Below are 60948 nucleotides of genomic sequence, written 5' to 3' on the forward strand. Positions count from 1 at the left end.
TCCCCGTGCAAATCAATGTCAAAGAGACAGACTTGGTGGTCTCGGGGGCCACATGAACTCCACCTCTATAGAGATGCCAATTCCCAGAGATCAGGGATGCCCTAAGAGGACCAAAGCAAGGCAGCTTTGTCACCCAAGCTACATTCATCACAGAAGGTCAGCAGATGCCCATTCATTTATACCCTCCTTTATTATCCCTTCATTGATGAATTTGTTTGATTTAGCTGCTGTTTAAAAAAAAAAAAGGCGAAAATAACTCTGTTTTAAACAAGATATGAGTTTATTTTTCCTTCATGTAAGAGTCTTAAGCATAAGCAATCCATGGTGGACATGGTGACTTCACACTGTTGAGCACCCAGACTCCTCCTCTCTGGTTCTTCTGCCACCTGTAACACAGGGTCATGACCTAAGATGGCTGCTTCAGTTCCTACAGTCACACCTGCATTCCAGCCAGTGGGAAGGGGAGAAGTGGGTGTGGAGGATATACCCTCTCCCTTTAATGGCAGACCTGGAAGCTGTATACCTCAATCAGCTAGAACGTAGTCACATAGTCACACCTGTATCTGCCAGGAGGCTGTAATGTCTTTAGCAAGAACATGTGCCCAGCTAAAACTTAGGGGTTCTATCACTAAAGGAAGAAGGGAAGAATGGAGAATGGAGAGCAACTTCTGTCCACAGGAGACAACAAACACAAGGTCTGACTTGCTCAGTGTCTTCTCAAATCTGGGGCCCAGGGAGAAGGGAAGAAAGGTCCAGAAATGGAAATCCACGAGTAAATAGCACCCCAACCACCCTTCTAACTGAGTACAGGATGAAGCAGAACCTTGAAAATGTGGGTTTAAAACAGCAGGAATAAGATGAACACGGAAAAGCTAGGATGATAGTATTCCTCCTTCCCCATGATACCCTCTGTTGTGAGCTGAACTGTGTCCCCCTTAAAGATGTGCTAAAGTCCTAACCCCCAGAACCTGTGAACGTGACCTTATTTGGAAATAGGGTCTTTGCTGATGTACTCAAGTTAAAATGAGCTCATCCTGAATTAAGTTGGGCCCTAATCCAATGACGGGTGTCCTTACAAGAAGAGGGAAAATGTGGACACAGACACACGGGGAGATGGCCGTGTGAAGATGGGGGCAGATGTTGTAATGACACAGCTACAAGCCAAGCAATGCCAAGGATTGCCTGCAACTGCGAGAAGCTACAAGAGCCAACCGAGGAGTCCTCCCCTAGAGCCTTCAGAGAGAGCATGATCCTGCCAACACCTTGATTTTTTACTTCCAGCCTCTAGAACTATGGGAAAAGGAATTTGTTATACCAGGCCTAGCAAACTAAGAGATCATCTTCTTTTCTGGTTCTTTAGGGCTCAATTCTAATGAACCTTTCCTATAATGTGCCCTAAAGCCCTCACATCCAGAAGTGCCCTCTATCCTAAACTCCTGTCCATCCTCAAGATTTAGCTCATCACAAATACTGTGTGGGAAGTGGAAGGGTGAGCCAAACCAGGACCAAATGTCAGGCACAGGCCAGACCAGAGTCTGAATGTGAAAAAAGAGCCGAGTGTGTGTGTGTTTGTGTGTGTGTGTGTGTGTGTGTGTGTGTGCTGTGATGTGGATAACCAGGTGCATCTGTCTGAGGCAGGGATGAACCTGCAGAAGAAAGGTAAGGAGGGGCATGCCCACCCTGGCCAAAGACAAGTCCAAGATCTAGGCTGTCTGTGGAAACAGGACTATCCACAGACCAAAACCAAGAGGCCTGAGATGAATCCTTGCTCCCTTCTCCGATGACACTCTACACTGGAGGAGCCTTATCGGTTTCCAAACTGTTCTATATGCGGTCTCCCATTTGGTCTTCAAAACCAGTCTGCGTGAACTGAGTTGAACAATAATGAATCTCTATTTGATTCCCAGGCAAACAAAATGCCAAGTAACCTGCTCAGTGTCACATAACTGATTATCAGTGTGTGTGGAGGAGAAATAAAATGAACTTTGGAGTCCGGTAGACTGTGTTAAAAGATATTTGATTTCTATGAAGCTCTACTGTTTGTTGTCACTTCAACATAACATTTGTAGATCACCTCTTATAGTATCAGCATGTGGATTGGTGCTCAATAAATGGCCATTTCCTTCCTTCTCCCTTCCTTTCTTCTCCAGACCCAAATTTGGTGCTCTCTACACTACCAGTGTTGCCTTTCTCAGACTAAAGTAATCTTGGCTACTTACAGTTCACCTCTCTAGGGTCAGTTTCTTCATCCACTTTATCAAAGGACTGGACTAAATCATTTCTACGATCTCTCCCAGCTCTGATAGTCCGTGGCCTTAGGAAAACCGCATTCCTGCAGCCCCTCTAGTCAACAGACCGACACTGCAAAGCCCACACCTGTTGTACCTCCTATCACCATCAGGGGGCGCCCAGCCTGGGGTGGAGCAAGACGGAAATTCGACGCTCTCTCTGCCTTGGACTGCACAGAGCTTTAGGAGAGCCAGCCATCCCAGGCACCCTCATTCCCCTTCTAAAGGCAAGAGAAGAGAGAAAGCCAACCTTTCTCCCTTTACTTTATAGATGAGGATGCTGAGGAAAGCGTTTTGATTTTCCTTAATGTACTAATAGCTATGAAAATTAGATGACCTCCTGGAGTTTCTGCTAATTTTACTGAGTTGCATGTTATGTTTCAACTAATTGGCCAACAGTGGATCCAGGGCTTTTTGCATGGGGTGGGGGAGAGCATCAGCTGTACCCCCTCCCCATTGCAGGTCCCCACTTCTGGAGAGACATGCAAACACAGATATAGATCTGCATCCAGGAAGCACAAGAGGGAGCCCGGGGAGCCCAGATGATTGGCTTTCAGGATCAAAGCATAAAGGAGCACTATTCCCGTGGCCCTCACCTGTGCCCCCAGAATGAAAGGGGAGAAGCTGCTCCTACTCTGTAAGAGTTAGCTGGTGTGGGATTATAGCCCTATGACTACCCATGAGGCCCACAGCCTGCACCTACCACTGCCCCCCAGAAGAATCTACCATGGGGAGAGTCCTAGGAAAGCCTTTCTCAACCTCCTCCTTACCCTAATTCTGCCTCCTCCTTAGCGGTTCCACCTGATGACCAGATGCAGAAGGTTAAGTCACCTCTGGAAAACCCAGCCACTCCTCTTTCCCTCTCTACTGAGCTCGCCCCCCTTCGCCCCATCATTTCTGCCCATGTCCAGCTCCTGCTAACAAACTCTAGCAAAGCCAGCGTCCCACAGGCTCTTTCGTTCTCACTGGTCTGTAAGTCTTCACCTCTCTGGGTTCAGAGGATGGTTGTTTGTCTTCCACAGTTCAAGTGCTCAGGCCCCGTGCTAGCAAAAACAGCCTGCTCAGCATCCAAGATGTAAATCTCCCTCAGCCTGATACCTGGCCACAAGTTGCTGGGGGGATGACCAGAATGGCTGACTCTCCATCTGTCAGATGCCCTGGTGACAATTTGCAGACGGAGTCCACAGCCCAGTGCAAGTCTAAACACTCTAAAGGGGCCTGACAGCTGACACATGGGTGTGTGTCAAGCAAGACTCATGCAGTATGAGCTCTTGGATAATGTTCAAGGACATTTCTACAAACCAGAGCCCCACTCCCCCCGCCCAACATCATCCTTCTTCCCTGCCTAGGACTGACTGGACAACTTTCCTCAGTGATGTTGGAAAAATATCCAGAGATGGAGAGAGGAGGCCCTCGTACTTCTTCCCAGGCCAAAGCAAGACTGCCTTCTCCACTAAGCATTCAAAAGTTGAGTCCCTGCCAAGAAACCTTCCACACCTCAGATTCCAGAGATCTCACACAGCTCTGGATTGAGAAGGAGAAAGTCATCTTTGGTATGCAAACATCCTAAGAAATAAAACCTGGGCTCCTGGAGAAAAGGGAGCAGCAGAGCCTGGGTCCTATTCACAGGGAACACCCATATGTGGAAATCCACTGAGCTTAGCCTCGGGGTAAATCGAAGCTTTATAACTCTGGAGCCCTTGAACCTAGCCGGTGCATCCTACCCTACTGTCACACAGCACATTAAACATTTGATGATTTACTAACCATCCTGTAAATCGTCCTGGACGATGGTCTCTGCTTACAGAGTTTAAATAAAAACTCACAAAATGATTCAGCGATTTCCACAGCAATTTTCTTTCCATAGGAAACTGCCTGATAAGGTTCTTAAGAATTGGAATAAGGGGGGGCGCCTGGGTGGCTCAGTTGGTTAAGCGACTGCCTTCGGCTCAGGTCATGATCCTGGAGTCCCAGGATCGAGTCCCAGGATCGAGTCCCAGGATCGAGTCCCACATCGGGCTCTCTGCTCGGCAGGGAGTCTGCTTCTCCCTCTGACCCTCTTCCCTCTTGTGCTCTCTGGCTCTCATTCTCTCTCTCTCAAATAAATAAATAAAATCTTTAAAAAAAAAAAAGAATTGGAATAAGGGGGAAAAAATTATCAACTAACTCAAACTTGTAACTCCAGTTTTACTTCAAAAGGATAACACTGATTTCTGCAGCCCAGGAAAGGGAGAGGTTATGGAAAGGATAGGAAACATCAGAATATATTTATAACCAAAGACATTTGCCCAACACTAACAATGCTCTGTGCTTCCAGACACGCACATACACACACACACACACACACACACACACAAACACTAGGCAAAACTTGTCCCCGTTCCCAATGGCAATGGGATCTTACGAATGCACCACTGGCTTATAGCAAGGGAGCTGACATATACCCCATAGACCCTGCTCCTGAGCACAGCAAACTGTGTTCTCCCATGAGCACTGCACTCAAGTCCTTTGCGCAGCTTGGCTTTGCTACCCACTTACAACTGGATTCCATGAATTTTGGAAAGATGGGGATGCAGGAGTGGCAAAGGCTCAAGCTCACTCCCCTTCACCCAAACAGACTTTTCATCTTTTGTTTAATGATGATGAGGAAAAAGGGGCAAGGATTAGTCCTAATTTATTGAGTTGCTCAAAAGCCAGCTCTAAGAAGTGGAGTAAGTGGATTATAGGGGAAAGAAATGGAGAAAAGAAGTCAGGGGATGAACAGCATTCAGTACTATTTATTAATTTGATGTTCAAAGGAAAAGAAGGAATCCATTCTAATGGTTCACCCTCCAGCCCCCCAAAACCCTGAGGAAGTCCTTCTGACACTGCTGTGAGGTAGATCAGAGCTGTCCTGTGTCCAAAGTGGGGGAGGCTGGTGCTTAGAAATCCGTACTGATGGAGTCAGGGACAAAACTCCAAACCTGGACCTTTTCTAGCTTTCCACTCCCAGCCTAGGCCACCGAGCCTGAAGAGCACTGCGTGGTCTGTCAGGTCCAGGCAGCAGAAGGAATGGAAGGAGGAGTGCTCCCTTTGCCCTAAGCACACAGCACAGATGCAAGCAAGGTGGTAGTCCCGCTGCTCCAGGCAGCTGAGCTCAGGCCTCTGGATACTCCGGCTGCTGAGGTAGCGGTGAAGTTCAGGGGTAGGGTTTAGAAAACTCCTCTCAGAGAGAGACAAGAGGATGGTGAAAACCCACTTGGTAAGGATTTCCCCTCCCCAACTGGCCCCCATCCATATCCCGAGGCCAAGTCATCAGTTTCTGGAGGTCAAAGATTTCCAGCTGGGAAACTCCACAGGGCTCATTCTAACAGGGACCGGAGGCTTTCCAAAGGTTCTGGATCTACAGAGTTCTTTCTTGTCGTTCAGGACTTAAGAAATTCCCCCAGGAAGCCCTGAAAAAGGGAGATAACATATCTTGGGGTGAGGAGCACAGGGTGGGAGCAGGGGCACTAGAGGAAAGGACTAAAAGTCAGGGACCCTGGAAAGCATATGTATGTGATCACACAAAAAAGCATCCGGGCTCCACCCAGCCACAAAATACCCACCCCCAACTCCAACCCAGCCCTGCTCCTTCCGGGGAGAACTGACACTCACGGGTCCCCCCACTGCCGTTTATCCTTCATACCCAGGGGGATTCTCACTATCACTCCGTAGCTGTCAAACTTTTCAAAGAAACCAAAGTGAGGCCGAGAGTTTGGGAAGGCCTCTAGGCTTCTCTGCAAGTCAAAGCCAGCCCAAGTGGCGGCAAAAAATCTGGGAGGCCAAAGAACGGAGCTAGAAAATCTAGAGCTGACCAGGCAGGCTCAGGATACAGCCACACGTCCTGGCGCACACTGGGTGGATCCTGGGGTGAAGGACAATCCTCTGTCCTCCTTTGCTTCAACCCTGGGGCAGGTGGGTCGGATGCGGGAGAAGAAAGGGTCCTGGGTTCCATTTTGGTTCCCTACTCCATGTCCCCCCTTCTTTCGCTGCAGAGACCTCTCCAACCCCACCTTATCCTACCGAACCCCAAACTCGAAATGACCAAAAGAGACACCGAATGCTTCCTGATCCTGAGCCGCCGGCCTCCTCGCCTCGGTTACCTACCCGTCGAGCAGTGGGCACTGCCTGGACTCCGCGGGGTCGGTCAGGGCCGCAGGGGCGCCCGAGGGGTCGCCAGGCGGGGAGGCGGCGGCGGGGTGCTCCTCCTGCCGGCAGCGGCACAGGAGGCGGCGGAAGGCGCTGCGAAAGTCGGGGCTGCGGCAGTAGATGAGCGGGTTGAAGGCGGAGTTGGCATAGCCTAGCCAGTTAAGGGCCAGGAAAGCCAGGCTGGGAACCAGAGAGGGGCCGCCGAGAGCGCGCATCACGTTGGCCACAAAGAAGGGCAACCAGCAGAGAGTGAAGGTACCCATGATGAGACCCAAGGTGCGCAGGGCCCGGTGTTCCCGGAGAGGCAGAAGGCGCACGGGCCGCCGACGGTAAGAGGGCACCCCTGCGGGCGAAGCGCACGGCCCGGCCGGGGCGGGGGACAGAAAGCGAGACGCAGTCGGCGGGGACTCCTCCTGCGGGAAGCGGCCCAGCTCCCGGCGCAGCAGACGCAGTTGGCGCGTGGCCACGAGGAAAACGCGCGCGTAGACAAAGAGCATCACCAGAAGCGGAAGGTAGAAGGAGACGGAGGAGGAGAGTAGCGCGTAGGGTATGTTGGAGGCGAAGGCGCAGCAGTGCGGATTGGAGTGGCAACGCTGCGCCTCGGCGTCGGCTCCCACGCGCCACCATTTGCTCATGATGGGCGCAAACGACACCGCGGCGGACACGACCCACACCAGCACCACTGACGCCCGGGCGCGCCGTTTGGTGACCAGCGCGCCATAGCGCAGCGGGTTGGTCACTGCCAGGTAGCGGTCCACGGCCAGGGCGCACAGGGTTTCGATGCTGGCTGTCACACACAGCACGTCCACTGAGGTCCACAGCTCGCAACCAGTGGCTCCCAGGGGCCAGTGGCCAGTCAGCGCCAAGGTGGCCCCCGGCGGCACTACCAGCAGTCCCACCACCAGGTCTGCTGTGGCCAGCGAAGTCACGAACACGTTGGTCATGGTCTGGAGTCTCGGCGTCCGAGCGATGGCCACGATTACCAGCAGGTTGCCTCCCACGGTGACCAGCACCTCCAGCGCCAACAGCGCCCACAGCGCCCCCGCCAAGGCCACCGCCCACGGCACCCCTGGCAGCCCACTCGTGTTGGCAGTATTGGGCGTCGGGGTGGGGGCAGCCGGCCACGAGGCCAGAGAGCTGTTCCCGTGAGGCCACGGAGCCATTCCTGCGGCGCGCGTGGGGCGGGAGGGAAAGAGAGAAGGGGTCTCCCTTCTAGATGGATCCCTTCCCTCTGCTCAGGGGAGGGGAGAGCGGGGCGTGGGAGCGATTTCCTCGGCCTGGGCCATCTTCCCTAGTTGACCGGCTGAGAACGCTCAGCCTCCCCCCTCCAACCCGCTCGGTGCCACCGCTTGGTGGGGGGGTTGGGGGTGGAGTGGAGGCCCTTAAAGGGGCAGCAGCCAATAGTCTCGACGCCCCGGGCGTCAGGAAGGGAGTTGGAGGGAGGGGAGGGAAGAGAGATGGATGTCTGAATTTTCCTTTAACCATAGCTGGAGTACGGACACCGGGACTTCTCTGACCCGTTGTGCCCACTGCTGCTATAACCACTGCACCCACTCAGCACTGCACTCCGTCGGCACTCATTTCTTGGAACTCTGCACCAATTCCCTGGGAAGATCCAGCAGCACGCTAGCTGAAGGCTAATGAAGACCACCACCTCCCCGCTCCCCCCACACACACACTCCACCACCACCACCACCTTACCTTGTTAGAGGAAAAGGTAACCTTCCCAGGGCAAGCAAAATGATCCACGGTACCACCTCATCTACCTGAGTGTCCTCTAAAATACCGTAAGTAAAAGAGGACAGCCAGTGTCTTCTCTCTTCTCCCAAGACCTCATTCTGATGAGATTTGTGCCCTTTCCCTTCTTCTATTCCATTTACCCTCCCTGCTCCTCCAGTTTTCTGTTGTCTTTTTGTTGTTCTTGCTCTTTTCAGTTACTGGAGAAATTCGAATTTTTCCAGGAGTCTTTAGCATTGCCTACTCATTTAAATTTTGATTTGGTTTCATGTAGTCTGGGATGCTGAGAGTTTCAATTTCTCCATCTTCCCCATTGCACATTGCCCCTTCCACATACCTTTCCACCTAGGAAATTTCTAGATGGGTCCCTTTTAAAATTCTTTAAAATTTTATATTTTAAAATTCTTTAAAATTTTTAAATTTCAAAATTCTTTAATATTTTACATTTTAAAATTCTTTAAAGATATGTTGAAAAGTGAACAAATGGGTTTGAGGTTAAGGCATGAGGCCTGTCCACCATCACCCCCCAGCTATCCACAAATCTTCCATCACTACCCTCCCAATAGTAAAATGTTCACTCTACTTCCTTGAAGGTTTTATTCATGAACTTGTAAAAATTAGAAGACATTCAGCTGAGGAATTCACATGTTGCATCTTCTAGTGTGTGAAAGGATAGGCCTGGTATCTTAAGGCCTCTTGAAGTTTCTCCTACAGCTGCATCAGAGTCTCCCTCACCTGACAAGCCCAAAGCTCTTTCTCTTCTCCAGACTTCAGGCTGCTTCTGCCAGCTCTCCCAATCTCAAAGCCAGTTCTTGTCAAGCAGGGTGTGGGCAGGTGAGGCTGGAAAAGAAGGCCCTGTGTTCAAGGTGAGAGGCAGGAAGACATAATACGTTTATTAAGTTCTATCAGAAAACTGATCCTGGAGCTGTCTTGCTTCCTCGCCTGTAACAATGGGACAAAAGGGGAAAAATTATCATGGAAAATGCCTCCAGGGCCATACCCTCACATGTCTCATTTGAACAGCTCTATATTTCAAAAGAACGCTGTATAGTCACTGGTCGAAGCAATTCCTCTGGGAGGCTGAGCCAGGGGTTGGGAGGAGAAGTGAGGATCTAAAATTATCCCTGAGGAGAAAGAACCAGTTTTGTCTCCCAGGGACCCAGCAGCTCATCCACAAGCAGGGTTTGTCCATGGCCCCCAAACCAATGCCTTCCACACACATGCAGTACCCCAAGCAGGTCTTTGGATCCATGCAGCTGTCCAATGGGTGGAGGTCAAGAGCCTAGCCTTTGCCCCCCACCCCCCAGTCCTGCCCGAGTGGTGTAGGCCCCACTTGGCCTTGAGTCTTGGCTGTGGCCTCTTGCTCGTCATCAAAGCAATCACTCCTAAGTTGGGTTTTGCAACACCCCAGAGTGTTGCCAGTTATCTCAAAGGGACATCATAAGATTCTTAAAGAGTAATCTCTAAAACAAATACATGTCATTCAGCAATTTTTTTTCCAGAACATCAGAGTTGGGGGGCAGGGTGAGGTAACTGTGCAAGGAAGTCACGCAACTTCAAAGGATGTCATTGCTTTAGGGGGTGACCTCGTTATTCTGACCAAGTGTCTAAAAATGTTTACATTTTAAAAAAAGACAAGATTTCCCAAGCCACATGAGTGTGCTTGAGTTTGGGTCTGATTAGGCCAATAACTGAAGGAGAGTGTGAGCAGAGGAATTCCAGGCCCCAGTTAGTGAAGGCTTTTACGAGCAAGCAGAGCAATGTTTAAGCACCTGGCGTGCTTGTCTCTGCTCACCCGGTCCCGCTCCCATTCTTAGTCTGGCCTCCCCCTGCCCAAGAGGCTGACAGGGAGAAGGGCTCCCCCCTTTGCCACTTTGTTCTCTCTTTTCCCGGCTTTTGTGTTTTTTCACTTAATCTTTTGAATAGGTAATGCATTCACATTATTCAACCATCAAAATATTCCAAATGCACGTGATAGAAAGTTGCCTTCATCAAGGGGTTTTCAACTCCCTTAGGAGTAATCACCCTTAGTCTCTTGTTTTTTCTCCTAGCGATATGTTATATGTAAACAAGTCAGTATGAATATATGTGCTTTTGTCCTCTCCTTTCTACACAGATGATAGTAAAACATACCCACTGTTCTGCACCTTGCTTATTTTCACTTCATAATATATATCTGTAATCCTTCCATACCAATATACAATAACTTCCCATTTTTAATATTCCATTGCATGGCTATACCATACTCTATGAAGCCAACTGGCCGCTAGTGGACATCTGATTTACTTCCAATCTCTACTAATAAATAGATGATGTTGCAGTGAATCACTTGAAACATGTCATTTCCCATGTGGGTGACTGAATTTGTAGAATACATTCCTAAAGACAAAATTGCTGTATCATTAGGTACATATATTTGCAATGTAAAATTTATTGCCAAATTACCCTCCCCAGGCGATGTACCCATTATACTCTTGCCATCATTTTTGATGGCCAGATGGAGGTTGGAGGCGAGTGACCTGCTGCTCTGGGAAGTGGTCCTAATGACTGGCCCCAGGGGTGTTAGGGCTGCCTAGTCTATAGAGGTCATCCAACTCTGGGCAGAAGCATACAGTGCCCAGAGAGAGCTTCACCCTGGCCCTGGGCCCCAGATGACCTTTGTTCTGTGCCCTTGGAAGCAGACAGTGAATGTGCGCCACTGAAGCTGCCGAATTCAGGCCCCCTGGACTGTTGATGTGTTGGGGGCTCCAGGCAGGCAAGTAACCCTGTTGTTGTGCAAGAAGGCAGTTGGGTGATGGTCTGTGATTTAGAATATGTGGTCAGTAGAACCAGAACACGCAGAGGCTGCCTGATGGGTAGAAGTTCTAATAATGGGGTGGAGGGGAAGGAAGGGGGGTTGCTGTCCCTCCCTTGCTTGAGTAGCTTGTGGTTGGTCTTATGCACATCACAACTGGGTGTGTGCGTGTGTGCCTGTGTGATAGGGTATAAAGAAGCCTAGGGGAGTTCAGGTGACTGAGCCTTATACCTCATCCAAGACTATGTGTGTTAGTGGTGCTATAGTCTATGATTTATAATCTCTCCATCTTGCTTTAAAGTTCTTGAAAGAGACCACAAATGAGGTAGAAGTTTCTCCCCTTTCTTTGCCCTGCCTATCTCCTCCAATTAGCCCAGGGAGACAAGATGGTGGTAACATAGAATCGGGGCTAAAGGGGTCTTAAAGATCAAATCCAACACAACATTTTACAGAATTAAAAGGCCAAGACCCAGAGGGGAAACCGAGTCTTGGCCACGATCCCACAGTAAAGGTTCATTCCTGTCAGATGCACAGGCATCCAAGGAGCTGGATCCTTTTCCAGAGCACCTCCCCCCGCCCCCCCTCCCAGCCGGGCCCCAGAATAGACCACCGCCCTGCCTGTGGAACTGAAAAGAAGCTCCTAACCTAATATTTTCCTTGTGTTCTGTAACATGGCATGGCCAACTCGACACACATCTGATGTTTCCCAAGGAAAGGAGCTTGAAGGGAGGCAGAGAAGAGGCCTCCATTCTTGGGAGACAAAAGGTCCTCTGGTGTCTAAGTGCTAGCCTGGGACAAGGCTTTATATAGGCAGAGAAAGAGTGGACATTTAGGATTTTCCAGCAAAGCCTTTTCTCTTTGTTTCTGGCCATCAACAGAAGAAGAGACCAGGGAATATTTCCTTTACTCCTGAAGGAGAAAAAGAAATCCTTGTTCTAGTCTCTTTGAGTCATCATTAAGGTCCTTGACTCTTGGCGAAGCTGCTCCCCAAGGGTTGGGAAAGGTCACACACCCCACCTGCAGCCCAGACAAGACTTCTTTGGGGTTCAGGAAGGCACCATCTCCCAGGGAGGTGGGGGAGAAATCAATCCAGTATGGGAGGGAGAAAGCATGAGAGGATGTAGCCACCAGCCCACAGATAAGCTTCTCTCCTGGCCCTCCAAGGATACTGCTTTGGCTGATTTCTTCGTACCTCCTTTCTTTGATCGGGAGAAGGAGTCAGCTTGGAAGAGGGCAGATCCACCACATCTCTTAGATCTGTGATCTCTCTCCTTACTCTTGAGGGAAAGCTCAAACAAAGCTGGAGCTTGTCTGGCTCAAGAGGCTGGTACTCAAGCTGAATATGATCCAGCCCCTTCTCTCACATCAACCCATACCTTCCCTGAGGAAGCAGGTCCTGAGGCAAGGGTGCCTGGTGCTTGGAAGGAAAGGGAGCAAAACAACCAGGATGGTTCCTCCTCTAACAAAGAAACCAAAGCCTCACAGGAATCGACCCCTCCAACTGAGCCAGGAGCAAGGAGCTATCCTGGGCTAGAAAGAGGAGGGAAGCCAAGCCCCACGAACCCTAGGAGATGGCCAAAACCCATCAGGGGAGAATCAAGTCTGGGGTAGTTAAGATCCAGATGCCAGGGGAGAGGCTGTGGCAGGGGGAAGAGGAAAACGTTTCCTGTTTTTGAAGAAGTCATGGATGGGGAAAAGGCCACTTTTTTTTTTAATCCCAAGAGAAGGCAAGACATTTTGCTTCCAGGCAGGAGGGGGCTGTCTTCCTCTCTCATGATAACAGGAGGAGGAGGAGACATCCTCAGGCTCTCCATTCAGCCTGAATCATCAGGCTGGACTTCACTGGTGGAGGTGTGGCAGCCTGGGTCTTCCAGCCTCTCGGTCACAGCTCTGCACACATTCTCTTGTGCCCATCCCCAGTGAGAGACAGGTGGCTAGGACCCATCCCCTGCCCACTGGGTAGAAAGCTCCAAGCCCCAAAGAGGGAGTTGGGTTTCACTTTGTTCCTGCCAGTGCTGCGGTAGGCAGCTTTGGGCATAGACATCAGATAGGGTGGCTTTATCCCACGATAGAGAAAAGAAAGAAAGCAAGGAGGGCATCTCTTGGGGATATCAAGGTGACATCTTAGAGGAGAACCTGCTGTACGTTTTACCCAGACCCCCCATGAGCAGAAAGGCCCTTTCCCACTGCTGGTGAGATAGTTATAATTTAACCTCTGCACTCAATCCTGGGTCACACTCACAACCTCCCATATGCTTGAGCTTGTCCCCAGCAGTCCTGGACTTCTGTGAAGATGTTGCTTCACAAGATATTAGCAGAGACAAGGCTGGGATATTAGCGAGAGGAGGCTGGGATGATCACATATCTTTTACAAATTGTGCTATTCAGATGAAGTGAGGAAACTGTTCGGGGACACAAAGGAAATGGCACGATGAACCTGGGAAGCAAAACCAGTTGTCCTGGATCTCCAGCCTCTGGCCTTGACTGGCAGCTTTTTCCATCTTCTTTGCTGGAGAGCAGTTTGGGGTTTAGGGTAGGGGAGTGGAGGTGTAGGGAGGGCTGGAGACGGGAAGCAAGGTCATTAACATTGACCTCCTCTGCTTCCTGGAATTATTGGAATTGCCCCACTGACCCCCTGAAGGAGATGAAGTGGTTAATGCAGTGGTGAAGGAGGGTGTAGAAGAAGAATGGGTGAAGGATGGGTAGGATTCTGAGCTGTTGTGATCAGGGTGGGGCTGGGCTCCTCCAGAGCAGGAAGGAGGGCTTTGTTTATAGGGGCACAGTTTACCTGCAAGCCCAAAGTGAGAAGGTCCTGGAAGGGGCAGGAACAGAGAGGCAAGGAGGGGAAGAATGTAAACAGTGCTAAGAATGTCAACTCTCTCCTGGGAGGTGGGGGCAGTGGAAGACAGCCCTGGATTTCTAAAAAGGGTCTTCCCTTTTTGGCATCTGGACCCCATTAAAATATTCCAAATGATGCCATGGACACTCAAAGCCCAGGGCTCCTGTGGGTCCCTGGGCCCTCTCAGAACCACAGAGTACCAAGAAGAAATAGCATTAGGAAGGAAAAGAGTCCTTGCTAGGGGCAGGGTGGGACCCCTCCATTCCTTCATTCCCCTCTCCCCTCTCGGGAAGGAGAAGGAGGAGCCAATGGACCAATTGGAATCTGTTTTCATGTCATGCCATGGTTAGGGTCTGAGGACAAAAAGGAGCCATTTTTGTCCAAACCAGTTGGAGAGCCACTTCCTTTCACTTTGGATGGGTACAAGTGTCACATGCACACAACACACACACACATGCACATACAGGTAAGTACACCCCAACCTTCAGAAGCACACACACTCAGAGATACGTACGTACAATCTACAGAAACTCAAATACTCTGACCTACACCAAAGAGAATCATCACATCCATATGCATACTCATGTGCACCCAGCTGAAGTCCACCCACCCATGGGGGGTTTGGTTGCAAACCCACACCCCCGCACCAAAGCCCAGAGTTTGCACTCCTTATGGGCATGCTCCATCTGTTGAGCTAGGAATGAAACTGCAAACCGCATGGCTGCAAAAAGCTCCAACCCCAGCGCAGAAGCGGAACCCGGTCAGAGGCCAGCACACTTGGCTGCATCTCTCACCACTCATCTCTCAGTAGTGGTGCTAATGGCACAGAACTGCAGGTCCCAAGTCTGTCGTGGGAAAGTCCTTTTAAAGCATGAAAGGCAGCACAGCCTAAATTCAACCCGGCACCAGCCCTGCTTGCTCAGAGGGAACAAGTCACTGGCTAGCCAGCTCTCCCCGTTTCATTGTCATTTGTCCCAGGGAAATTCCGCAGGCAAGTCCTTTTTTTGGAATAAGACCGCTGAGAAAGAATGCCTGCCCCATTGTGTTGACTATCCATTCATCAGTCAGCCCTTACCGCCACAACCATGCGCTGGGCCCCAGGCTAGGTGCTGGGAGATGCCAAGAGGTATCAGACATGAGAGCTCCCTTCAAACAGATTTCATTCTAGAAGGCGAGACTTACACACAAGAGAATAACTGCCATATGACAAGGGCAGAAGGAGGGAAGTGGGCAGCAGTGATAGCCAGATTCTGAGGAAGAAGAAATTACTTCCAGATGGGGGTGGTCAGGAAAAAACTTCACGAAGACGGGAATTAGAGTTGAATGTTTAGCAGATGATTAAGATGGAGAAAGGCATAGAAAAGGACAAATGGCATTCCGGATGATAGGACTGGCATAAGCAAAAGTTCTGGATTGGTGTGGCTTCTTTAAGCTGCCCTGCCTGATTTGGTTAATAAGCCAGGCACATTGGAAAAGGGCCCACTGACATCACTCACCATTCTCAGCCTCAATCCTGGATGCCTTACCTTTATCCATTCATTCCTAGTTACATTCAAACTTACAGATATGATATTCATTAAATTTTGGTTCTCCCCTCTCATCTTGAATTTGGCAAAAGGTAATACCTTCCTGTTGAAAAGTTTCCTCATTCCCAAGGCTAGATATCCCACCAGTTTTTCTTGGACATTCTTTCCCTGATTGACTTGCCCCTAGGACCCTCATCCACTATCGACTTCTCCAAGGGTAGCTTTCTTGCAGATTCACTAGCCTAGGAGGAACCCCCCGGAGTTGAGGAACCCCCTCTGGAGAAGTTCCCAAGGGAGATCTTTCCTGGGTAGAGCTTTCAAGGTACTGTAGCACACCAGAAAGAACAATGGATCAAGAAATGCTGTTAGAGGGGCGCCTGGATGGCTCAGTCGTTAAGCGTCTGCCTTCGGCTCAGGTCATGATCTCAGAGTCCTGGGATCGAGCCCCTGCATCAGGCTCCCTGCTCAGCGAGAAGCCTGTTTCTCCCTCTCCCACTCCCTCTGCTTGTGTTCCCTCTCTCTGTGTGTCTCTCTTTGTCAAATAAATAAATAAAATCTTAAAAAAAAAAAGAAATGCTGTTAGATGGGGCCTTTGTCTGGCTCAGTCAGAAGAGTATGTGGCCTCTTGATCTTGAGGTCATGAGTTCCAGCCCCACGTTGGGTATGGAGATTACTTAAATAAATAAAAATTTTTAAAAAATTAATCATAAAAAGAAAAGAAATGTTGTTAGAAATGTCAAATAAAAAATCTTTTAAAAAATAAAAAATAAAATGAAAAGACTCTGAAAGGGAAAGTCTCTTGGTCAGTTATACCTTGGGGTGAATGACTTTACAAGATCCTTTCCTGAGAAGAGATTGCCCAAGAGGTAGAACATGTGAAGACATTTGACATTCTTGGGGAGAATGGGAGAAATTTCTTTCTGCACAGCCCAAGTGTGGGCAATGTTTGGGGGAATGAACACTTTGATAAAGGGATGAGATGGTCCCTTCCCTTTGAGCAGTTTGTCTGGAGTGATGTCTCACGTGATAAGCATAACCATGGAAGTGGAGTAGATTGAACCATAATCTTAAATGAAACTTTGAAACAAGAAACATTCTTTCAGGGACACCTGGTTGACTCAGTCAGCAGAGCATGACACTTTTTTTTTTTAGATTTTATTTATTTATTTGACAAAGAGAGACACAGAGAGAGAGGGAACACAAGCAGGGGGAGTGGGATAACCTGGATCATGACCAGAGCCAAAGGCAGATGCTTAACCAACTGAGCTACCCAGGCACCCCAAGCATGCCACTCTTGATCTCAGAGTGGTGAGTTCAAGCCCCACGTTGGGCATGGAGCCTACTTAAAAAAAAAATCTTGGTAAAATGAGGGGGAGGAACTAAGGGTTCAGTGTTCTGAATGCTAAGCTAACTGCTCATAACCTTGATTACATGTAAAATTAAAATAATAACCTCTGGAGAGTCAAAGTTGTGAGGTGCTTTGACGGGTCATCTCGTTCAGTGCCCTACTTTTGCAGATTGAAGCTTAAAGAGGCAAGTGATTTATCTAAGACCTTACAGCATATGACTGCTCTCCAGGTTCTTCACTCTTAGATGTGTTTCCTTTCTACCACACTGAGTTTCAGAACCAGAAAGCTGGACTTTGAAAATATCTTTCATTCCGTCTTGGCATATTTGAGTTCATTAAAATATGTTCCTCTTTAAAACTTCAGCATTCCCTTATGAAATATGGATGTAGGCAATGATTGTCAAAAACTGATAAAACCATTAGGTGAGAGGTGAAGGAGAGTTTTATGATGAGCCAATCGGACTGACAATACGCAAACCCCACTAATCAATTTTAATTACCAAGAGAGACAACCAGATTTTACATGCCTTCCAATGTAATGCAATAGAAGTGAATGGCACCTTGACTAAGAAAGAAAAGGTGGGGGGACTCCTGGGTGGCTCAGTCGGTTGGGCATCTGCCTTCGGCTCAGTTCATGATGCTAGGGTCCTGAGATCAAGTTCCGCATTGGGCTCCCTGCTCAGCGGGAAGCCTGCTTCTCGCTCTCCATCTGCTGCTCCCCCTGCTTGTGTGCACTCTCTCTGTCTCTGACAAATAAATAAAGAATCTTAAAAAGAGAGAGAGAGAGAGAAGACTTAAGTTACTAAAATCAGAAATGAAAGAAGGGACATTACTACCAACTTTACAAAAATAAAAAAGGATTATAAAGGATTATATGAACTGTATGCCAACAAAATGGACAATCTAGATGAAATGGGCAAATTCTAGAAACACAAATCTCTACCAAAACTGACTCAAGAAGAAATAGAAAATTCGAATAGATCAGTAACAAGGAGACTGAATCAGTAATCAAAACCTCCCAGCAGGGTGGAGGGATGGGTTAAATAGGTAATGGGGATTAAGGAGGGCACTTGTGATGAGCATTGGGTTTTGTAGAGAAGTGATGAATCACTAAATTCTATACCTGAAAAAAAATTCTACACCTGAAACTAATATTACACTGTATATTAACTAGCTGTAATTTAAATAAAAATCTATGAAAGAAAAAAACCTTCCCAACAAAGAAAAAACAAAACAAAATCTTATGGCTTCACTGGTGAATTCTACCAAATACTTAAAGCAGAATTAATCCTAATGTTTCTCAAATTCTTCCAAAAATTTGTAGAGGAGGGAACACTTCCTAACTCATCCTATGAGACCAGCATTACCCCAATACCAAAGCTAGACAAAGATACTACAAGAAAAGAAAACTATAGAACAATGTCCCTTGTGTATATATATGCAAAATTCCTCAACAAAATACAAGCAAACCAAATTTAGCAACATATTAAAAGGATTATACATCATAACCAAGTAAGACTTATTCCAAGAATGCAAATATAAAATCAATGTAATATGTGATATTAATAGAATGAAGGAAAAAAAACACATGGTCATCTCAATTGATGCAGAAAAAGTTTGATGTTGACAAAATCCAAAACCTTTTCATAATAAGAACACTCAATAAACCAAAGATAGAAGGGAATTTCCTCAACATGATAAAAGATTGAAAGCTTTACCCCTAAGATCAGGAGCAAGATAAGGATGCCCACTTTGCCATTTCTATTCAACATATTGCTAGAAGTCCTAGCCAGAGCAATTAGGTAAGAAAAAGAAATAAAAGTCATCCTTAGTGAAAAGGTTAACTATCTCTGTTCACAAATAGCATGATCTTACATGTAGAAAACACTAAAGAATCATCACCAAAAAAAATTGTTAGTGCTAATATATGAATTCAGCAAAGTTGTAGAATACTGAATCAGCATGCAAAAATTAGTTGTATCTCTATACATTACCACTGAACAATCCAAAAAGGAAATTGAGAAAATAATTTCATTTACAATAACATCAGAAAGAATTAAATATTTAGGAATAAAATTAGCCAAGGATGCAAAAGACTTGTACACTGAAAACTACAAAACATTGCTGAAAGAAATTAAGAAAGCCTTAAATAAATGGAAAAAATCCCACGTTCCTGGATTGAGAACTCACTATTGTTAACATGACAATAGTATCCAAAGTGATCTACAGATTCAATGTAATCCATATCAAAATCCCAATGGAGAAGTGCCTGGCCGGCTCAGTGGAAGAGCATTGACTCTTGATCTTGGGGTCATGAGTTTGAGCCGCACATTGGGTGTAGATATTACTAAAAAAAATAAACTTAAGAAAAGCCAATGGGGGGCGCCTGGGTGGCTCAGTCATTAAGCTTCTGTCTTTGGCTCAGGTCATGATCCCAGGGTCCTGGGATCAAGCCCTGCATCGGGCTCCCTGCTCTACGGAAAGCCTGCTTCTCCCTCTCCCACTCCCCCTGCTTGCGTACCCCCTCTCGCTGTGTGTCTCTCTGTCAAATAAATAAATAAAGTCTTTTAAAAAAAACCCCAATGGAAAAAAAATTCCAAAGATGTTTTTTCAGAGATGGAAAAACCCATCTTAAAATTCATATGAGGGGTGCCTGGGTGACTCAGTCGGTTAAGCATCTGACTCTTGATTTCAGCTCAGGTCATGATCTCAGGGTCGTGAGATTGAGCCCTGTGTCAGGCTCTGCACTGAGCATGGAGCCTGCTTGAGACTCTCACCCTCTCCCTCTGCCCCTCCCCCATCAAAAAATTAAATTAAAATAAAATTAAAAATAAAATAAATTAAATAAAATTCATATGAAATATCAAGAAACCACAAATAGCCAAAACAAACTTGAAAAAGAAGAACAAAGTGGAGGATTCATAGTTCTTGATTTCAAAACTTACTGTGAAGCCACAGTAATCAAAACGGTGTGGTACTGGCATTAAGATAAATATGCAGACCAATGGAATGGAATTGAGAGTCCAGAAATGAAACCTCACATGGTCAATTGATTGTTAAGAAGGGGGCACAACCATTCGATAAAGAAAAAACAGTCTTTTCAACAAATGATCCTGAGGAAACTGGGTATGCACTTATTAAAGCATAAAATTGGACCTTTATATTACAACTGTTAAAATCAAACACAAATAGAGACCAGACTTGAAAATTCCCTGAGCAGACAAAAACAGTTAAATCATACAAGCAAAGCTTAATTTAGCTTATTTTGCAAGACAAGTGAGACTAACTTGATCTGGGTCACTCCTTGCTTATGCCTTTGAAAATCATAAGCAAAACTTAAAACTCTTTCCCAAAGTTGATATGAAGTAACCACTAACCAATTCCCTATCACTTAAAAACTTTCTAACATTATAACCAATCACTGCAAAGAATAAACAGTCTTGCCTCCTCACTATGTAAGTTGGTTTATAACAATATACCTCTGAACCTCATTGCATGTTTGGTTTGAGCGTTCCCAGTTCACAAAGCATCCTTTTTGTGTGTGCACAATAAACTTCTACTAATTATTACTTTAGTGATTCATTGGTTTTACTTCTGCTATTTCTGAACTTCTGACACACTATACTATATACAAAAATTAACTAAAAATGAATCAAAGACCTAAATTTAAGTAAAACTATAAAACTCTTAAAAAAAACACATAGGAGCAAATCTTCATGACCTTAGATTTGGCAACAGTTTCTTAAATATAACACCAAGAGCTCAGGCATCAGAAGGAAAAATAGATAAATTGGACTTCGTTAGAATTAAAAAATTTTGTGCATCAAAGAACACTATCAAGAGAGTGAAATAACAGGGGTGCCTGATTGGTTCAGTTGGTTAAGCGTCTGCCTTTGGCTCAGGTCATGATCCCAGGGTCTGGGATTGAGCCCCAAGTTGGGCTCTCTGCTCAGAGGGGAGCCTGCTTCTCCCTCTGCCTGCCACTCCCCCTGCTTGTGCTCTCTCTCTCTGTCAAGTAAATAAATAAAATCTTAAAAAGAGAGAGAGAGAGAGAAATAACAGTCTTCAGTGTAGGAGAAAATATTTGCAAATCATACATCTAATAAAGGTTTAATATCCAGAATATATAAAGAGCTTCTGCAACTCAACAACAAAAAGACAAACAATCCAACTTAAAAATGGGCAAAGGACTTGAATAGATATTTGTCCAAAGAAGACTTACAGATTGTCAATAAGCACACGGAAAGATGCTCTATATCATAAGTCATCAGGGAAATGCATATCAAAACCACAACGAGGGGCACCTGGGTGGCTCAGTCATTAAGCATCTGCCTTCAGCTCAGGTCATGGTCCCAGGGTCCTGGAACTGAGCCCCATATCGGGCTCCCTGCTCAGTGGGAAGCCTGCATCTCCCTCTCCTGCTCCCCCTGCTTGTGTTTCCTCTCTCGCTGTGTCTCTCTCTGTCAAGCAAATAAATAAAATCTTTAAAAAAAAATAAATAACATTCACTTATAAAAAAATAAAGTGAAGACTGAATTTAAAAAAAAACACAATGAGACAGAACTTCATACCCACTAAGATGGCTGTAATTTTTGAAAATGGAAAATAACAAGTGCTGGAGAGGATCTGGAGAAATTGAAACACTCTGCATTGCTGGTGGGAATGGAAAATGGTGCAGCCACTGTGAAAAACGGTTTGGCCATTCCTCAAAGATTAAACACAGAATTATCAGATACCCAGCAATTCCACTCCTAGGTATGCACCCAAAAGGACTGAAAGCATGGACTCAAACAGATATTTGTACACCAATGCTCATTACAGCGTTATTCAAAAAGGTGTAAACAACCCGGGTCCACCAACAGATGAATGGATAACAAAAGGCACTATGTACATATATACATGCAATGGAATATTATTCAGCCTTAAAAAAGGAATAAAGTTCTGACACATGCTAAAAAATGGATGAAACTTGAAAACATTGTGCTAAGCAAAATAAGCCAGACACAAGGGGACAAATATGCTATGATTGCACTTATATGAAATATCTAGAATACGTAAAGTCATAGAGACAGAAAGTAGATTAGAAATTACTGGGGGGTAGGGGCACCTGGGTGGCTCAGTCGTTAAGCATTTGCCTTCAGCTTAGGTCATGATCCCAGGGTCCTGGGATGGGGCCCAGCATCAGGCTCCCTGCTCGGCGGGGAACCTGCTTCTCCCTCTCCCTCTCCCCCTGCTGTGTTCCCTCTCTCACTGTGTTTCTCTCTGTCAAAATAAATAAATAAATAAAATCTTAAAAAAAAAATGATCCAGTGAGTATATAGAGGAAACAAGTCTGACCATGTATTGACAGTTCTGGAAGCTGTACAATGAGTATATGGGAGGGAAAATACTATCCTCTGTACTTTTGTGTGTATTTGAAATATTCCATAATAAAAGGTGGTAATAAAACCCCGGGTCATTTATGTGGTTACAACTGAGCTAAAAGGGAAAGATGTTTACTTGTGGCCCAAAAGCTTTATGTAGGAATGTCAAGATGCAGGTGGTGCAGGAGAGTAGCCTGGCTCATCCAGGCTGGGCAGATAGAGAGCAGGATCCCTGGAGAAGCAGAAAAAGGGGCAGGAGCCTGCAGCACAGGTGGGAACGTCAGCTCCCAGCTCCAGGCCAGTGGGGACGCTGCTGACAGAAAGCACACCCCCCACCTTCCCCCAGGGACAGATGGCCGGCTGGAGTCTCGTTTGCTCTTTTTCACTTCTAAAGCTGTCCTCTGTTTATTGTGACCTACATTCACCTTCCATAAAAACTTTCAGGGTGGGCTTACCCATGGCTGGAAGGCTCAAGTACCTTTCAGCGTAGTGTGTTTTCAAAGCCTTCTGTATGGCAGATGCTTTGTTATATGCTTAGGAAAATAAAAGATAGTTCAGATGTACTTCCTGGCCCTCCATGAGCTTACAGTACAGAACATGAAGAAATGGGTTTTTAAAAAAGATTTTATTTTTAAGTAATCTCTACACCCAATGTGGGGATCAAAATCACGACCCCTGAGATCGACAGTCGCATGCTATACGGACTGAGCCAGTCATGCGTCCCCAAAAATGTTTTTTAATGTCCATTCCTCAGTAAAAAAAAAAAAAAAATGTTGTATATGGATCTTCTGTGTGTGTGTGCGTAAAAAATGAATTTAACGTGTGTACATTTTAAGACAGCTAACTGTTTTGTCAGTTAACATTTATTGACTGCTTATGCACTGTTCTAAGTGCTTTACATATATTATTACATCGTAAGAAAGGCACAAAAATTGAGATCTTACAAGAATGAGATACATAGGGGCGCCTGGGTGGCTCAGTCGGGTAAACGTCTGCCCTCAGCTCAGGTCATCATCCCTGGGTCCTGGAATCGAGCCCCACATCATGTCTGGGCTCCCTGCTCAGCGGGGAGCCTGCTTCTCCCTCTCCTTCTGCCCCTCCCCCTGCTCATGAGCAAGTGCTCTCTCTTTCTCAAATAAATAAATAAAATCTTAAAAAAAAAATGAGGGGCGCCTGGGTAGCTCAGTCATTAAGCGTCTGCCTTCAGCTCAGGTCATGATCCCAGGGTCCTGGGATTGAGCCCCACATGGACTCCCTGCTCGGCGGGAAGCCTGCTTCTCCCTCTCTCACTCCCCCTGCTTGTGTTCCTTCTCTCGCTGTGTCTCTCTCTGTCAAATAAATAAATAAAATCTTTAAAAAAAATAAATGCATTTTAAAAAGAATGAGATAAATATTTTAAGATTTTATTTATGTCAATAATTCAAAAATTATTTTTGTAGCTGCTAACAAGATGTTATAACTGAAATGTTCCAGAAGCTAGGGTTTCAAATGTCAGACTAACCACCGTGGCCTCAAACTATTTGTAGTTACTCTTTTAAGTTCTGCTGTACACCTACAGAGAAGTTCATCATTAAGTTTAGAGGATGTGAAACCTATTTCAAGTACTCTTTTTAATTATTGTTGGCTTTTTTTGTCCAGATTAAAGTCAGATTATGGTGGGGTTTTTTTTTATCTTGTAATGTGGCTGATGAAGAGCTTGTTCTTGGGTATCAGAAATGTGCAAACTCAGATATGTAGGGAAAATGGGGGGGGAAGGGCATTAGCTCTGACGCAGGGGAGGCAGGGTAAGGGAAGGCTTTCTTTGTGAAGTGATGTTGTTAGTCAGATGAAAGGAAATAGGGCATTCTAGGCAGAGGAACAGTCTGGAACAGCATGAGCTGAGATCCGGAGGCATGAAGCAGTTGGTGGATTCAGAGAGCTATTTGTTCAGTATTGCTGAGTATAGAGATGGTAAAGATAGTCTTAAGAGTTTGGGTTTTTTTTAGGTTTTTGTTTGTTTTGTTTTGTTTGGAGGGTGGGTGGCTGTGTTACAGTTGTTCTGGGCTTGCCTGGAAAATCCTTAAGGAAACAAACAAACTGAACTGAGATGCAAAGTTCTTCCCCACAAGAATACCTGTTCCTCAACATTGAAGAGCATCCAAGAGGGTTGCAGAGAACTCCAGCCCCTGACACTCATGGACTTAATCCCACCCTACTACCAGGTAGGATTCTCTTCATGGGCCCGTAAGTAATGCTCAGTGTCCAGGGAAATACTGGACATTAAAGAAACTGAGTGGCCATTGACCAGCCAACCCTTTCTAAAGAGACTTCTACTAATATCCTTGATTTGGAGCTAAACCCAGGAATGCAAATCTGCTCAAGGCACTGACCAGCTTAGTTGGTCTATTTTAAGGATTCCAGCCTCTAAAACCAGTGGGAAATGAGGAGCCATAGGATCATGGTAGAAAAAATAAAGGGAGATTTCCATTTCAAATCTGCTTCTGTGATAGCCACACATGGACTGATCTCCCTGAAGAAAAAAGAAAAGGAATCAAGGCTCTAAAGCCAGGAAACACATCTACCAAAAAGGAGCTCAAGGTTCATGGTGCCATGTTGGAAACCACCAGTGCCTGCATGGGGCAGATGCGATGGGATTGAATATACGAGAGTGTTCCTCCAATTCTGTTGCTTCCTAAAGGCCTGGCAGAAGTATGAAGACCAAGATCAGTTCCTCTTTCTGGATGAGGACCCATCTGCCTGCCTCAGTGAGCACCATGACAGATCGAGAAACAGAATTCTGCAAAATAAGAGGATCCCACCTTTATCCTCAGACTGTTGTTGGTTCCATGTCTTTTGTTTTGCTGCAGCCCTACCTATAATAAAATTGCTGGTACACTTATACTGTTTTCTTATACAAAGTAAAAGTGAAACTTCATTGACTCTTTCTATGTGAAACTAAAAAAATTGAGGTTTATTGACACTGAGAGAAGTAACAGAAATGATTAGGGAATCTTGTCTAGTGGCCCTGGGGTTCACAAAACACTAATTTTGTTGCCCTTGTTTTTGATAGCTAATGCTGAAACAGAATCTTCCAAGTTGGCTACTCTTGCCCAGGTTTTGTAGACCAGAGGCCGGGAAACTACAGCCCACGAGCCCGTTCTGGCTGACCATCCATTTTTTTGTATGACCTGAGAGCTAAGGTAGTTCTTAAACTTTTTAAGAGTTGAAAAACAATCAAAAGATCTATTGTCGGGGCACCTGGGTGGCTCAGTCGTTGGACATCTGCCTTCGGCTCAGGTCATGATCCCAGTGTCCTGGGATCGAGTCCCACATCGGGCTCCCTGCTCCACGGGAGGCCTGCTTCTTCCTCTCCCACCCCCCCTGCTTGTGTTCCCTCTCTCGCTGTGTTTCCCTCTGTTAAATAAATAAATAAAATCTTTAAAAAAAAAAAAAGACCTATAGTCAATAACAATATACTATACACTTACAATTTGTTAAGAGGATAGATTTCATGTTAAGTGTTCTTACCACAATAAAAAAGTCAAAAGTCTATTTCATGACACATGAAAATTGTATGAAATCCAATTTAAGTGTCCCTACATAAAGTCTAGTTGAAACACAGCCACACTCATGCTCAGGGGGTTCATGCCACAGCAATGGAGGCCAAGGGAAAGCTCGCCACCAAACAGCCTTGTAAGGCTTGGAGGTTCCCAAGACTGATCTGAATCTACCAGACTAACCTGCTAATTCAGGGTTGTTTACAGAATATTAAACCTTTTACAGCTACGTTGGTGTTTATAAGCCAAACTCATTATAGACCAGTGGGGGACCTGTTTAGAGTTGACCAGCCCTCCAGGGAAATCTAAGTCAAGTGGGGGCCTCTTGAGGAGTTTCTGGGTTTGTGTAATGAGGCAGTTTGCCCAAGCTCCTCGGGGCCATCGCAACCAGGACCTCTGGGACGCCCAGGTCTGAATAGTCAGTCTATGTGCAGGCTTTGAGGCAATCCCGCATCTGTCCTTTGCTATTGGGAGCAGACTAGAATGAGTCTAGCCTCAGGAATGCAGCAAGTCAGATGGATAGTTGCTGGGTTTTGGCTTGCTTCCACAGCCCCTCCTTCCTGTCTGCATCCTACCCACGCATTTCCCCCCTGTGCCCTACGCATATTTAAAAAAAAAGGGGGGGCGCCTGGGTGGCTCAGTTGGTTAAGTGACTGCCTTCGGCTCAGGTCATGATCCCAGAGTCCCAGGATCGAGTCCCGCATCAGGCTCCCTGCTCAGCAGGGAGTCTGCTTCTCCCTCTGACCCTCCCTCCTCTCATGTGCTCTCACTCTCTCAAATAAATAAATAAATAAAATATTTAAATAAAAAAAAAAAAGAGGAGGAGGCCACGGGGGCAAGAACCAGAAACTTTCCTCCTCCCAAATTTCATGCTGGCAGACAGCTACATCCAACCTCTGCCCTACTGGGGAGGTCTTCTCCAGGGACCATCGTTCCTCTGTCCCCTCAGCTTCCCCAAGGGTGAAGGAGTTGTCCTCAGAGTGGAAAGGGGGAGGCGCTTGGGGTGTGAGTTGGCCCTGCGCTCTTCTGGAGCGCCGCGGGAGGGCTGGGAGAAAGCTGCCAAGTCGAAGGGGAAGGATAGTGGCTTCCAGCGCCAGGTACTGCTTGCACATCGATTGGGAGCCTTCTCTGGGCGAAACAGGGAGCGGGACTCATGAAGAACACAGGCCGTGAGCAAGCACGTGATGAGGTGGCGCACTCGGTCCCACATCGCACCGGGCCACGGGCCACCACAGCAACCAAATCAGCCCAGGTCTTGCTTGACCAATTAGGTGTCATTTAGGGCTCCTTTCTTACTCGGGCTTCTTTGCTTAGTTTAATTTACCTTATGTTCCACTCCCATTCCTAAGCTCACATCTGCCCCAGATTGGAAAGTGATCCCAGTGTTGTGATGCCATTTGGGACCAAAGTCAGAAGCCCGAGGAGGGAGAAAGGGTTTGAGGACCATGTGGTGGGAGTCAGGAATTCCCGGGCTTGCCCGGAGCGGGAAGAGCACTCAGACACCCTCTATAATCAACAGGGAAACACAGTGGGGCAGGTGGAACGGGGAACCCTATACTCCAGGGGCTAGGGAATTATCTTTTTAGCTACTTCTAGTGTCGGGATCCTCTCTATAGGCTACAGAACTTTGGTAATGCAATCCTGCTCGACCTCATCCACCTCCCCAATATCAAAATGAAACACTGCCTTTCCACAAACTCCTCTTGCATGGAGACCAAAGGGTCACTGGCCACTGCCTTTCATTCAGCTACTGCTCCCATTTCTCTTGGCTCCCACCCAAGCTCCCCACCCCTTAATGAGCCACTGAGTACCAAAAGAGGAAATTCCAGCCCAATGAGGGGCTTGGTCACCTCACTGGCTCTAAAACAGAGCTTGGCTGGGAAAGGAGGGCTGTCCTGATGTCATCATTATTCAAGGGGCTCATTCTGCCCAGCTTTGGGGAATGGGCTCAGCAGCTGGCACAGGGGAGAGATGAAGCCTCTGAGGTCTCAAGCTAGGACCTGATGCCCTCTGGAGACAGGATGCCTGGTGGGGGACCAAGAGGCCCTGAGAAGAGTAGGGTGAGAGTATTCATCTCAGGCTGTTCTGTCTGCAAAATAACCAAACTGTTCTGTTCTGGGTACAGAACACCTCCCTGGGCCTGATGACATGTGCAAATAAATAGAAGATGCAACAATGCCCTCACCAGGTCGCATGGTATTGTAGATGTTTGAAGACACATCTGCAAAAATAGGAAAACTCACTAACCCTCATGTTAACAAAAGCAAAATCATTTGATGTAATTCAAGTAGGGCATAAGCAGGGTCAAGTTAAGGAGTATAGGAGATAATCCAGAGGATTTGGGGAGGTAGGTGAGTTTAGAATTTTGAATTGTTTCTTGATGAATGAGGGGGCAAAGGTATATATATGAAGTTGATGATTAAAAGTAATATGTTACATTCCTGCAGAGAGAAAGGATTTTACCTAGAGAAGGAAGAACACAAATGAAAATCTTAAATGTCAAGGTTGCAAGTGATGGAAGACTGACCATAATTAATCAGCATGTTGGCATAATAGAATGTTTTAGTTAATCAAAATTATTTTTTATAACAACACATGTTTAAAAATTCTTTTAGTCTAATAAGTATAAGATCATGCTTATTAAAAATCCTGGAATGATTTTATATTTACATCAAGATGCATTGTGGATACCCTGGATGTTATTTTGTTAAATAAATTCCTCAGAAGAGGTTCCTATAACATGTAGGACTGGGTTAATGGAAACAGGTCCCCGACCCAACAAATATCCAAATTATATAAATGTGCTGGATAAACCATAACACACACACAAACACACACTCACTATATGTATAACCAAGGTCAAAAAAAGGAAAGAAAAAAAAAAAAAGGAAGGGAAATCCCCAAGTTCCAAAGCTCACAGCTAGAGAGACCTGTCACATGGAACTGATGTGGCAGTCAAGGAGTGGGTGGGGGCTGGGCCTGGCTGTAGGCTGGAACTGAGACCCTTGTGTAAAACTGCCCAAATGGGACTTGAAAATTTCTTCCCACCAGTCCAAAGAAGCAGAAAGCAAGATTGCTGTGTCTCAGAGCTCAAGATAAAGGGGGGGAAACGCTCCTATAAGAAATTACCAACCCAGGGATGCCTGGGTGGCTCAGTCCATTAAGCGTCTGCCTTCAGCTCAGGTCATGAACCCAGGGTCCTGGGATCCAGCCCTGCATTGGGCTCCCTGCTCAGTGGGAAACCTGCTTCTCCCTCTCCCTCTCCCTGCAGCTCCCCCTGCTTGTGCATCCTCTCTCTCTCTCTCTCTGTCAAATAAATAAAATCTTAAAAAAAAAAGAAATTATCAACCCAAATCTATGTTGTGTGGATCTAAATTTGCACTACTTGCCCCATGATATGAGAATTCTAGGCCAAGAAATTAACATAAAAGTTCATCCAGGCTCTGTTTAACTCCAGGGCTCTCGCAAAAGGAGATGCAAAACAGCTTTACTTCTAGAATATTCTCACTGAAAGTAAAACAGTCTTGGCTGAAGATGAATATATAATAACAACCTAGAAACCATAAGAAGTGAACCATCTGAAGATTATTAAGTAGACACAAATAATAGGAGAATCAGCATCCCAAGAACTAGAAATAATAGAATAATCTGAACGACACTATAAAACAAAAGAGTTTAAAGTTATTAAAGAGATAACAGAATACAGTGTAATGAAGAAAATAGGACATTTTTAGAAAAGGACAGACAGATTTGGAAAAGAATCAAATAGAAAACTAGAAATTAACAATCACTGAAATTCCTGATTTCACCTTTGTGTGTGACTTGTTCTAAGTAGCCCCAATTTCAATCCTGCTTCTCAACCTAAATTTGAAACAGACTCTACACCTCTCCTTTCTCCTATTAAAATGAGAGTTCACAGAAGGCAAAGAGCAAATGATATATTCAGAATCATGTCTAGCACACAACTATTAACCAGGAATGAGAAGATACCAGTCTACCTTCAAATTATGGGTGCTCTGCGCCTGGGTGGCTCAGTCGGTTAAGCGTCTGCCTTCGGCTCAGGTCATGATCCCAGGGTCCTGGGATAGAGTCCCGCATCAGGCTCCTTGCTCAGGAAGGAGTCTGCTTCTCCCTCTGCCTGCCGCTCCCCCTGCTTGTGCTCTCTCTCTCTCTCGTTCTCTCTCACTCTCAAATAAATAAATAAAACCCTTTTTTAAAATAAAATAAACAAATTATGGGTGGGGCGCCTGGGTGGCTCAGTTGGTTAAGCAGCTGCCTTCGGCTCAGGTCTTAATCCCAGGGTCCTGGGATCGAGCCCCACATCGGGCTCCCTGCTCGGCGGGAAGCCTGCCTCTCCCTTTCCCACTCCCCCTGCTTGTGTTCCCTCTCTCGCTCTCTCTCTCTCTGTCAAATAAATAAATGAAATCTTAAAAAAAACAAATTATGGGTGCATCTGGGGAAAGGAGAACATACGACTCCCCCATGAGACACCCTCAAGAAACAGCAGCATTTCAGAGTTTCCCTTCCAAGCACCATGGAGTGCATAACTCCATGCCATTCATAAAGGAGCTCAAAGAAGATGGGGAATTTTCTCTGTCGCCTGCAGCCTTCCAGGGCCCCTGTGATCATTGATGCCTCCACCTCCGGAGAGTCTCTTTCAGGAAACGGCTGACCAGGATTTGATCCTCCTTCCCTTTCATCCTGAGCTTCTACAGTATGTTTTATCTTATATGGGATAGAGAAATTCCCCTCAGCTTATTCTTTTTTTTTCCCCTAAGATTGTTTTAGTTAGTCTAGGGCCTATGCTTTACCATCTAAATGTTAGAATAAGCTTATCTATGTCTACAAAATACCTTGCTAAGATTTTTTTTTTTAATTCCAGTGTAGGGCGCCTGGGTGGCTCAGTCGGTTTAGCGTCTGCCTTCGGCTCAGGTCATGATCCCAGGGTCCTGGGATCAATTCCTGCATCAGGACTGCTTCTTCTTCTCCCTCTGCCCCACCCCCCTGCTCGTGATCTCTCTCTCTCTCTCTCTCTCAAATAAAGTCTTTTTTAAAAAATGTAAATTCCAGTGTAATTAACATACAATATTATATTAGTTTCAGGTGTACAATATAGTGATTCAACAACTCTATGCATTACTCAGTGTTCATCATGATAAGTGTGCTCTTAATCCCCATCACCTATTTCACCCATCCCCCACTCACCTCCCCTCTGGTAACCAGCAGTGTGTTCTCTATAGTTCAGAGTCTGGGTTGAGGTTTTTTTGGTCTCTTTTTCTTTAACTGTTTGTTTTGTTTCTTAAATTCCACATATGAGTGAAATCATATCGTATTTGTCTTTTTCTGAATGACTTATTTCACTCCCTTGCTAGGATTTTGATAGGAATTACATTAAACCTATAGATGAATTTGGGGAGAATTGACATCTTTACTATGTTGAGTCTTCCAATCTATGACCACAGTATATCCATTGATTTAGGTCTTCTTTGATTTATTTCATTAGGATTTTGTAGTTTTCAGCATATAGATCCTGTGCATGTTTTGTTAAGTTTATACCTAAATATTTCATTTTCTTTGGAACAATTATAAATTGTAAAGCACTTTAAATTACAGTTTCTACATGTTTGTTGTTAGTATATAGAACTGAGGTTGATGTTTGTGTGTTGATCTTGTATCCTGCATCCTTGCAGAACTCATATAGCAGTTACAGGATTTTTTTTTTTTTGGTAGTTTTTTTGAGGATTTTCTTTAAGGGCAATCATGTCATTTGCAAATAGGGACAGTTTTTTTTCTTCTTTTCCACTCTGTATGTCTTTTATTCTTTTTCTTCCTTATTGCAGTGGCTAGGAATTCCAGTACTATGTTGAATAAGAGTGATGAAAATAGACATCCTTGCCTCGTTCTCAGTCTTAGAAGGAAAGCATTCAGTCACTTACCATCAACTATGATGCTAGCTGTAGCCTTTTCATAGATGTTCTTTACCAAGTTGAGAATATTTACCATGAATGATTGCTGGATTTTGTCAAATGCTTTTCCTGCACCAATTGATAAGATTATATGATTTTTCTTCTTTAGCCTTCTTTTTCTTTCTTTCTTTTTTCTTTAGCCTGTTGATGGGGTAGACATTTTTGCTAACCCAGCTTTATTGATCATTTGATACAATAGACTTTTGAAAAATTGAATCAGACTATATGTGGAATAAATCCTACTTGTTCATGGTATATAATTTTTTGTATTTATAATTGTTTTATAATGATGGATTCAATTTGCTAATATTTTATTGAGGATTTTGAAAGAGATATTGGTCTATAGGTTTTTTTCTAAGTTCATGACAGATACTGGCTTATAGTTTTCTTTTTTTCAGTATTGTCTTTGTCTAACCTCATAAAATGAGTTGGGAAGTGTTCTCTCCTCTGTTTTTTGGAAGAGGTTGTGGAAAATCGGTCTTTATTCTTCTTTAGGTATTTGGAAGAATTCACCAGTGAAGCCATCTGAGCTTGAAGATTTCTCTTTGGGAAGTGACTCTGTTTTATCTGGATCATAACATCTTTGTCCACCAGAGTCACAAAGGTGTTGGCCAAGTTTTCGAGTATAGAATTGCAGAAAACCTTGGAAATCATCACCCACATCCTTCACCACTTATGAAGAAACTGATGTGCCCAAAGTCACAGAACTACTTAGTAGCAGAAATGGGAAGAGCCTGTGGTTCAGGATACTCAGTCCAGCTATCTTTGCTGCTGAGTAAATGGAAGTGGCTCAAGAGTGAAGACTTTCAACTTTTCAGACACCCTCCCATTCATTGCCCACTCACTGTCTCATTGGAGGGGTATAATTGCTTCCTTGTATATAAGCCCTCAATAAGAAGATTCCCCACGCCCCTTCTAGCCCAAAGTTAGAGCCAGAAAGGGCAGAGGTCAAGAGCAGAGCTAGTGACCCCTGACCAAAGGGGGCAGAGAGGCAAAATTTTGGCAACCAGATCTCCAAGGAAGAAGCAACCACAGGGCTGATCAGCCTGGGAACCAGCCCCCTCTGTTAGTCTAATGTGCACTTGGATGACAGCCTGGGCCAAAGAGGAACAGAGACCATGGGCACCTCTCCCAACAGGGTCAGTGAACAGGAGGAAGTTAGATCTTCCGGCTCACACACCCTCTGTTTTCCTTATGGTACCAGCCAGAGGCCAATTTCCAAACTGCAGATAAGAAGGTGGAGGGAAGGAATGGATAGATTATACCTGCACACTATGGTAATGACATTCCCACAGCTGGATCCCCATCACTACTTACAATGTCATCCAGTAGAACCCTCTGCAATAGAAACATTATATATCTGCCCTGTCCAGTGAGATGGCCACTAATCATATGTAAGTATTAAGCACTGGAAATGTGAGTAGTGCAATTAAAAACACTAAAATTTTTTTAAAGATGTTATTTATTTATTTGATAGAGAGACAAAGCAATAGAGAGCAGGAGCAGGGAGAAGAGAGAGAAGTAGGCTCCCGGCTGAGCAGGGAGCCCATAGCAGGGCCCGATCCTAGGACCCTGGGATCATGACCTGAGCCGAAAGCAGACACTTAACCAACTGAGCCACCCAGACGCCCCTAAAAAAACTACGTTTTTAATCTTAATTAATTTAATCTTTGTCATGTGTGACCAGCGGCTACTGTATTGGACAGCACAGACCTAGAGAAACCCCTGTAAATGCATTCATGAACAAACCTGAAAAGCACATGAAAATCAGAAATATAATCTATAATAAAGGAAGGAAGCACTAAGATACATTGGCAAGTCACTTAAAATTGAGCCAAAAACCTCACTCCTCAAATTTGCACCAATATTACATGATGCTCTGGTTTCACTTTATTTAAGCTGTATGTGTGCTAGTTTTTTAAAAAAAATCACTTTTGGCAACATAAAAGAAGGAGCAAATAATAGTCTTCAGGGATCAAGGGGCATCTGGGTGGCTCAGTTGGTTAAGTGTCTGCCTTTGGCTCGGGTCATGATCCCTGGGTCCTGGGATGGAGTGCAGCATCGGGCTCCCTGCTCTGCGGGGAGTCGGCTTCTTCCTTTCCCTTTGTCCCTCCCCGCCCCTCCTGTGTGCTCTCTCTCTCAAATAAACAAATAAAATCTTTAAAAAATAGGCTTCAGGGATCTAAATGGAAGTTACTAAGCCTATATCGAGTTAGTTTAGAGAAAGAACACTGCTGATATTTGGTTTGTTTTGTTCATCACTATATCCTCAGTGCCTAGACTACCCCCGGCAAGAAACATTCTCCGTAAAAATGTGAGTGAATGAAAGGAAGGGCCTACTGTCAAAAGAACTGGACTTAAGAAAAAGAAAAATTTACAAAGCCAAACCTCTAGGCTCAGCGGAATGGCCACAGGAGGGCGCTCCAGCCCAGCAGCTAGCTCACAGACAGGGTGACCAGCGGCGGGGTTAATCATTCTCCCCCTTGGGAGAATTCTTGGGTTTCCCTAGCACTTCCCACGCCCTAGGGTGGCTGTAAAAGAGTAGATCCCAGCCACCACCACCCCCTTCCCATCACACTCCCATGTCTTTCTTTCTTTTTTATTATTCGGTATGTTTTCTCATGTGTACCAGACAACCCTCTGACGCAGATGTTAGGATCACTGGCCATCTACGGGCAGTGCAAGGCCCCCGGCATGCTAAAACACTTAATAAATGTCACATTTTGCACTTCAAATAAAGGAGATGGACAGTCAGAGGCAGAAGCCCAGGCCTGGGAATCAGGAGGTGGGTTTCCTGACAACTCTATGCACTGTAAGTCCAACATGGTCCCAAAGGTTGTGCTGTAGGTTTTGCATGACAGGTAGTGTTATCCCCATTTTACAGATGAGAAAATTGAATTTCAGAGTGATCAGCAAAGGTCACACAGATTACACGTGGATTTTGAACCCAGGATGCTTTGTCTACAAAAGCCATGGAATTAACACCATAGCATCAGTTTTGAGTTCAAACATGGCACTACCAAGGAGAGCATTGCTTTCTGTGAGATCCAATGAGGGTAGAAGACTGGAATTGGGCATTCAACTGGAGTCAGGGAAGGGAAAGAAAAGACCTTTACATCAGAGCCCTTCCTGGGAGGGTTGGGCAAGGGCACTGTCACCACCCAGAAGAGCAGGGTGGACCTACCCTAGGCAAAAGTCCTCAAGATTTCTGTTTAAGGTCTGAATGTTTGTGTTGGCCTCCAAATCCACAAGTGATGGTAAGCCACAATGGGATGATATTTGAGGTGGTGCCTTTGGGAGGTAATCAGGCTTAGATGAGGTTATGAGGGCAGGGCTCCCTTGATAAGATTGGTGTTCTTGTAAGAGGGGAGAGAGGGACACCTGGGTGGCCAGGTCATGATCTCAGGGTCCTGGGAATGGGCCCCAGGTCTGGCTCCCTGCTCAGCAGGGAGTCCGCTTCTCCCTCTCCCTCTGCCCCTCCCCCCTTGCTCACAAGTGTGCAATGTGGATAATACTTGCCTTGTGTGGTTGTGGTGTGATTTATTTATTTCATCAGTGTCAAACCTCTTGCGTTGAGTGTAGGCACAGAGTAGGAACTCAGGAAATGTTCGCTTCCTTTTTTCCTTACTTGTTGAGTCATGAATGTAAAGGACAGTTTACATTTAGCAGACCCTTTAGCTCAAAGAAAAAAGCTAAAATGGAAGAATTTCAAGCATCAATCTGTGAGTTGAGAAGACATTTGGGGGTAGGGAGGAACATTTGGGGACCGAAGACCTTGATGTCTCACCTTGTACACAAGGGGATTGTGGGCACGGGTCACTGCCATCACCCCAAAACAAGAAGAATGCGTTGTGAGACTCAGCACACTTCCTGCACATGCACACATGCATTTGCCCCGGACCAGGATTTGCTCTGGACTGCTCCACACAACACTCCCCTCCTGATTTTTTCTCTACTCCACTGTGCTGGAATCTTCTGTTGCCGGTATAGATCCAATCTCCACTCTTTTCTGTCCTGCTCTACGCCCCTAGGAGGTTGGGCTATCCCTTGTCCTTCGTCTTCCAGCTGGATTAGGCTGGTAGGGAGTCAGGCAGGAAAGTAGAGGGCTGGAGGTCAGAGAGGCGTGAGTTTCTGTTCCCTAGCTCCCTCCCTGTGCCTGGCGAGGACTGAAGGTGACAGCTCTGGTGTGGCTCCTCCACACAGTGAGCCTGGGCTTGTGCTTGCAAGTGCACACTCTTGAGTGCTCGCTCTTTCTCTCCGGATTTCAGTACCCACACCTTCCCCTTGTTCCTTCAGGCCCCATTTCAGCCCCAGATACTACAGTTTACCTTATGGTTTCCCTACCTCCAGCCCACACCTTTGTAAACCATCCTTTTATCAAATTCTCTTCAAATGACCCAATTTGAGTGACCCTAACTGATATCTCCAAGGGCTGGTTAGGTCCAAGTAACTGGTCTCCCACTGATCCTGCTCTTCAGTTGCCACCAGAAGCTCTCTGCTGTGTTGCTCTCCTGAGCAGCACACAAACCTCCTCAGGTGGACACACCCAGAGCCACCCAGGAGAGGGCGACTGTGAGCAAATCCCAGGTGGCCACTCCCAGCGCTCGCCAGCCCCAGGGTCTGGTTCCCACATGGGAAGAAGATGATTTTAAGCCTGAGAACCTGCTCTTGAGGTCCTTTTAAAGACTGCAGACCCTGCTCTGAGCCACTAGAATTTTTTGTAATCTCTTGAGCCTAGAAACCATATTAAAATGTTAAATTCGCCATTGGGAATTGTTAAAAGGAACGAGAAGCCCAAAATGGAGTCATTTGTCCCCAACCACAGCAAACCAAGACCTCATTGCACTTTGAACCTCTCCCAGGAATGTGACCTTTTAACAGTCAAGCTGAAATTTCCTGATCCACTCTGGTAAGGTAATCCACATGGGAAGAACCCTGCCATCCCTTCCCCCTCAAAAAGAAGATGTAACCATCCTTTCCTTTGCTAATAATGTCCTTGCCCTATCCTCCTTCCTATAAAAACCCTCCATTTTGTACAACTCCTAGGAGCATCCCTCTACTTGCTAGGTGCTGCCCAATTCCGAAATCACTTCACAAAGCCAGTTAGATCTTCAAATTCACTCGGTAGAATTTTGTTTTTTAACAGACTCCTTCACGTTAGCTCATGTGACCTCCACGCTGTGTCTTCGGGCTCCCCAGCATTCAGCCCCTTCGTGCTCATGGGCCGTGACACCATGACTCTCACTTCTGCTTTGCCTCCGATTACAAATGGCAAAGCCATTTCTCACAGTAAGATGTTTCTTTTCGATGATAGTCTGTTTATCCTCTAGTCAGTGGAGAATCTGCCTGTTTTCTTTAACGTGTCTTTTTTTTTTTTTTTTGGTACCTTTTGACCCCCTTCACCCATTCCTGCCCACCCCTGCTCTGCCTCTGGCAATCACCAATCTGTTCTCTGTATCTATGAGCTTTTTTTTGGTTTTGTTTTGAAAGTGTCTTTTTTAAACGGTTGAATCTTGATCTGGGACAGGAAGTATATAGGAAGCCTTTATTGTACAAGAAAACACAGTAGTCTCCAGAGGCCATGGGGCCATGGCCACAGGATGCGCTAGCTAATGTGAAGGACTCCCAGTGGTGAAGGGGGAATATTTTCAGCATCAAATAACATTAGGAATGGATTAAAACTAACACACGGGTCACTTTTCTCCCACTGCCTAGGCCCTTCAAACTCCTCCCTAACGAGGGGCTTCCTAAAACAGCCTGTATTGTGTGTGACTTAGAGAATCTGAAAGCATTTCTCACTCTTGTGGTGCCTGCTGCTTCCTCTCCAAGCAGCCACTCCTGGAGACCCTCAGTCGGCACTCTTTCCCTACACTGGTCCAGCTCAGCAGAGATGTGTTGAGACAAACACTGGGGAGGGCCAGTGCCTGCTTAAGGACTAGACCTGTGGGCCTGGTTGGCTACCCTGAGAAATTCCACTTGCTTAAGATGATGAAATTGGTCCATTGTCCCTCCCTGCCTACAGTTGAGTAGAGCAAGATGGGATGGAAACTTCTCCAACCTGTGTGCGAAGATCATTGCGAGTGTTGAGCTAAGCGGGTGCCTTCCCTGGAAGCTCAGCTCTAACCAAACAAGCACATCCAATAAGGCATCTGAACAACCCCCCTTTCAAACCAGTTCCTCCTAAGGCAGGAGGATGAGCCCCTTTGTTTTCCAGTGTGTTGACAAAAGGGCAGGCCTGGAAGGGAGGGGAGACCAGGTCTTCTAGATTTGCCTCAAGTCTTTCATAGCTGTGTGATCTTGGACAAACCCCTGCCTCTCTCTAAGCCTCTGATTTTTGTTTTTTAAATAAGACAGTGGTAAATGAAAAAAAGATGTGGAGAGGTCTGCATATGAAAATTATAAGATTTTGACATAGAATGTTAGTATATCTTAGCTCAATTTGTAAAAACCTCAACTGAAGAAAATATATATGTAGGATCATTTGAAAGACATATTCCATTTATTCTTCCAGATCATTTTAGGTTTTTTTAAATCTTTAGCCAGGACAGACTTTTAAGAAAACGGAGTTTAAAATTATAAGAATTATGGAATAATTTTGGAATTTTTTTGACCTTAGTGCCAATGAAAAGCTTTCTTTCCTTAAAAGCTTTCCTTATGAGTTTTTACCTCATAAATATGAATGAATGAATGAATGAATGAATGAATGAATAAGACGGTGATGAATGTTGTCCCGGATGACCTATTGTGTACGTCGCCAGAGCTAAAGTTTGATGATTGTATGGTTTTCTGGGAGGAAGTTTCTGAGAACTTTAGGATTGCCTTCATTACTGCCTCATTCTAGAGTAGCACTGTCCAATAGAAATATGTTATGATCCATATCCATATATATTATATACATATAATTTCTTATAATTCAACCTAAAAAAGTAAAAAGAAACAGGTATCATTAATTTTAGTATTTTACTTATTAAAAATGTTATTTCAACATGTCATCCACATAAATTGAGATATTTTACATTTTTCATGCCAAGTCTTTGAAATCTATGTATTTTACACTTGTAAATATGAACTAGCCATATTTCAATTGCTTCATAGACACAGGAGGCCAGCATCAATAGTAGGCAGTGGATGCCTAGAGATTAGCTCAGGAATGCCCAAACCCAGCCAGTCTTCCTGTCCTGGAGCCCCTTCTCAAACTCCACAGCCTCCAGCTGGGTTGGTTTCTGAAAAAACCTAATCATGTCACTCCCCAGCTTAAGAGACCTCTGATATTTCCTACCCTCCTAGGACAAAGTCTGAACACCCTGGCACTTTAAAAGACCCTTCACCATTCGACCCCATCTTCTCTTTTAAACTGTTCTCCTGTCTCCTCTCCCTTTGCATGATGTGGCGCAATGACAGAAACTGTTCTCTCACCCAACGGGCTTTTCTGCCCTCCTGGCATTTTTCTGTCCCCATTTGTTGAGCTCCTTGAAGACTCGTTCATTCGTTCGTCCAAGGAGTGCCCTACTAAATGTCAGGCGGCGTGTGGACCCGTGTAGCCAACTCAAAGGGCCACAAGGAACCTCGCTGGCCAACTCGTAGCCCCCCATACCCCAACCACCACCGACGTCCAACCCCTGTCAGCTCCACCTCGGCTCTAGCGTTAGCCCTCATCACCCGGCTGGGCGGCTTGTTGACGCGTCCTCCCACACGGTCCCCCAAGCCATGGAACGCCCATTCTTGGTTCTTTTTTCACACCGTGAAGCCTCAAAAAACCGATGAGGGGTGAATAACCAATCACCCCCCACTTTCACATCGGAGGAACTAAAGCACGGTACAAGGAGGGTTGAGGGGATCATCCCGCCCTAAGTCCTCCTGAAGAAACGAGGCCTTCCCCAAGGGCCGACACCGCTTAGGAACCCCACACAGCCCTGACACACCGCCCGGACCCCGCGAAGCGTCAAGCCACGCAAGCCCCGGGCCCCCGCCCGCACCCCGCCGTGGCCAGCGTGGCGGGGAGGGACCCGCGAGCGAAAGGGGCGGGCCCAAGAGGGGCGGTGCCCGCACCCGCGCGCAGGAGACGGTCGGAAGGGCGCCTCCGCCCGGAGCTGCGGAGGAACGCACGTACGGGTAGCCGTGCGGAGGCGGGTGCGGCAGCTGCGCGGCTGCAACTACAAATCCCAGGGGGCCCCGAGGCGCAGAGGCGGAAGGGGTGGGCGGGGCGGGGCGAAGCGGGAGGGGCCGGAGTGGCCGGAGGGCCACGCTCCGGCTGCAGGCGCAGCGCGCGGGAGACCATGTCCGGGGGCAGCAGCTGTAGCCAGACCCCAAGCCGGGCCATCCCCGCCACTCGCCGGGTGATCCTCGGCGATGGCGTGCAGCTTCCGCCCGGGGACTACAGCACCACCCCCGGCGGCACGCTCTTCAGCACCACCCCGGGAGGTAGGGGCGGGCTCCGGTGCGGGCGGTGCGGAGGACTGACTGAGCAGAGCCGGAGGGGTCGGGAGCCGCCTGTTGTACGGGGCGACCGGGCTGAGGGGCGCGGTGACTGGAATAAAGGCATCAGGGAGGCAGCGACGGTCACGGAGGTGGCCCCCGGCAGCCAACAGATGGCCGCTTCCCACTGCCTGTCCTCTGGATGCGTGCTCCCGAGCCCGGGCTGCAACCTGCTCCATTAGTTTCCTCCCCCTGGGAGAGACAGCGGAGTACCCCTACCCAAACAGATACGCACGCTTCCAGAACGACCACATGCCGAGGTGTGCTGCCCCTTGTGGGCATGGGGGCGTTCTGAGGCAGAATAGCGTAGGGTCAGTGTGGCCTGGGAGCTAGGAGAGGCCTGGCCTGGGGTTTTTAGGGGATGGGATGGGCGTTCTCTGTTGCAGAATCCCTTTTCCTTCCCGACGTACCCCCAGTTTTGCATTGGGCCAGCACCCTCTGACCGAGGATTTGGGCTGAGGGCGCTCGCCTGCTCCAGCAGCGCCTCACCTGCACCCGTGGCAGGTTGCGCATTTACGCGTATGGGATCTCCGCAGAGGGACCTGGGGCCGCGGGCAGGGCTGTGCAGAAAAACACGTTCTTCTGTCCAGGGGGGGAGGGGGAACCGTATGACCTCCCTGAGAGTGTATGAGGAAGAGGAAGCTGAGCTGGCACGGGTGGGGGCCAGCCTTGGGCTGCCCTCGGGAGCCAGGCATTCCCTCCCAGCCCGGGAGCCCCGGCGCACAGGCGCTGATGAAACCTGCCAGCCCGTTTGCATGATGAAATCCTCGTGGCTCACCACTTCCCTACCATCCTCGCGCTGCCCTCACCCCGCTTTGCCCTTCTCCCCTCCCCTCCACCCTCCTCCACCGCCCCGGCCCAAAGCTGCAGATAGTGGCGCTCGGTTGAGAGGCAGGGGTGCAGGTCGTGGCGGGCAGAGCGGCAGCCTCCTCCCTTGCCAGCGTCGGGGGCCACATGCTTATGTTCTCAGGCAGCGGCCCCACCACCGGCAAACACTGCCAGATCCGAGGTGTGAGCCGTTTGATCCAAAACATACAACTGTTAAGGATCATTAGATGTACTTGTTTTATCGGGGCTCCAAACTTGAAAACACATGTCCCTTGTCCAACGTCACACGGTTTTCTCAGATTGAACAAGAAATCGTATCCAAGCATGGGGGGGGGATCTCTCTTCTATTAAAAATGATCAAAGGAAAAGTTCTTGGTGAGCCTTCGCCACCCTTGACTCAAATTCTGTTTTCCTGCTGTATAGGTCTTTGTAGTCCTCTTGGTGGGCTTTCTCTGTGTCATGCTGTGTCTACCAGAATCTTTCCTGACAATTTTGGGGTTCCTTCAAGTAAGGGTGTGAATCTCTACTTGATCATTTTTAGGTTGGGCACTGAGGCAGGTCTGAAGGCTCAGGTTCTGTTTTTTGCACCCTTTGTTGCTGGATGGGGACAGGTCAGATTGGAAGCCATGGCCAGGGTTACTGTTTGTAGGGAACTCTGATCCACTTCTCACCATAGACTCGGAAATGGGTTTTTGGTTTGGTTTTGTTTTGGTTTTTGGTAAACCAGAACAAATTTCCCTGCCTTTGAAGGTCTTTAGTTGGGAGAGAGGGAAAGGGACACCTGGACCAGAGTGTAACTTTATTTCTGAGGCCAACTGGAAGAAAGCTAGCCGTGCCAGGAGCCTAAAGCCAGCTTTCTTGTCTGGAGTGTCCAGCGCGACAGGGACAGCTCACAGTCCATAACCTGGAAAATCACACCTTGCTTCTGCTAACGTCAGCGAGTCTGGTCTGCCTCAGTTAGCCAGGGCTTGGAGTCTTCCTCCAAAGCCCAACCTCACCCTACCTCTTTGCCAAGGCAAAGAGGCTTAACCTAAGAAAAGGTCATTTCTGGCACCCTTTTGCTCCAGCCTAGAGTGCTGTTTCTCATTCCTCAATGTACATATGAATTACCTGGGGACCTCACTTAAATGCAGACTCTGATTCTGTAGGTTCTGGGTTTGGGCCTGAGAGGCTACATTTCTTTCTTTTTTTTTTTTAAGATTTTATTTATTTATTTGACACAGAGAGAGACAGTGAGAGAGACAGAGCACAAGCAGGGGGAGCAGCAGGCAGAGGGAGAGGGAGAAGCAGGCTCTCCGCTGAGCAGGGAACCCGATGCGGGACTCGATCCCAGGACCCTGGGATCATGACCCCAGCTGAAGGCAGCCACTTAACCGACTGAGCCACCCAGGCGCCCCGAGAGGCTACATTTCTAACCAGCTCCTAGTGATTAATCTAAGTACCACACTGAGTACTCAGAAATTAGTGGAATGTGACTTCTCCCACCTTTTCACACCTCTGGGGTCTGGCAAAAAGTGATGCTTCTAATCAGGTAAACTTCTCTTGAGGTTGGGGCATCAGCCTTCAAACCAGGGTCTGGAGAGAGTCTGTGCAGGTGCCTGCACTAGCTTATTTGCAGGTGTCAGGAGCGCCCGCAGTGTCCGCAGGTCACTCTTGCTGGGAATGGAACTGCCGTGTTTGTCCCCAGAGGAACAGGAACAGCAGCTGATTTGAGCCATCTCCATTCCTAAGACGCCAGTTTACTTTCCGTGGTCATTAACCTTTCACAAGCTAAATCACTGGTCTGGTTAGAAGTCTGGAGAACTTTAGAGAAATTTGTTAAAAGGAGTGTTGTGTATGAATATTTGAGCCTGTGGAGGCTTCAAAGTGACCGGTGACACCACACACCAGCAGAACCTTAGAATGGGTCAGAAATTCTGCTTCCACCCCCTCCCGTCAACCTTCATGTTCGCTGTCCCATGGTGGATGCTTGACCCCCAACCCTCCAGGGTTGCTTGGCTGGTAATCATACCCAAACCCAGTACCTGGATAAGGTTAATCAGAGGTAGGCAGGTAGGGCTACAGATGTTACTGGCACCCTGGTTTAGATAAACAAAGCCTGAGGCCGTGAAGCTTATCTTGGAGCAGCTCCCAAGTCTTTGGCTATGGAACAGATAGTGCTGGGAAGAGGAGGAAGTGGGCTGGGCACAAGCTAGAGCACAGCCCGTGTCGGGAGGCCTCAGTCACACAGGGGAAGATGTCTTCTGATTGCCCAGGGTCTCATTATTAAGGACAGGTTAAAAGAACTTGGACATTAAGGCAGTGAGGGAAATGTAATGGGCTCTCTTCTCACACTGTTCTGAGCTTCCTTTTAAAGCATTTAGAACATTCCACACTGCCCCTCATTAAAGACTTTGATGGGGGGGCCGAATGTAGAGCACCCCAAACTCTCTCTGATGCCCGTCAGCCTCCCTGGTTCTAAGGCATTCACCACATCCAGAACCGGGAGACAGTCTGACCTCAAGGGCTTGGCTTGCTACTTAGGAAGATGGAGACACACCTGAAACAGAAGCATCAAAGTTGTAGCCATAGAATGAAGCGATTAGGCAGACACCCCCCACCCTCCGTAACCAGTAGAACTTGTATGGTTCTCACGTGAGAGTCACCTGCTCCAAGTCTTCAGCCTGCTAGGCCTTACTTGCTAACAGTGCACACATAGCTGTGAGATTTTTTTTTTAAAGATTTTATTTATTTATTTGACAGAGACAGCAAGAGAGAGAACACAAGCAGGGGGGCAGTGGGAGAGGGAGAAGCAGGCTTCCTGCTGAGCAGGGAGCCTGATGCGGGGCTCGATCCCAGGACCCTGAGATCATGACCTGAGCCAAAGGCAGACACTTAACGACTGAGCCACCCAGGCGCCCCTAGTTGTGAGATTTTAATTGCCTTCCGAGGCTTACATTTTGTTGTTGTCTTACAATATCCTCAGAGGTAGGCAGGGCCTGATTTGAAAGAGGAGTTTGATTTTTTAACTTGCGTAATTTTTTCTGAAAGAGCAAAAAAATCCTTCATTACCAAATTTGGTAAAAGGACAGGCAGGGTGGTACCATGTCTGTCTGTTGGTGTAAAGCAGTGAGGCATTTTTTCGTATGGGTCTTTATTTGATATCCTTGCAGAGAAGGAATGATATGGGACAGCAGTATGGAAACGAGGATTGCTCCCCAGGGGGAAGTTTTGGTTTTTTGTTTTTTTTTTAAGATTTTATTTATTTATTTGACAGAGAGAAACACAGCGAAAGAGGGAACACAAGCAGGGGGAGTGGGAGAGGGAGAAGCAGGCTTCCCACTGAGCAGGGAGCCCGATGCGGGGCCGATCCCAGGACCCTGGGATCATGACCCGAGCCGAAGGCAGATGCGTAATGACTAAGCCACCCAGGCACCCCCCAGGGGGAAGGTTTTTAACGAAGAATGTTCATTTGTACACCTAGATTTTACATGTTCAAACAAACAGAAAACTCGTCACTTTCAGGTCTCAGAGCCACGCCCATGCTCTTCTCCCGTTATGATTCATGACAAATGAATCACGTGCATTTGTTTACATATTTGTTCCCTAGAGTAGAAGGGAAGTTCTTTCCCAGCAGCGTTACTCATCTTCCTATCTTGGCTTTTGAGTGCTGAGTCAGGTGTTTAGAAAGTGAGGAGTTGGGGCGTCTGGGTGGCTCAGTCGGTTAAGCGTCTTCCTTCAACTCAGGTCAGGATTCCAGGGTCCTGGGATTGAGCCCCACATTGGGCTCCCCGCTCAGCTGGGTGTTTGCTTCTCCCTCTCCCTCTGCCGCCCCACCTGCTTGTGTGCTCTCTCTCTCTCGCTTTCTCTGTGTCAAATAAAATCTTAAAAAAAAAAGGAAGAAAATGAAGAGTTGAAAAGACTCCTAGAATGACAGTATTCTCAGGGTAACCTGGCTCTTTTACCACCAGGCCTGGGTCTGAACTGGCTTAATGATAACATTCAAATTTTTCTTTTCTGCCCTTTTAGCTGCAGGGTATATATAATTGCTTACCTTGAAATGTCCCAGGGATAGAACTAACTTTCCCTGAACTTTCTCACTTATCCCAGTATTACAAATAACAGTATTTCTAATACTACTGTTTCAGTTAGTGAACAGAAAGTAGAAGGAAGTGGCCTTTATACGGAACATGTCAGTAGTGGGGCCAGGGCCTCAGACACTAGGATGGGTGCTCCTTGTTTACTTGTTTGCACCCAGCATCACTGACTAGGCAAGAGTAAGTCACATCTGCCCATGACATTTGGATGATGGGGGACACGGGGAGCACAGGGTGTCTTGTAATCCAGTGTCGGGACCCCTGAAAGTTTGCCGAGAGAGCCTGGAGTGTCACAGAACTTAGTAACTTCAGCAACAATGATTTGTTATTTCTCTCCATTCTTTGGGCTGGTTGGGCATTCTTTGATGATCTTCCTGAGGTTACTCATCTGGCTACATAACGTTGGCAGCTAGATTGTCCTGGGCTTGAAGGTCCAAGATGGCCTACCCACATTGTTGGGGCATTGCTAGGGACACCTGGAAGGCTGGGAGTTCTCTGTCGTCTTGGTCCGCTGCCATTCAGGAGTCTAACCTGAGCTTATTTACATGACAGTTTTCAAGGCCCCTTAAGACCTAGGCTCAGAAGTCACATAACATCACATATGCAGTATTCTATTGGTCAAAGCAAGCCACAGGGCTAGCCCAGATTCCAAGAGGGTGGAGATGATTGCCTTGGAATGAGAGAAGCCTTCTATAGGGCAGGGATGGGAAGAGTTACGGGGCCACATTTTCAGGCGGTCTTCCACAAAGGCCAAGCCTCAAAGTGTGGTCCTTTGAGGGAACTTAACCTCCCATCCTGCTGTGTGGCCATGCAGAGCCAAGGCCGGGTATAGAAGCAGACCAGAATCACAAGCCTGTAAATTGCCTGTTGGGTTAAGAACTGAGGACACCTGGGGCGCCTGGGTGGCTCAGTTGTTAAGCACCTGCCTTTGGCCCAGGTCATGATCCCAGGGTACTGGGATCGAGCCCCACATCGGGCTCCCTGCTTGGTGGGAAGCCTGCTTCTCCCTCTCCCACTCCCCCTGCTTGTGTTCCCTCTCTCGTTGGGTCTCTCTCTGTCAAATAAATAATAAAATCTTAAAAAAAAAAAAAAAAAAAAAAGAACTGAGGACACCTTCCTGAAAACCCTGAGCCAATGATCCTGTGCCCTGTTTTCAAGGCCCGACTCAGCTCCCCAAAGCAAACTGTACAGGTTGGTCATGATAGCAGGCCCCTGGTCAATACCTTCCGTTTGTGTCATGCTTCCCTTGCTACCTGCTAGCTAGCCTGCGTCCTCTGTCCTCAAGCAGCCAGGCTTTGGGAACACCCTTCAGGGGAGCCCACGCTTGCCCTGCCCAGCTGCCCCTGCCCAGCACTCCGATTTGAACATCCTTGATTTTCTGGAGTGCTGGCAGGAACATGGAGTCAAGTTTTGAGCCAGTGGTCCAAAAATGTGTAGGAGTGAGAATGCCAGGAGGTGCAGGTGGCTCCAGAACTCGCTTTGGTTTCCTGGTGACACATACCATGTCTGCTGCTGTGAAGAGAGTGTGTGTATGCTGATTTCTGTCTCCTGCCCTTTGGAATAAAAGGGGAAAGCAGGCCTCTTACTAATTTGCTCGGGCTGCCGTAACAAAATACCACAGACTGGGGGGCTTCCACAACAGAAATGTATTTTCTCACGGTTCTGGGGGCTGGAAGTCCAAGAGCAAAGCGCCGTCAGGGTTGGTTTCTCTTGGGCCCTTCCCATTGGCTTGCAGACGGCTGTCCTCATGCTGCTTCTTTACTGGTATCTGTGGTATCTCCCTCTCTCCTTTTTTTTTTTAAAGATTTTATTTATTTATTTATTTGAGAGAGAGAGCATGCATGCACAGACTCCCCACTGAGCATGCATGCACAGACTCCCCACTGGGGGCGGGGGGCAGGGGAAGCTCAGTCCCACAACCTCGAGATCATGACCTGAGCTGAGACCCAGAGTTGGACACCTAACTGAGCCACCCAGGCGCCCCACCCCGTCTCTCTCTACTTTGGCCACCTGTATATCGGATCAGGGCCCCACCCTAACAGCCTCATTTTAACTTAATGACCTCTTTAAAGACCTTATCTCCAAATACAGTTTCATCGAGGTACTAGAGGTTGGAGCTTCAGCAAATGAATTTGGATGTGGTGTGGAGGCAATTCACACAGAAAACAGGGCCCCTCCCTTTTCCAACCACAGCTTTTGTTGCTATGTAACGAGGCATTTCAGATGGGCACTCCCTGTTGGTAATGAATTCCAGGGGTAGCCTTAGCCTGTTCTGCACAGGTGCATTTTGAAGTGTTTGGGGGCAAGTGAGGGAAGAAGAAGGAGCTTGGCCAGCCCTTAGGATAATTGCTTCCGCTGTTTTGTTCTGTATGTTTCTGCAAAAGCCTTATCTCTGCTGCATTATTTTCAGATAAAGTGGCCTGTTCCCTCACGTGTCAGGGCCTCAAAGGTGAGAGGGCCCTTTGTCACTCATTGATTGCCCTCATTTGGTATTTAAGGAGCTTTGTAACATTTCTGGCCCCTGAGAAACATCTAGATCTTGGTTCTCTTTGCAGAAAGGGTCAGAAGTGAAGAAAAATCTCTGGCCGAGCATGCTCTGGTTCTCTACCCAAGATTTTCTCCCTGACAAGGTGGTTCAGCTTGCTAAACAGACTGCCTGGTGTGTGGTGGGCAGGGAGGGAGACCCCTGGTAGCCCCTGTGGGTTTGCCTCCACGATGACACAGAGCTGATGGCAAGAGCTGAATGTAAAATGATCTGGAGTATTGAGTTCACAGGCTGCCGGCTTGCATTTGAGCATAGGCATTTGAGCCTCCCCCCGAGCGTGTTGTGAAACACTCTCCCTTTCCCTGGAATGGGAACAGCAGTTCTAGGAATTCCGTTCTTGTACTCTTGCTCGGCCTCACGTCCCCCCGCTCGGGAAGAATGTTTCCGCCAGGGGAGGCACAGGGGAAAGCAAAAGCTGGGCTCAATTTACAGGAGTCATGGCCAGCCACATTTTGAGCCTGAGTGTGGGTACTGTGGGAAGGTGGAGAAGAGTTCAGGACCGTCCTCTCTCAGGGAACATCCTGTTCTGGCCAAATACTCAGAAGAATAGGTAAAAGTCAGAAGGCCCTTGAGCCATGGCAGCTTGGCTAGTTTTAAACAGAGGTTGGTGTTGAGGATTAGAGGCAATACAGGCTAGGTCTGCCCCTGGGGACAGCCCTTCTGAGCCTCAGTGCCCTGTCTCTGAGTTGAGGATACTGTATCTCCCTTGTAGGGAGTAGGGGAATGGGAGCACGGAGACCTGGCATATCAGGCTATAAGCACAGCGCCTGGCCCACAGACAGATCGTGATTTTATCTTCACAGTACTCCTGTGAGGTGAGTTAGTACCCTCCTCTTTTTGTTTTTTTTTTTTTTAGATTTTATTTATTTGAGAGAGAGAAACAGAGATAGTGAGAGAGCACAAGTGGGGAGGAGAGGGAGAAGCAGTCTCCCCACAGAGCAGGAGCCCAATGCGGGACTCGATCCCAGGACTCTGAGATCATGACCTGAGCCGAAGGCAGATGCTTAACCGACTGAGCCACCCAGGCGCCCTAATACCCTCCTCTTAAGAGCCGAGGAATTCAGCTGCCATTCAGGGTTGAGGGGCTAGCATACCACACCCAGGTTTGAGTCCAGAACTTGTGCCTCCAAGCACTGTGCTATTTGCATCACAGAGACCACCTGCCAATAACAAGATCCCCAAAATAAATGGTAGCGAGTCAGAGCTGACACAGACCCTAAAGATTACCTATAAAGCCTGGCACATGGTTGGTGCTTTAAAAATAGTTTGAATGAGCCTAGGACACCGCCCTTGTTTATAGGTGAGGAAAACAGACCCGAGGGCAATGTCTGCATTCTTTTTTTTTTTTTTAAGATTTTATTTATTTGAGAGAGAGAGAGAGCACAAGCGGGGAGGGGCAGAGGGAGAGGGACAAGCAAACTCCCTGCCGAACAGGGAGCCCAACTGGGGGCTCGATCCCAGGACCCTGGGATCATGACCCGACCCAGATGCTTAACCAGCTGAGCCACCCAGGTGCCCCGGGAGGTCTGCATTCGTTGTACATTCAAGCAAACTGTCGTCACCACAAGCATGCCTTGAGAAAAAATGCCATTGTTGTATTTGGTGCACATCTAAATAAAGTCCTGAATGACACTGGCTTACCAAACATGCCAAAGCTCATGTTGATTCCTGAAGCCCATTTCTGTGGGCCAAAAAAAGGATAGAGGGTGCCCTTACCCTCCCCCCTCCACCCCAATCTCTTTTTAGGGTTGCTTCCCTCCCCTCTGATTTGTCCTAGCTCTGACCATATAATTGGTCCATAAAATAAGTCACCTGAAGCCATGCCAGTTGTAAGAGCTAGGATTTGTTTGTATGGGTCTTATCTTGTGCCAGCCACTGTTCTAATCCACCCCATAACCCTATGAAGTTGGGAGTTAAAGTCTGACATGGACAGGGCCTAGCACACAACAGCCCAGAGAGGTGCTGGAGGGGCAGGCTCGGCGCTCCACTTACCCTGTCCAGCAGAGAGCCCCCGAGGCTTTCTAGGGAGAGTGGGGGAGTCTACCTAGTTCCAGCCAAGGCCATTTTAACTTGACTCACTAGAAAAGGAGATTCTGACCCTATATCTTTATTTATTTGTTTGCTTAATGCTCTATGTATCAGAGGTTTTGTATTAAAAAGCAAAATATGCTCAGTGTAAAAGATGTTCACTTTGCCTGGATTATCTCACTCCCCCAGAGGTCACCAGACATAAAATACATACAATTCTGTGACTCTGTTTCACACAATATGTCATGGACAATGTACACTTGTTCCAAATAGTAACCGTACAGCATCTAATTGTAGGTCTGATCCATAATTTAACCTGTCATATAATATTTAAAAAAAAATCAGAGTTTTACATACATATGTGTGTGTGTGTATGTTAGTCTGTCTTCTTTTGTATGGGCTTGATTTTTTTTTTAAAGATTTTATTTATTTGAGAGAGAGAATGAGAGAGCGCATGAGAGGGGGGAGGGGCAGAGGGAGAAGCCGACTCCATGCTGAGCAGGGAGCCTGATGCGGGACTGGATCCTGGGACTGGACTCCAGGATCATGACCTGAGCCAAAGGCAGTCACCCAGCCAACTGAGCCACCCAAGCGCCCTGTTTGGGCTTGATTTTTTTCCATAATAAAAGTATGTCAAAGTTATATGTAAGTTGTTTATATACATAAATAGTTAAATCTCAAGATTACTAAAAGACTCCTAACAAAGCAGTAATCTCTTGCCTCTCCACTCCCCCCCACACTCTTTAGAAGTAACTAACATTTTCCCGCTCTTTTTTGGGGATTTACCCCCATATTTCTTTTTCTGGACTTATTGTTAGATGAGGACTTATTATCATTTGTACACCCTTCTCTTCCCATTCCCCAATATAGTTATATCACAACAATTTTTTTTTAAAGATTTTATTTGTTTATTTGACAGAGAGAGACACAGTGAGAGAGGGAACGCAAGCAGGGGGAGTGGGAGAGGGAGAAGCAGGCTTCCCGCCGAGCAGGGAGCCCGATGCGGGGCTCGATCCCAGGACCCTGGGATCATGACCTGAGCCGAAGGCAGACGCCTAACAACTGAGCCACCCAGGTGCCCCTATATCACAAATTTATTAAAAATATGCATTATTTTTATTACTATGACCCTTGATGAGCCAGGTAATTATTGTACAACTTTTTTTTTAACAATGTGTTTTTTTTTAAGATTTTATTTATTTGTAAGAGAGAGAGAGAGCACAAGCAGGAGAAGCTGCAGGCAGAGAGAGAAGCAGGCTTCCCGCTGAGCAGGGAGCCCCATGTGATCATGACCTGAGCCAAAGGCAGACCCTTAACCAACTGAGCCACCCAGGCACCCCTAACTTTTTTTTTTTTTAAGATTTTATTTATTTAAGAGAGAGCACAACAAGTGGGGGAGAGGGGCAAAGGCAGAGGGAGAAGCAGGTTCCCGCTGAGCAGGGAGCCTGACCCGGGGCTCGATCCCAGGACCATGAAATCATGACCTGAGCCGAAACCAAGAGTTGGACGCTTAACCAACTGAGCCACCCAGGTGCTCCATTATACAACTTTTTAGAAATAGTTAATGGGGGCACCTGGGTGGCTCAGTTGTTGGGCGTCTGCCTTCGGCTCGGGCCATGATCCCAGGGTCCTGGGATTAAGTCCCACATCGGGCTCCCTGCTCAGCGGCCGCCTGCTTCTCCCTCTCCCACTCCCCCTGCTGTGTTCCATCTCTCGCTGTGTCTCTCTCTGTCAAATACATAAATAAAATCTTTTTTTAAAATGTGGTTAGTTTTGGGTTTCAGCTCTTGGTTTCGGCTCAGGTCATTATCTCATGGGTCTTGAGACTGAGGCAGTCTCAGGCTTTGCACTCAGCGGGAGAGTCTGCTTAAAAGATTCTATCCCTCTGCCCCCCCCAACCACTCACGTGAGCACTCACATTGTGTGTGTGTGTGTGTGTGTGTGTGTGTGTGTGTGTGTGTGTTTGCATGCGCGTGCTCTCTTTCTCTCTGTCACTCTCAAATAAATACATCTTTAAAATGCAGTTAGTTTTAGGGCGCCTGGCTGGCTCAGTCCATAGACCATGAGACTTTTGATCTTGGTTGTGAGTTTGAGCCCCACATTGGGTATAGAGATTACTTTTAAAAAAATGTGCTTAGTTTTCATTCAAATAAGTCTTCCACACCCTCCAGCACCTCTAAAATACTAAACAAAATACAGTTTTACACACAAAATCCGACTTCTGGATTTATCAGTCCATTTTTTTTTTCCCTCTGTCCGGAACTGTCCGGAACTGACAGGCTCTGGACCTGCCATGTAGCCACTGATAGGAGATCCCTGGAAGCCCGCCCTTTTGGTCTAATTTTGGTAGAATATTCCTCCTGTAGCGTTCTGAAAATGCCTCTAGTCTACTTTTACTTGATTGGTATTTGGGTGTAAAACCAGGCAGAAATGGATTCTCCCTCGGGATTACGAAGGCATTGACCTACCATCTTCAGGCTTCCAGCATTGCCATTGAAAACGTTTATGCCAGGGCGCCTGGGTGGCTCAGTCGGTTAAGCGTCTGCCTTAGGTTCAGGTCATGATCCCAGGGTCCTGGGATCGAGCCCTGCATTGGGCTCCCTGCTCTACAGGAAGCCTGCTTCTCCCTCTCCCACTCCCCCTGCTGTGTTCCCTCTCTCCATGTGTCTCTCTCTGTCAAATAAATAAAATCTTAAAAAAAAGAAAACGTTTATTCAATTCTTATTCCCAATCCTTGTGTGCACCTGTTGTATTTTTCCCTTTCTGGAAGATTTTAGGATCTTTTTATCCAAACGATTGTGAAATTTCATGAATGTTAAGTGGGTTTTTTTAATTCATTACACAGGACGATACTCAAAGGGCATTTCAAGACTGATCTCTCAATTCTGTAAATTTTTCTCTTTTTTTGTCTTTTTCAGTAAATTCCTTCTAGCAGTTTCTCCTTTCTTTCTTGACTTTCTATTATCTGATACTAGATTTCTAATTTGTTCTTTTTTTTTTTTTTGCCTATTATCTTTTTTCCTTTCTGTTCTTTAAAGTCTTCAAAAAGTTTAAAAGTTTAAAAAACAGTAGAGTCCCTTTACTATTTCCTTCTGCTGGTTTGTTTGGATCTCTCCATAGATGTTGTAAGTTTTTCTCAGAACTGTGTGGAGGCGTCCAGCTAGTTATGTTTAAGAATGAGTACTGCAGAGCAGACTAGAGGCCCTTTGCGAGGTGTGGAGGCTGGTAGGCTCAATCTGGTGGCTAGCTCCTGTTTTTCATCCAGAACCCCCTTCCCAAAATCAGCATCAATCGGTCTTTATCTTTGCTCTTTATTCTGAAGCCAGGAAGGGCTAGGCGTTTGAGGCTCACCATTCCGAAGGTCAACTTGAACTTAATTTCCCTGTCTCCCCTCCCTCCTGGAGTGAGGGGCATAAGGCATCTCTCCTTATTGTTAGCCCCATTCCCATTTTCCATTATGCCTCTAATTCCCGAACCTTCCTGGGTTCCTCCAGAACCCCACTTCCTATTGTCATGTCCACCCCCACCTCCCTGCATTTAGATGCTACCCTCAAACTCTCTGTTAGAACTATTCCTCCATTCACTTTCTGTATTCATATATTGTGATTTGGGGTGAGCCCCACTTGCTTCCAACTTGAGTATGTGCTTCTGTTTCTTGTTTTATTTCTTGGTGTTTGCATGATTTTTGAGAGAAGCAGCAGGGAAAAAAATGTCTTGGCTTTGCCATCTTGAAGCCACCTAGAGCCTCAGAAGCTCTTTATGCTCTTGTTTGTAGAAGTCTAACAGAGTTGGGTCATTTTCCCTAATATAGAAAGAGAGAGTAGGCCCTCAGCTATAGAGTATTATGTGGAAACTGCCAGGGGTGATACCCACATACCCCAGAGCCCACACCTGACCAACACCCTCCAGCTGTTGCTGCTCGGTGTCTTGCAGGGACCTTGGCACACACCGCCCCCCCCCAGTTTCTACTTCCTGTTCTTGTATGCAGGCCAAGTCCCCAGCTCTGGTAGACTGCATTTCAACCAAGGGTGCCTATTTTTGACAATATGAGACTGTGTGTTTTGTTTGTCTCATCTGTGGGAGACAGAGGGAATTTCCAGAAGATCACTGTTGGCTGAAGCTGTGTGGTGGTGCATCCCATGAAGGGATGGAAGAATTGAGGGTTGAAAAGCTAAAGCTGCTTCCATAGGAAACATTTCCACTACCTTGATTGCCATCTCATATTCCTCACTGACCCCAGATGAGTCAGAGGGGGCTTGGGGTCCCCTCCAAGGCTTGGCGCCTTTGTCAGCTGACTTTCTGAACACCACCATCCCACACCCCTTGCAGGCTCCCTCCCCAGCTAAAATACTCTGATGGTGGGTGTCTTGGGTGCTGCCTCTGTTGGCATTTAGTTTCTGGGTTTTATTAGCTCAAATGAGGATTCTTTCTTTTAAACAACTGCCCTAGGTGTGGGACAAAAGGCACAGAGGCTCTTTTTCTCTTTTAAGTATAATTAAGGATTTAAAAATCGCCTGGTGCCACTTCCCAGTATACACCCTTAAAGAATTGAAAGCAGGGTTTTTTGCCTCGTTGCATCCGAGAGAGCAAGATGGGTCACCAGCAGCTGTACTGGAGCCATCCGAGGAAATTTGGCCAGGGTTCTCGTTCTTGCCGCGTCTGCTCAAACCGGCACGGTCTGACCTGGAAATACGGCCTCAATATGTGCCGCCCGTGTTTCCGTCAGTACGCAAAGGATATAGGCTTCATTAAGTTGGATTAAGTGAACTTCCTTGAATTGGTCATCCAAGATAACCTACGTTAACTGCAGATAATCAGGATACCTACTTTAATGTCAACTCACTGTACATAAAATAAAAAATACTCCAATTAAAGAATTGAAAGCAGGATCTTGAAGAGCAATTTGCACACGCGTGTTCACAGCAGTATTTATTCACAATAGCCAAAAGGTGGAAGGAACCTAAATGTCTGTGGATAAACAAAATGTGGTATATCCACGCAATGGAGTATTAGTCAGCCTTGAAAAGTAAGGAAGTTCTGACACATTGTCCACATGTGGACATTATGCTAAGTGAAATAAGCCAGTGACAGAAAGACAGATACTGTATGGTTCCACTTGTATGAGGTTCCTAGAGCAGCCCAATTCATAGAGACCGAAAATAGAATGGTGGTTTCCAAGGGTTAGGGGAAGGGAAATAGGAGTTGCTATTTCCTGGGTATAGAGTTTCAGTTTTACAAGATGAAAGCGTTTTGGAGATTGGTTGCACAACCCTGTGAATGTACTGAACTGTACACTTAGAAGTGGTTATGATGGTAAATTTTATGTTATTTGTATTTTACCACAATGTAAAAAAAATCTCTGGAGGCTCATGACTTTAAAGAGCTTCTCCAGAAGCTGCTGACCCCCTAGTTCGTTCTTTCTTTTTTTTTTTTTTTAAGATTTTTATTTATTTATTTATTTGACAGAGAGAGACACTGCGAGAGAGGGAACACAAGCAGGGGGAGTGAGAGAGGGAGAAGCAGGCTTCCCGCTGAGCAGGGAGCCTGATGTGGGGCTCGATCCCAGGACCCCGGGATCATGACCTGAGCCGAAGGCAGACGCTTAACGGCTGAGCCACCCAGGCGCCCCTCTTTTTTTTTTTTTATAAGAGAGGAAGAGAAGTGGGGAAGGGGCAGAGAGAGAGGGAGAGAGAAAATCTTAAGCAGGCTTCATTCCCAGGTCGGAGCCCGATGTGGGGCTTGAGCTCACAACCCTGAGATCATGACCTGAACCAAAACCAAGAATCGGATGCTGAGGGGCGCCTGGGTGGCTCCATTCATCAAGTGTCTGACTCTTGGTTTTGCCTCAGATCATGATCTCAGGTTTTGGGATTGAGCCCCAAGTCAGGCTCTGTGCTTAGTGGGGAGTCTGCTTGAGGATTCTTTCCCTCCGCCTGTCCCCTTGCGTGCACATGTGTGCATGTGCTCTCTCTATCTCAAATGAATAAATAAATCTTAAAAGAAAGACACTTAACCGACTTTCCCAGTTCTTTTTTGAGACCACTGAATCTCCAACTCTTAGGTTCCACTCTGATGGGGTCAGTTCCCTATTCTTTAGTGGACAAAGCAACAAAAAAAGCAAAGCTGGAGGGAGGCAAGGACAGGGCAGATTCTTGCCGAGCCTTGAGGATCAAGAAACAAAGAGTGGTCCGTCTCTGAAGCCAGGGCATTTACCCTCAAGGAGAAGGCACTGTTGTTACCCATTTGTAGCCTCCTGGGCCCATAAGCACTCAGCCCTTCATGTTACAGATGAAGAAACTGAGGCCCAGACGGGGGAGGAGCAGAGGGCCTTGTGCACAGGGTCACACAGCCGGTTGGCAGCAGAGCCTCCAAGGCAGCCTGGGTTCTGTGTGCTTTGCTTTACACCCTCCCACTGGGAAATGTGAGCTGTGGACTGTGGCCCACAGGGTGATGATGACAAGGCTGCAGCGTTCCTGCCTCTGTCAGGCAAGGAGAGCGAGACGGGGTAACTGCCTAGGCAAGGCCACAGCCAGACGGGGACATGAAAGGAGGGAAAGTGCATCTTTTGGTATCTCCTTACCATTTTTCTGCTCCTCATATTCCAGCCCTCGGCAGAAGGACCCCAAACCCATGCACTCAGACTCAGAGCTCAGGGGTGCAAATGGGTTCCTTTCCTGGGGCCGCTCACAGGCTGGTGCTCAGCATGGAGACGTGGATCCCCACTGTTGGAATGTCACTCACTGTAGTCCTTAAGTGGGGAAAATACTTCAGGTTTATTGATAAGGACATTCCTGAAGTCTTAAAATCATCGCTTCTAAACTCCGGCACTCATAATTCCATCTGCAGTTTGTACTGTACCTTGTCTTCTGTTTGTATATATATTTAGTATTTGTCTTTATATCCTTTACCTTTTTAACTTAGTTTTTATTTTATTATATGTATTATTTATAACATACATACTATTATCATGTTCAGTGATATCATATATTAAAAGGAAACTTGATATCATGACTATATATGGAAAACCAGATTCACTTACCATAAATAGAAGGTAACTATAAAAAGAAATATAATGACACCAAGACAGTTTTAAATTCTAGCTGGATTCCACTGCCTGCGGAAGGCTTTGAGCCTGAGGCCTGCTCTTTGTTGAAAAGGAAGAATCAGAAGTGTGAGGGAGGTGTTGAAGATGTTACTACTACCATCCTGGTGCTTAGAGGTCATCCTGAGTCACCAAGGACCCAACATGAATCACCTCTCACTAGTCACTGTTCTTTGATGAAATCAGCTGGGGCACAAGAATCCTTGGTCCTGACTGTAGAAACTGTTCCTTTTTAAGGTATCACTCAGGCAACCGCCCTCACAGGGTGGGTCCTGGGTGTGGTTTAAGGGTAGTGAATAACTGCAGGAGACTTGGTCCTCACCCTGGGGTGAAGCTTGGGAAAGGGGAGCAAAGAGGGAGTGGATAGAACACAGACCATGTGCAAGCCCTGAGTGTGGTGACACATCAGAGCAGGTGTCACAGGCGAGACGGGCTTAGCAGGAGCCTGTGCATCACTCCTGTCCACAAAGCCCAGGCGGGAAGAGTTCTCATTTTTTACTAGTTTGGGGGAATCACTCAATTTTCTGTTCGCTCATCTGTAAAATGGAGTTACAGATTCTGGGTATCCTATGAGGGTACTGTAAGGACTGAATTGAAAAACGAATAAAAATGTACCTTGTTGGGGCGCCTGGGTGGCTCAGTCGGTTAAGCGTCTGCCTTCGGCTCAGGTCATGATCTCAGGGTCCTGGGATCGAGCCCCACTTCGTCGGGCTCCCTGCTCAGCGGGGAGTCTGCTTCTCCCTCTGCCCCTCCCCCGCCCTAGTGCTCACTCTCTCTCTCTCTTAAATAAATAAAAAACATGTACCTTCTGTAGTATTGGGTATGATTGTCCTGAGTCTCCCTTGCTCCTCCCCTCCCTTTTTTTTTTGCGTTCTTTTTCTTAAGTAAACTCTAACCCCAAGGTGGGTCTCAAATTCATGACCCCAAGATCAAGAGTCACATGCTCTGCCGACTGAACCTGCCAGGCACCCCAGCCTCACTCCTCCTTGGTCCAGCTTCTGCAGAAAAACCTGCTGCCTCTGCTACAGCCGTGCCTCAAAGAAGTGGAAAATAAGCAGGCAGGAGGTTTGAGATGGCTTTTTCAATGCCCCTGTCCCCCTTCCAGGTACCAGGATCATCTATGACCGGAAGTTCTTGATGGAGTGTCGGAACTCACCTGTGACCAAAACACCTCCGCGGGACCTGCCCACCATTCCCGGAGTCACCAGCCCCACCAGTGAGGAGCCCCCCACAGAGCCCAGCCAGAACCACCTGCGCAACAGCCCAGAAGATAAGCCGGCCGGTGGTGAGTGACAGGGTTTGGCCAGGCTCTTCCTCAGGAAAGGAACATATGCAGCCAGTGGAGCCCCTTCAAAGAGGAAATTTCAGGGAGGGGAATGAGGGTCACTGCCCCATCTTCTGCGGAGCAGCTCAGAGACCAGACACATGGGTTTGGGGGGGTAGGTAGAACTTTCAACGGTACCAACTTTCCCCGTGAAAGGAATCCAAGAACTCCAGGAGAGGTGATTTGTCCCCATCAGGTAATCTAATTCATGGGGAGCTTGTTTGAAATGAGGGGGACTCCACACAGCAACTTTCATAAGCATGACCCTTGGTATTATTGTCCCTGAAGCATTTCCTTGTGTCTGCCACACTTGGGACACACCCATGATGTGCATGTGCAGGATATGACTTATCAAAGATATGGTAAACTTGCCCTCTAGGGAATTACAGGTCTACAGAATGAGAAAGGAATCCAGGATGCCTCCTGTCAGGATATTGACCCGCTAGTGGATCCACTAGTGGATTCTTGATGAAGACAGAAACAGTGCAACCAGGTGTTTCTGCAGGTTTGACATGGGGTGGCTAGGTCCTTCCTGGTATCTCACCTTTCCCCTAAATCAGAGCGACCACCCCAGTGGAGGTTGTGTGTGTGAATGCACTCTGTGTGGCATCATGACTAGCTCGCCAGAGCATCTCAGCTCTCCCGCTGTGGGAGGATGAGGTGTAAGCACTTGCAGACAACCTGAGTCAGATTGGAACCTGATGACCCTTCACCCAGAAGGCAGTGGACCAAGGCCAGAGAGGAAGCATCTGGGACCTCAGGCTGGACTGGCCCTGCTGACAGCAGCAGGGTCTATCTACCCAGGGTCTGTAGGATGTGATTCATAATTACCCTGGAAACCCCACAGCCCCTGACCGGCAGCCTTTGCCTTGCATTGAAGACTTGGAGAACAGTGGGAAGGAGGGAGGCGGGGAGGTGTACTTGGGCACACATGGAGCAGTGTGAAGGACAGCTCCAGGCAGTGTGGTCACCTGCCTTTCATTAAAGGATGCAGAGAAGGATGAATAGATTCATGTGGTCAGTTCCATGGTGCTTCCCACCCACCCCTTTTGCCTCAAACCAAAGACCAGAAGTCGAGGATGGAGGTAGTCACACCTGACATTGTGGAACCATCACTACCTGACGGCTGGGCCAAACCCCTCCCAGTTTCTGGAGCTGTGTTCACCCATAGCAAATGCACGGTTGGCCCAGAGGTGCCCCAGGCTGACCAACCCTGAACCCACAATAATGGCCTAAGAGTTCCGTTGTGATGGTGAGGGATGGACATAATTTTTCATTTTGCTTAATAGGATATTAGCCAAAGCTCCTAGCCTCGGACCATGTATTTGTGTAAATATAACCAGAAGATGTGGTCAGTTTCCCTCTGGGGGCCAGGGTGGGCATCTTGGTATATAGAACTCAAAGCAGCCTTACCCAGGAGATCATGAATGAGGCAGCTCCATTAAAGAAAACAACCTCCTGCAGCGTGAGTTGCTTGGAGGTTTTTGTGGAAAGAGTGAGGGTGAGGGCAGTGAGTAGCTGAATTATCAAAATAACTCCTTTACTTCAGAGTCAGGCTATTCTGTTGACAGTTGGACATATGCCTAGTAGGTTGTATTACCATCTTCTAAACCAAGGTTGGGACACATGCTCAAAAAAGGTTTATGTTTAAGGAACATTCTTCTGTGAGGTTGTATTTATATCAAAGCCAAGTAACCATTCACTCTTGTTAAAAACGATAAAAATTATAAAAAATTCAAGACTGTCACTTCTCCTGTGGGGAGACCCAGTCTCTGCTCTTCCTTTAGGATTAGGGAAGAGAACACAGCTGGACCTTCAGGCCTGTTTCCAGGAATTCCTAGTGGAGTCCTGCCCTCCCTCCATTTCCCTTGGCCCCTACCCTTGTAGGAACAACAAAATGAAAATTAACACCTCTCCCTGGCCTCTAAAGTGTGAGACCTACCATTCACCTGTTGCTTACCTGGCCGTCTGTCCTTTCTCTCCCCAGGTGAAGAGTCACAGTTTGAGATGGACATTTAAAGGACCAGCCATTGAATCGAGCAGTGCCTCTGGGCCCCCCCCCGGCCCTTCTCGGGAGAGAAGTCACACCAGTCAGGCCTTTTGCGAGTCCTCATCCTGGGCAGGCGTTGAGCATGGGGTTGGCCATCCTGACTCTCTGCTCCCTCTCTCAGGGCACCTTCTCCCCCTTCCTCTTTGTGAACACCAGCGGATACCTCCATGTGCCTTCATTCATGCAGAAGCTGCCACCCTAATGGGAGTGACTCTCATGAGCACACCCTGCAACCCAGGGCCAGCATTGGATGTGGAGGAGCCCTTCAGCTCTTCCAGCCCCATCCTCTGGGGGCGCACCCACCCCTTCCTTAGGTTGGTGTGTGTGGGAAAACTCCCCTCCCCCCTCTTCCCCAAGAGAGGAAATAAAAGCCACCTTTGCCCTAGGGCCAACAGTTGGCCCCTGTCTGAGCTCTTTTCAACTCCATATGGATAACTAACACCAACTACTATTGGTACTTCTAAATACTTTCCTATATGTTATCTCATTTGATTCTCACACTGAACCTAGAAGGTAAGTAGACTGTTATCCTCATTGTACAGGTCGGAAGACTGGCTCAGAGAAGTAAAACGCACACCAGTAAACGACAGATGGGACTGGCTTTGAGCTGTGTGCTGCCCTCTAGCTCCTGTTATTAAGTGGTGGGTGCTATTTCTTTTCCGGGCTTTGTCCCCCAAGCCTGTCAGGTGACCCCGTCCCCTTCGTTCTGTGGCCCATTCCCTGCAAGAGTCCAAGGGAAGAACCTGAGCCTTGGATGATATAGTGTGTCTTTGACCTATGCACCCCTCATATTTGTCCAGTGATCCCTTTGTGTGAGCTCCCCAGGGGACACAAACATGAGACAAGGGCTCTGCCTTGAGGAGTTCACTGAAGCGTAAGATTTGCCCAGAAGGAAAGGTAGTATAAAAGATTGTATAGGATTGGTTACCAGAGAATGGTCCATGCAAGTAGAG

The 60948-nt window shown here is 47.0% G+C and overlaps 3 protein-coding genes across 4 annotated transcripts; 2 read left to right on the forward strand and 1 right to left on the reverse strand.

Annotated features, from left to right (window-relative positions):
* Window positions 1-5699: 5699 nt before the first annotated feature.
* Window positions 5700-7621, reverse strand: ADRB3 (adrenoceptor beta 3). Of its 2 annotated transcripts, XM_073902649.1 has the most exons (2): window positions 6443-7621; window positions 5700-5726 (listed from the first exon to the last, which is right to left on the reverse strand). In XM_073902649.1, exons 1-2 carry the CDS (start codon window positions 7619-7621, stop codon window positions 5700-5702), a joined length of 1206 nt encoding a protein of 401 aa, XP_073758750.1. The 2 variants fall into 2 exon arrangements, with proteins under 2 accessions (XP_073758750.1, XP_025742043.2); XM_025886258.2 differs by lacking the exon at window positions 5700-5726 and having other exon boundaries at window positions 6413-7621.
* Window positions 7622-39784: 32163 nt separating this feature from the next.
* On the forward strand, window positions 39785-60387 carry EIF4EBP1 (eukaryotic translation initiation factor 4E binding protein 1). Its single transcript, XM_025886196.2, has 3 exons — window positions 39785-39988; window positions 57727-57906; window positions 59933-60387. Exons 1-3 carry the CDS (start codon window positions 39844-39846, stop codon window positions 59962-59964), a joined length of 357 nt encoding a protein of 118 aa, XP_025741981.1. The 5' UTR covers window positions 39785-39843; the 3' UTR covers window positions 59965-60387.
* On the forward strand, window positions 53827-54997 carry LOC112834723 (small ribosomal subunit protein uS14-like). The gene has a single exon (XM_073902465.1). It carries the CDS (start codon window positions 54111-54113, stop codon window positions 54279-54281), a length of 171 nt encoding a protein of 56 aa, XP_073758566.1. The 5' UTR covers window positions 53827-54110; the 3' UTR covers window positions 54282-54997.
* Window positions 60388-60948: the final 561 nt, after the last annotated feature.

Source organism: Callorhinus ursinus, unplaced genomic scaffold (genome assembly GCF_003265705.2).
Source record: "Callorhinus ursinus isolate GAN/ISIS: 27379988/994484 unplaced genomic scaffold, GSC_fseal_2.0 scaffold17, whole genome shotgun sequence".
In the NCBI taxonomy this organism is placed as follows: domain Eukaryota; kingdom Metazoa; phylum Chordata; class Mammalia; order Carnivora; family Otariidae; genus Callorhinus; species Callorhinus ursinus.

Coding starts and splice junctions, on each gene's coding strand:
- ADRB3 (XM_025886258.2), bottom strand. CDS start 7,621: ATGGCTCCGTGGCCTCACGGGAACAGCTCTCTGGCCTCGTGGCCGGCT.
- EIF4EBP1 (XM_025886196.2), top strand. CDS start 39,844: ATGTCCGGGGGCAGCAGCTGTAGCCAGACCCCAAGCCGGGCCATCCCC. Junction 39,989..57,726: donor CTTCAGCACCACCCCGGGAG/GTAGGGGCGGGC, acceptor TCCCCCTTCCAG/GTACCAGGATCATCTATGAC. Junction 57,907..59,932: donor AGAAGATAAGCCGGCCGGTG/GTGAGTGACAGG, acceptor TTCTCTCCCCAG/GTGAAGAGTCACAGTTTGAG.
- LOC112834723 (XM_073902465.1), top strand. CDS start 54,111: ATGGGTCACCAGCAGCTGTACTGGAGCCATCCGAGGAAATTTGGCCAG.